We start from the raw sequence: 71,098 nt of genomic DNA, 5'->3' as shown, positions 1-71,098 counted from the left end.
TTTCACTTCCCAAAATCATAATCCAACCTTCAGGATAACAAAATTATTCTTCTATCAACTCTTTGTTGACTGTGTGGGATTTGAGCCAATTTTAGTCAATATTAGCGGTGAAAGATAGTGGATAGCAAGATTATCGTCAATCAGGTGTGTGTCGACTGGGTAGGCTTTTAGCCGATATTTTTGGTGAAAGATTGCAGATAGCGAGATTATCAGTCAATCAATTGTGTGCGAACTGTGTGGGCGTGTGGCCTATGAGCCGATATTTGCGGGGAAATATTGAGGATAACAAGATCAACTGTGTGTAGTGGAGTAAAGATCTAGATCATGTATATGTTGCACAAGCATAAGCATAAATCTAGACACACTAGTGATTATACCCGGGCGATGCACGGGCTCTAAATCATTGATTTTGTTGAAAAAAGTACGATTAGTTTAATCCAACCATGGTTCCTTATTTTATTATTACTCGATCGGATTCCACCATACCACATATATTTATATTATTTATTTTTTAAATTTTAAATTAAATCAATGCTCCAACTAAAAATTAATTAATTAATATTTATAACAATATAATTTAAAATTAGATTTAATTAATATTTAAATCCAGGCCTTTAGGTCCAAAGGAGACGCAAAACCAGCTCTAACTGGTCAAAACTGAGTACACAAACTGGAAATAAATTGCACAACTTTCGCATGGAACACTTGAGCACACCACGATTTAGGTTTGATAGAATTCAACATTAAAGGTAGTGTTATCTGACATTTTTAACACAAGTAATGAATCCATCAAACTAAACGATTATGATTAAATGACCTTATTAAATAGGAATAGTCCATATTAAAGGCTTGTTCCTGACAGCAAAGAGAAAGATAAAGCAGAAGTCAGAAAAATAGGAAAAATTTTGGAGACTTAAAATTATACGTGTATCAGGTGAGGAAAATCTTGAGTGGATCAACATAATCCTTAGAAACCTAGAGTGACCATTACCTAAAGCAGAACAAAGACAAAAAAGAAAAGAAAAAGGAAAGGTATATATTTAAGGATTATGCCTCTTTTATCACTAAAATGAAATATATCAAGGATAGACTTGTATCTGGATCAACCTCGGAAGTAAAGATAGCATGAGAACTAAAACCTGTCTTCCCTCTAAATATCCTAAAGATAGCATGAGAACTAAAACTTGTCTTCCCTCTAGATCAAGTTATGCGGTAGAAAGAATTACGGTGATGCTAACAACCCCATATAGTGGAATTCTTATCTCATGAGACATGCTTGCCAACATTTGTTTCTTTCCCTTAATAAAAGCTTTCTTGCTACAAACGCAGATTTGAACATGTAATGTGAATGGTTTTATGCAATTTTATTTCCTTGGTTGTGTGAACAACAATCTCTTCCGAAAACTGTTAGCCTTTCTCTTTTTCTCACCTGCATATTTAAAGAAATATAAAAACACTCTTTTATAACTCAAGAATTTAAGTACAACTTAGAAAAAAAGGCAATAAAAACAATATTTACTTGATCAGTTACATCCATTCCCATGTAATTTATTCTAAACAATGCTTAACCATATAAATGAGCTTGATTGAGAGTAGATATATCAAAAAAGAGAACGAAATCCATGGTCAGGCGCCCTCCCAATAGAGTCCTGCACAAAACCATATAAATGAGCTTGATTGAGAGTAGATATATCAAAAAAGAGAAAGAAATCCATGGTCAGGTCCTCACACGCAAGAATCCTGCAAAAATCCCGCAAGAAATCACACCAAAATATCCCTAAGAATCCAACAACAAAGACGGGAGCAAATCCAGTTTTTTTCCTGCCGTACAACTCAAAAACATGGTGCAATTTGAACCTGCATCCAATCATGTATGCGAAGAATTGAACACAATGCATGAAAGCTATAAGAATTATAAAATTAACCATCTTTCTCATCACTTCCCTGATCATTCCACAAATTCTGCATATCTTTAAATTGAAGAAATTTGATAGCACGTTGAGTAATCACTCCATAAAATGAGCTATTAAAACAAAATTCATATCATTTAACTTGTTGTCATATGAATGTGTGTTTACCATTTAGAAAGAAGAAAAATAATTAAGAGTGGATTAGTGGTTAGTGCTTTATAAAATTTGCAAGAAAACTTAGGTACTAAGTTAAAGTATCGAGCATAAAGTTAAAGTAAATATAACTGATGAGTATAAGGATGCAACTATGAGTACAACTAATACCTATGGACGTGACTTGGATAAGGATGCAGCTCCCGGTCCATAACTCCATCAGTCTGTGCTCCACGTGAAAATTGAAAAAGAAAATATAACTTATAGTACATAGAATAATGAGAAAATCATTTAAAACTTAAAATTCCATAACATTGACTCACTCTTTTGCCTTTCATAAAAGTTGTCCACTAATTTCTCCAGTTACATAAAGGGAGGAACAGATAGAGAGCTGCTTCAAAAACAAATCCAATCAGTTTTTCACGATCCATTCTTCTGAGTCTCTTGGACCAGTGTATGATCTCAAACTCTGGCTACAAATAAACCCCACAACAAAGGTTTCAGTTTTGATGCATTGTAAAACTAACCGGAAAACAAAAAAATGGAATCAGCTTTAAACAAAATCTTTAAAAGTCTTGCCTGAGACATACTTTCCATTGTTGCATTCAATAGAATTTACTACCTGCTGAAATGTGGAAACACTGCATGAAAATTTCCAATCAGTTATTAACATTAAAAAAAAATAGGAGAGAAGAAAAAGGGGTCTCTCACTCATGACTAAGTCAAAGAGAAAAAATGGTAACATAAAAATAAGATAAAATGCCCATTGTAAACATCCTTGTCCCCCTTCAAAGCTTCCAATGACCATTTTTTTTATATTCTTCATTCATGATTAAAAAATGAAAAGGCATGTGAGACGGAGAGAGAGAGAGTGCACAACCAACATCAACTCACTCACACCACAACGATGAACAGACTAACAACAATCATAAATGTATCTTAATTCTTACATAGTTTGAAAAATATTGAATATTACCTATTAGAAAATATATAGTTATATGCTGATATGGCAGCTAGGTTGTTAGTTAGTCACAGGTTCAGTTATTTCATAACCGAACACTCTCTCTCAGCTATATATAGAGAAACCTGAAGCTTCTCAAGGAAAAATCAGAAAAAATTTCAGATGAATAAAGGGGTTATCCTTTTCTCAAATTCGCAGTAAATTGACACTGTATGGATTCAGTTCAACAAATTCAATCCATGAGTTGGGCACAAGCTAAAGCAGAGAATTTTTAGCTCAAATTATTGTTTGAGAGTTTGAAAACAGAAACCCGAACACCAGTCAGTGCCTTTGCTTTAACTAACGCTTAAGGGCTTTTCATTGCTTTACATGCACAGATTAAGAACGCAGTAACCAACAAAAAATACCTTCCTCGACAACTGAACAAAACCAAGCTGAAAGTATTCAGTCAGACAAAAGAAATGCAGCATGAGCTCTAACTATTTATCAGATATTCTGTTTTATCAGATTCAGTATGAAGTAGTCAATTTGATTTATAAAGGATAAAAGGTTCCCTGTTACCATTATAATGAAAGATAAATGTACAATAAATCTGATGATAAACAGTCATGCAAATAGCTCTCAAAACCAAAATTTGGCAAACCAAAAACCATATAATAATGCGATTAACAATGTATATATCTCAGGTAAAAGATTGAGGCAGAAACATGATTTCCATCTAAAATTTGAAAACAAAGAATCATATCAGACAAATCATTGAAATTAATTTTACAATTACAAAATGAGTCAAGTGTATGAGTAAAAATTATATCAGTAAAACTTTTCAACTCACATTTGAGTTAGTGTCCACTTTGACATCTGTAGTGATGATCTTGTTCTTTAGCTTAGTGCTAACATCTGCCAACTATATATCACCCTTCTTGACACCGGTTGAAGTGATTTCCTGAATATAGAAACTCATCGAAACAATGAGAACACAGATATCTTAAGGACTAAAAAATAGAGAGATCAAGCTCAACGAACTCGGCAAGGGAATGGTAAAATCAGAGAGGAGTAGATGAGGTGAAGAAAGACAAAGATAACAACAAATTTCTGAACCACAAATGAATGGTAGAGGTGGAATTGAGGTGGGGGAATCCTTGAATAGATCTATCACATGGGGATCAACACAAACTTTCTTGGCCTTAAATGAGTCATCATACTTAGCACCCTGATCAGCTGACTTCTCAATTTTAAAAAGGAATTCGCTCCCAATCATTGACTTCATGATATCAGGCAATTCATAATTATGCACACTCTTCAATACACCTCTAAAGAGTGTGTTGCTAGCATTCATCATAATTTTAAACACACTGTTGAAAGGGGATATGCATGATGCGGGAAGTAAAATAATGAGTCATCCTAAGAATAATATTGTTAGTTTTTCAACAAACAAACAAAACAAAAATATTAAAATATATAATAATATGAATTCATACTCAGGTTAAGGATATTACAAAGCATGAAAATAATAGGCCAAATTCAGTGCATGTAGTAAGATGTCCATGTTTTCACTGATTTCTGATGTCAAGTCTCAGCAATTAATGGACATTCACCGCTAAGTTAGTACATGAGGCATGCAAATCAGAAGAAAATCAATCAAAACCAACATACAAATTACCAATAGCCAATCACCATGATCAATAATTAACCATATCTAACTTCTATCTACCTTGATTCAAGCAGTATATTGTATATGCTTATGTAGGAATACCAGGATGTCCAAATAAGATGCTATGTTTAGGAGACCAGAATTAAAAAATCATAACCTGACACCAGCATAAACTATTATAGAATCAAACCAAAAAGAAAGTTAATGCATCACCATGAACTTTAAGTATTTGGACCACTTTAGGTATTTGTAGTTGTTCAATCCTCTCTACGAACCATTTTGTTCCTGCAAAACAGCAAGAAATGAAACATGACATTGACCTTAGACAACATCAATTAATGCATCAAATAAATGGTTCACATCATCATCATGCCCTAAATCTATGACAATGTCTTAATGAATTTCTCTGTTGCAAGACATGGATAACTAGACTTGAAGAAGCCTACAACCTTAGTTGTTACTCACCATATTCCAATCCTTAAGGCTATTAAAATGTTATATTGGACCTTAGCTTTTCAGTTGTCAATCATAGTAATTTAGATAGAAATTATATTAATCTACCACAAACAAAGATCATCTAACATATATGTACCTACTACTTCTATAGTACTACTCCAGACCCGGTCCCAAAAAAATTATATAGTAGAAATAAATAGCCCAGACCATGAAATTACTCCAGGAGTGAGTCAATTGAATCAACATTTAGAAGAAAAAATGCAATACATGTTCATCTTGATGAGTCACCACATGCTGTGTGAAATCCCCAGCAGCAGTGTATGAAAATATATTATCTTCTGATCACTATTTGATAACCTAATTGACAAAATCACTCTAGTAATTAACCATGTATTCAGTCATTCAGTAAACAAAATTTAGATTTGCAGGGTAATAGTAAAAATTCATTTACCAAGCAAAATAGGTCAGAAACCATTGAAGAAAAAAATCATTACCTCTTCATCTTCTTCTTCATTCTTCATATCCATGGAGAGCCGTTCATCACCTAACTCCTCTTTGATGCCTTTACTTCTTTTAACTAGCAGATAGTGTCACAGGGGAAACACAACAAGTCAAAAATACCCAGATAATCGAAATTTGATAACAGTATGAAGATATATTTGGAAATAGATACCGTACCAAAAATTGGACACGCAATGGGTTTATCATCTTCCATGGATAGTTTTGATGTCAGATTTGGAAATGGCAACAACGATGAACCGTTGCATCTCTTCCATTTTCCGTGGCCGTGGACCCTCGCTGATTTCTCTTCTCACACGCAAACCCTAGCTTCCATTTCGCCCCTTCTCGCCGGAGCTCTAAAATGACGGCAACAAAGGATAGAGACATTATGGGTGATGTAGTAGAGCCTGGTGAGAGGCTTGTTGGGTTTCTTGTTTGTGATGGAAAAAATAAGAAAGAAACTGAAGAGTATTTGGTTCAGAGAGAGAATCTTGAGGTGCAGATGGTAGGAGTGGAAGCTACTGTCCTTCGCAATCTCCAGCCGAGAGCAAGAAGATTTGGTGCAGAGAGAGGATCTGCAGAGAAGATTGGCCGTACTGTTTACCTGGAAGCTACCATTTTCGGACCATCTGTGTAGGTATCGGAAAACCCGCTCCAAGACCCGACCCGTGACCCGGCCCTTGCAGATTTTCTCTGATGAATAGTAGCCAATTCCCTCTAACTTTAGTTATATATGCGACTTGAAATGATTGTTATGTGTGGCTTAAAATGATTGTTATGTGAGACTCTAATAGGATTATTTGTTTCACTTGAAAACTCACACATCCAGTCTTGACAAGGCAAGCACCCGAAGGTAACAACGAATGTCCATATCATAAGAAATACAATAAAATGAAGTTGGTTTTACAACTGAATCCAAAGTCCGACATACTCCCTACAACTTCCACATAGGAGAACCACAGGAAAGCAATGCGTCAGGACCTACCCAAGACCAAAAGTAAACTTATACAAATAGCCCTACAAGCTTTAACCAATGACAGTAAGCTTCACTACCCAAGGCCCTAGCCTTACATCTAACATCACTATTACAGTCTTCGGTTGAACCACCAATCTCGTCCATCAGTACAATCATCTTCTCCCAGCAACAACCAGCTACTCATAGCCCTACCTGTTATGGCCTGACAATTTGCCGATCGCCCAGACACAAACAATACAAACAAGGCAAGCAAGGTTCAACTTCCTAGAGTAATGTAATATAGGTTAGAGCATAATTCATCATAGTTATATACAACATGTGAATATTAATTAAAAGCGACACAAGTTCATATCTGGTATCTGCACGTCATGTCATTCGTTTGTAAGCTCGTCGCCTACGCATATGTATACCTTCATATCCTCAAAAAGGCAGCGCCACGTGCCACTAACGTACTTGCACGACCCAAAAGTCAATCAAAACTAATGAGATTAAGGACTATCCCTTTAAACAAATAAAAAAAAAACATTAAGGTCCACCCCTTAATCAAACAAACAAAGTGATCATGGTCTACCCCTTAATCAAACAAAGAATAACAAGAATAAGGTTCATCCCCTTAACCAAACAGCAAGATTAAGGTCCATCACCTTAATAAAAACACCTCAAGATTAAGGTGCATCCCCTTAATCAAACAAACGACAAGGTTGAGGTTCATCATCTCAACCGATCAACAAACACAGTTAAGGTCCATCCCCTTAACTGATCAACAAACACCATTGAGGTTCATCCTTTCAACCGATAAACAAACACGGTTAAGGTCCATCCACTTAACCGATCAACAAAGCATGATTGAGGTCCATCCCTCAACCGATAAAACAACAAGATTAAGGTTCATCCATTTAATAAAGAAACAACACAGTTGAGGTCCATCCCCTCAACTGATCAACAAACATGGTTAAGGTCCATCCCCTTAACCGATCAACAAAAAGATTGAGGTTCATCCCCTCAACCGATCAACAAACACGGTTAAGGTCCATCCCCTCAACTTATCAACAAAACACGATTGAGGTCCATCCCTCAACCGATAAAACAACAAGATTAAGGTCTCTCCCCTTAATCAAACAACAAACAAGATTAAGGTCTATCACCTTAATCCAACAACAATAACACAATTGAGATTCATCCCCTCAACCGACATAAAGCCTGATCTGTTCACCGTCTCAACTTCACCGAGATCTTTCGACCGTCTCAACCTCAAGATATGAATGCATGCAAAGGCTAGAAAACAACAATTCTTCCTCACACAGATACGTGTCTAGTTAAGGTTCAAAGTCTCTATCGTTTCCCCAGGGTAAACGCCGGTCCATTGACCAATTTCTTTACAAGAAAAGAAGTGCCACATGCACTTAGTGACATTTCTAGTCACAATGGCTCATCCTCTTGATGCCTGCAACTCAAGTTCTCATCTTTCCTCGAACCTCGGATCTTCGGCCCTTCTCGATTTCGAACTCATTTTCATATCCTAATTTTCTTATGTATTCATTTGTTTCAAAATCAAGTAATTCACAATATCTTAATTATCCCCAAGTCCTCTTCCCGAGAGAGCCTCGATCCTCCACGTCAACAATAGCTCAGAGCTTCCGTTAGATCCTACTCACTAACTCTCATAACACTTCGTGTTCACCATCAATATAATCGCCATATCTCGGCATAACACAAGGTTTATGCCTATACAACAATTCAAAGAAACAGAACCAATATATTCCATTAACAGTTCGATTAAACATAGACATGTCCTATCCACTACAAAGGGATAAAATAGAATATCACATATCCACTAAAAGAAGTAAAACATAACCTTGTCCTATCAACAAGGAAGTGATAAACATAAACCAGTAAACAACATAAGCCTCAATAATCCAAAAAATCGGCATAAGCCTCCACAATTCAATAAATGTCCTAAGCCTCAACAATTCAAAATCATTAACAATTGTCGATTCTTCGACACCTAAGCATAATAGCTAATAACTAGGAGAGTTTCCCTTACCTTTGGTAATTCTTCCTCTTGCGTTATCTTCAAGCAATCATTCCAACTCTTTGGCTTCCCAAGCTAGCATGTTCCAAACCTTAAGAAAAAGCAAGATTACTTAGCCACTAAGCAACTACTCGGCTCTTAAGCGACGAATCAAACTGGAAATCTCTCTAAGCTATAGGAAAGTAATACTTAGACATAACCAAGAAGTTTACCCCGAATGGGTAACTTGACCCAAAACTCAAGTTTCAAGTAAGCAAGTATCAAGTAAGCAATTAATGTTCTAACTTCACATTTAAGAGTACAAAACATGTCAACAACCATAAGTGATTATCCTAGTAATTTTCCAAGTGCTTCTGACAGTTTATCTTCTCCTTCTCTTCCTTAATGGCCCACAACCTCTAGTCCATTTTAGCAAACAATTCCATTTTCATTTCATTTCCTACATACGTCATCAATCTAAGTTCACGTGAGGTCTTTCCATGTATGTGCGCAAAGCATGTTATCACTAACTTAAGGCACAAGTAAAGCATAGCATACTCAATATAACTCATAGTCTATTGTACCTTCCCTTAAGCATGCTATTCAAGTACTCAAGAAACAAGCAACTCTTAACATGTTAAATATAACACATAGCACATTCAAAATTTCCCCAAAGCATGTTATTCAAGTACTTAAAGGACAACTAACATTTAGTATGTTCAGTCATTCATTCACAAATTCAACCCAAAGCATTCCCCGAAATCACCCTAAAGATCATGCATCAATTCTAAGTTTCAAAAAGAGATTTCCTCCCCCAAAACATACTTAAGCTCTCGACCACTTAGGTCTAATTCAAGGTTGATGTTTTCTTTCACTACAAGCTAATTCTTAGGCATCATGCATCATTATTAAGGCCTAAGAAGTGATTAAAACACGCATATACTCCTCCCAAGGTTCTATAATCAAAAAGCCCCAATTTGGAACCCAAAAAATCAAAATGGTGCTTTCACCAAAATTGATTCCATACAACTCAAATTAAAGGTTATATAAGCGACAAATGTAAAAGCACTTAGCATGCATCGAGCTCTAACATAATTGCACGCCTAAAAGTTGCTAACTTTGGGTATAATCAATTTTTCATGCATTAACTATCAAGCTATAAAGATCAAAGATAGAGACAAGTATTTTGACCATAGAAATATACTCCTAAGCCTATCAACTCAAAGTTTGGGGCTAATACTAACCTTTGCTCACAAAGCTCAAAGGTTGAGATGAAGAAAACAAAGGTGGCATGGTGATGATGATATTGTGGTTGCCATGAAAAAGGGGAAGAAGGCGTGTACTGATATGAGCATATCATATTATAGGGCGCATTAATTCTATAAGTGTCTAGAAGTTAGGATTTATGTATTTAGACAAATGGGTCAGGGGGCTCGAGATCCCAAGCGGATAAAAACCGAAGTATAAAAAAAAGTACCCACCCAAGCGGTAGAGGGATATCACTTTTGAACATTGACATTGACCTTTCTTGGTTCTCTCTCTATCTAGAATTCTTAGATTTGGTTCCATACCGGAACATTGGCGCCACCATGGGGCCTCAGGAAAATTGTTCCTAGACTTCAAGGTTTCACAATGGTTACGTGATCTGGAGCGAACGGTGAGAAAAGTAATGTTGGCGGCTCTAGATGATCTTCGTGCTCACAATCAGCAGTTACAAACACAAGTGGTTGAACTCAATCAGGTTCGAGATCAGCGAGAGGGCAAACGAAAAATTGCAAAGACGGTGGTGGATTTTGTAACACCCCGGGCCGACGCGGGCGGGGAGTGATCGCCGGTGCAGTGAGGCATGGACAAGGAGCAGCTCCTGGCAGGCTTCTTGGCGGAGAGACACATGAATGAACCGATCTCACATCCGAACAAGAGGTAGTCCGAGACTGTATAGGTATGGGGCTATACAATTGAGGAAAACATAAAAGATTTGATTAGTACTACTCATAACAACAAGATGCATCTTCTTTTCGGAAGCCCAACTCATAAAAACTCCAAGGTTAAGTGTTTTTTCCTTGGAGCAATATTATGATGGGTGACCTCCTGGGAAGTTTTCCCGGGAAGTGTGTGAGTGAGGACAAAGCACATTGAAAAGACTCGTGTTTTTACCGTGAGGCCAGTCGTCAGATCGGGATGTTACAAATGGTATCAGAGCTAACCTCTCCCAGTACGGTGTGGTTCAAGGACGAACCAAGCGGAAGCTGGTGGGCATGTGACACCCAGGGCCGACGAGGGCGGGGAGTGATCGCCGGTGCAGTGAGGCACGGACAAGGAGCGGCTCCTGGCAAGCTTTTAGGCGGAGAGACACATGAATGAATCGATCTCACACCCGGACAAGAGGTATTCTGCGACTGTATAGGTATGAGACTATACAGTTGATGAGGTCATAAAAGATTTGATTGGTACTACTCATAACAACAAGATGCATCTTCTTTTCGGGAGCCCATCTCATAAAAACTCCAAGGTTAAGTGTGCATTCCTTGGAGTAATATTATGACGGGTGACCTCCTGGGAAGTTTTCCCGGGAAGTGCGTGAGTGAGGACAAAGCGCACTGAAAAGACTCGTGTTGTTACCGTGATGCCAGTCGTCAGATCGGGATGTTACAGATTTCCAACCCTTCACCGAAGAGATTGCAAGAACAGTTGTTCCAGACAACTTGAAGACGTTGGTTTTGGAATCGTATTATGGAGATATTGATCCTAAGGATCATGTGGTGTATTTCAACACTAAAATGGTCCTCATAGGTGCATCTGATGCTTTGAAATGCAAGATGTTTCCATCTACTTTCAAGAAATCGGCCATGATTTGGTTTACAACTCAACCTCCACGTTCAATCGATATTTTTACTAAGTTATCGACAAGGTTTCTTTTGCAGTTTTCTTCAAGTCGAGCACCAAAAGCCATGCTTGCGGCCTTATTCAATGTTGAGCAAAGGGCGAATGAAACCTTACAAGCGTATATGGGGCGCTTCAACCAGTTGGCCGTATACATGGAAGACAAAATGTCGAAAGTTTGCATTGCAGCTTTTCAGAATGGATTAAGGGCTAGATATTTGAATAGTGACCTGAGTCAAAAGCTAGTGACAACCATGGTGGAGTTGTGAAGTATGGTTCAAGAGTTTATCTAGGAGGAGCAGTGTGATTTTTCAAGAAGAACCGCCCAAACACGGTGTTTCCAGGGCAGCGACAACAGTTAGATTCAAAAAAGTAGCCGATAACTAATGCGTAATCACGTGGGGCGGGTACACATAGTGGGAGAAATTTCAAGTAGCAAGATTGTTCTTGCCATGAACATTGAGAGTGGGTTTAGTCGCTATAGTAAAGAGATGTAGAGAGATTGCACTTAGAGAGAGAGAGAGAGAGAGAGAGAGAGAGAAAGAGAAAAAGTGTAACTGAATTTCATGTGTTCTTTAGCAAATGAGTCAAGAGTCCTTTACAAATGGTAGCTGCTCCTTATTTAAAGTAGGGGAGTTGGGCCTAGTATGCTTAGCTGCCTCTATTGGGCTGGTTGGGCCTCGTGGGAGGAGGCCCAATCTCCGGGCCTGGCGACCGCCACTTGGCGGGTAACCCCTGTGTGTAGGCCCCCTAGGGGCTCGCCCAATCCACTAGTCCACAAGACACTAAGCACGCAACATGAGGGCTAAGTGTGTCTTTAAGGATCAAAATGACTAACTACAAATGTTGTCTAAGATATTTAGGTCGCCAACATGGCGTTTAAAAGAAGTAAAATTCCACAAGTCCATGAGCGGCGATCGTGGTGTGTGTGGTCGCCACGCTTGAGGGGCAATCGTGGTGAGTTTGGTCGCCACGCTTGAGGGGTGATCGTGGTGAGTTTGGTTGCCCAGTGTGTTGACACGTCTGAGAAACGGAAGAGTCAGCGTATCTTTGAAATCTCAACTGTCATTTTGAAACGTCACCTCTCGTCATCAAGTCACAACGCTCGAGCCAATCACGCCCAATAACTGCACACCACCTGCCACCCACTCGCTCCCCATAGTGCAACCACTCTCTTTCCTCATCATGGGGCACATTCCCCCACCAACCGTTGCGGCTTCTTACACGTCCCTTCCCATTCCTCTTTCGAACCTATAAAACTCCCATCACTCCAACCATTCCCTTCTTTCACAAACTTATTCTCCATTCCTTATTATTCCAAATACCTCCGGCGAACCTCTGTTTCGGCGCCTCTGCGGCTTACTCCTCCTCTTCCACCTTTTGCTTGCTTCCCTGGTGAGTTCCCTCAACTCATTTTCGCTTTTTCCTTCACTTATTACTGTGAGTATCGCTCCTTCCACCATGTCACCCAAACAACAAACCGATGACCTTCACCATGACACCAACTGTAACACCCCTTCAACCTCTTCTTCCCAGCGTGAATCAACACCAGAAACGTCAAATGAACCCCTCCTTTTGAAAGTGCGCCCCTCCTTGACTTTGAAGAGATTAAATCTTACCGGCTTCAAACCTTAAGAACCCTCAAACAACTCGTTCAAACTGCCCCTCCTCAAGACGTAATAGACCAAACCTCGGATTACAACTTCTGTGACCCCATCGCCAACTTGGGACGCAAAAATGGGGGAATTTGCCGCGAGAAATATTTTGAGAATGTCCTCCGGGCTGGCGGTTGTACAGATGCGGACCGCCCGTGGGTACACCGCGCAGACGGTGACGTCAAGAAGTCCCACTTCTTCTACGTTCATGAATATCGGTTTTCAAACCTTGGGGTGAAACTCCCCTTCTCACCCTTCCTCTGCCGGGTGCTGAGTGAGATGAACGCCGCTCCTTGCCATCTGCATCACAACGCCTGGGCCTTCATAAGGTGTTTCGAGATGCTCTACAGCGCGATCCAACTCGAACCGTCACCCGCCCACTTCTTTCATTTTTATGATGTTGACTCCAAATCCCTTCAATCCCGCGGTTGTGTCTCCTTGAAATCTCGCCCCGGGCATAAACGCCATAACCCTTACAAAAGCAACCCAAGACGATCTTTGCTCACTAATATATCTGCGTGATTGTTCACCCTGCCAATACAAAAGCTTTTACCCTCCGGGACGGGACCACCCTTTTTCCCTTTTGATGGACCGAGAAACCTCGTGGCGTTTCTGACCCGCCTGAGAGGTCCCTGTCCGAAGATTACAAGGCCATCATCGGTTTCTCGCCAAGCTGCCCATCCTCGACTGTACAAAAGTCATCGATGCCTCTAAAAACTCCTCTCTTACCCAATACCTAGGTGTCTGCCCACTCGCCACCTGCTGTTTACTTTTCATAACTGCAAACTTGTGCATCTTTTTATTTATATATTTTTTGCTTACTAATGTGTGTCTCTCTCCTTTCTTTTTAAGAGAATATGAATTTTTCCAACGCCGAACTTCTTCGTGTCCTCGCCGCTAGGAGGGCTGCTCAAGTCCCACCAACCCTTAACACTTAAGGTTGCAAGAGAAGTCGCCCCTTGGCGGACGCTGATGGCGAGGGTTCCCAACCCCCACCTAAGAGACAAGCTGCGCAAACCCCTCCGCAGGTTGAAAATTCCGCCCAGGTTGGCCTGAAGGGCGATACTACTGCCCAGCCCTCCCTTGAGAACGCCACCGCTGCTACCTCCATACCTGTGCAGAATGTGGAATCTTATGCTCAACAGGGCGAGTTGAGGCCCTGATGACACCCCCTACTCGCTCAGCGAGTGTAAGACCCTAATTTTATTATAATTATTATTTATTCTAAATAAATAATAATTAATGAATTTTCAGTAATTATAGGATTACTGTGTGATAATATGCGTGATGATTATTTTTGTGGCCTATGTTTGTGGAAATTTTATTATTTCAGAAAAATAATAAAATTTGTATGAAATAATTTTAGTTAATTTAATTTTGTGAAATTTGGACCCCAAGATGGGGTGTTGGGCGAATGTTGATGAGAAATTAGGGTTAGATGCCGAAATTGTGATGTAGAGATATGATTTTGATTTGTTGTGAGTTAGTTGCAACAAATTGAGAGAAGATATGTATGTTTTAATAAAGGATCGAGTTCCTTTTATTAAAAAGGGGTTTAATTGATTGATTTCAATTTTTAAAAAAATATAAGGGTTTTCTCTTTTTTTTTTTTAAACCTAAGAGATATGATAAGATTTGGTTTTCAAAAAAAAGATTGGGTTTGTTTTAAGAATATTACGTGATTTTGAATGATTTTTAGAGTGGTCTTAACGACCTAATCTGAAGAAACGTCCTTCATAAGAATTGCAGCTCTCTATGTTATCTAAATTCTCCTTTTGACTTCATGTCATTCCGACCTCTATAGCTCGAGTTATTCACGTTTTAGTGAGCAAAGGTCAAGTTGTCTTGTTTTTCCACGATTTGCTACAAGGGTTTGCTTATTCTGAATTTTATCTTTAAATTTTAAAGGTTTGAGTTTGATTTTATAAAATGGGGTTTATACCTTTTATAACTATTATATATTCAGATTTATTTTAAAAAGGTAATGCATTTATTTTATTTTCAAATAATTAGGGGATAAGAAAAAGTTGAAAACCCTAGTTGGGCTTGGGTTGTGGCCTCGGGTTTGAGGGGAAAAAAGGGGGAGGTTTTGCTCTTTCATTCAAGTGAATAAGGCTGATTTAGAAAGGCATATCACACACCCATTCATTCACGTATTTCACTCAGCAAAAAGAAGAGAAAAAAGAAGGGTTTTGAGAGAGGGAATTAAAGAAGGAGCCGCCACCCTAGGAGAAGAAGGAGAGAAGTCGCGAGAGAGAGAGAGAGATCAAGGGAGAAGAGAGGAAGTCGAGCAAGGATTATCTCTTCAATCTTCCTCTTTTCTTTCTCAAGTTTAAGGCAAAGGTGAAGGCTGTTCTAGTTGGGTAAAGTCTAGGCAATTGCATGCTGATGATAAAGACAAGGACACTAGAAAGAGGAACAACACTTCTGCAATTTCAACAAGAAAAACTCCACATCCTTTAACCATATTTCCAGTGATGGTGGTAGCTAGCCTTCTCTTGTGCTCGTGAAGCTCATTGCTTCCCTGGAAAGGAAATTAACTGCTTCATTTTCCTCTTGTTGGCCGTGTAAGGAATGATAAGGAGCACGAGCTTTTGATGGTAATTTAGGACCTGTTTGTTTGCAGCTTTCAAAACATTTTTTAGTTTTTAAAAACTGAAAACTTGTTTGATACTACCTGTTTTCAAAATCAGTTTAAAAACAATCTCATTTTCAGTTTTTAAAACTAAAAAACCAAAACAACTAAAATATGTTTTCATTTTCTGTTTTTAATTTTCAGATATCAGTTTTTTAAATGTTGGAAAATATATTATTCAAATTGTTTTCTTTTTCTGAAAACTGTTTTTAAAAATTGTTTCTGAAAACTATTTTTAAAACTAAAAACAAAAACTGTTTAGAAAATATGCCAATCAAATTGTTTTCTTCTTCTGAAAACTGTTTTTAAAAATTATTTCTGAAAACTATTTTTAAAACTAAAAACAAAAACTGCAATCAAACATGTTGGAGCTTTGCTATTTAATTGGAAAGAAATGAAGAATATACATGTTGAATGATGATAATGGCGAGCTGCAGCAGTTAGAGAGAAAGAAAAGACGAGATGAAGGAGAGGGACCGTGAATGAAAAAGAAAGGGTGAATGCCTTGTTGCCTTGTTAAGTTATAATATATGTATAAGTGGATGAAGTGGAAACGATAGAAACGAAGAATCAGATATGAATATATGTGAGGTACAGAGGGCTTGGTGTGATTTATATACATATAAATGGCATGGGAAATTTAAATGTAGGTTTATTTAGGTAACGTACGTAAGATTTAAATCATCACATACACTATAAACCATTTTTCTTGTGGTGATAGGAGGTTACTGACTCTGGTCGTCCTAGGCTCTTGTTAAGTTCCTTGATTGACATCCTCTAGAGAATTCTTAGCTTCAAAGCTAGGTATATGTGTGCGTGTGTGTGGGAGAAGGCTAATCTTCTTCTGTTGTTTTATTTTGGGATTGATCATCTGATTCTGCCGGTGTACTTGCATTAAATCAGCTAACGTATCTAAGACATTTTGAAGCACTTTTTGTTGTGTCTTCATTCAGAAGTACCCTTTTAAGGGTGTGATTCGGCCTGCTCATGGTCACTAATTTCCTCTGCCTCTCTTTGTATTTCTATTGTGAACATTAGTGACATAATTTTTGGAGAGTAGAGAATCGCTTCTGTTATGGTAACATCCGAAAGTGAATGGATAATGATATATTTTCTTTTATCAATATCCATTAAACCCAATATATTAGCCAGGAGAAGAAATCAAAGGTAAAAACATAAAATGAGAACAGAGTGAGATCATGGTTCATGTCTGCAATTGAAAGTGAAAATGAAAAGAAGCTACAGCGAGCGAAGCGAAACAATTAAATATATACTCTAAAAGTGCTTGTTGGTGAGATGGTTTCCTCCTAGTCCTAGTGGATAGGTTGAGTGAGTGGCTACGGGATTAGGAACCAAACCAAGTGGCTGCTGCTGGTGGCCTTGGTACTCAGTTCCAGCCACCGTGGGGTGGTGATTCCTATAGTTATGTGGGTGGTCTGCGCTTAGCTTCTCCGCCGCGTGCCGGGCTTTAGCCTCATGCAGCTCCATCTTTGCTTTGGCTTCCTTGGCCTTTGCACGCTCATGGGCTATCACTTTCTCTTCCTTTGTTCTTGCCGTTGCTTTCTCTGCCTGATGCATGCACCATTAATTCAACCCAAATCAGTTAATTACAGCTCCAATATTTCTCGTATGATTTAATTTCATGAAATTAAATAACCCTTAATTTATTGATTCAAAAATATGAAATCTTTTGAGAGAGTTATAAACATTATGAAATATTAATTAAAGTCTTTGTAGATTATGAACATGCATGGAAAAGCTTAAAAGCTAGCATGCAAAACATCACCTTCTCATCTAGTTTGGCTTTATAGATGTCGACGTGCTCCTTGGCAGCACTGGCTGTGTTTTTCAGCTTCTCCTTTGCAGATTGCATCTCTGTACGTGTATGTTTGTTTCTCTTTCCCTATCAATGAGTTCAAGTGCTCAGCGATAATGACAGACGATTTATAATATGCAATTATTATTATTATATATTGAGTGGGGAAAGGAAGATCAGATAAAGGCTCCAAATCATGGGCGGCTTGTTGCCTTGTTCGGCACCGGACCGGACCACTTGTTCAACATGCAGGGCTACTCCCATCGTACTGCTGCCACGTTCTAAGAAAGTATAATCAATGATATATGTCAGACTCTAACTTATTGATTTTACAATGAGTTGTGACGAGCGTGGTGGTCGCTGATCAGTGATCACATCTTCTTTCAATAAGGAGGTTAGAAATTTATTCGACGAGAATGAAACATATATCAGAATCAATTCTATTTTCTAAACCCTACATATAGAAAACATAGCTTCTTAATGCCAAAATCAATTCTATTAAATTATATTAGAGATAAGCGGTCCGTCTTATTATTTTACAAACCCAAACATACACTAATTGGTTTAAATTTGGAAGTAGACACATAATTAGCTTGAAAAAACTATGAGAACTAAAATCACACATGGTCTAAAATTAGGTGATAAAAAATGCAATTAAACCTACAGTTAAAAACATCAATTTCTTTCTAAAGAGGTTTATATGGTTAAATTCTTATATAATCTAACATGTTTAAATACAAAGTAAGTGAATAAAAAAATGATTTTAAGATGTCATTATAAAAATTCAATAATATAATAAAATAAGAGAATAATTTATATGCATTGACAGAGTGTAAATAAGTTTTACACAATCATACTAAATTTTGAATTTAATAATATGTAAAATAAGAAATGGAAGACTGTGATTGAATGACTGTGTAAAACTTTTTACACTGTCAGTGCGTAAAAACTAATCTCATAAAATAATTTTATATTTAGTTAAATAGGCCGACCTATTAGACTTGTAAAAATATTGAGTGACCTAAGCTTGACATTTTTAACTAAATAGGCTTTGAATAAAGCTTTGACCTTTTCTATTTATTAACTTGATTTGGCATGGACCCGATGCATCGGTCACCTGACCTATATCTACTTCTAGTTCTTAATTAGCTGCCATAAATCATTTGATACAAATCTGATGCGTTTTTTTCATTTTCATTCACTTATCGATGGTTTAAAACTGCCAAAAAGGTGTCTCAAACCATTAAAAATGTGCAAAAGTTGGAAATTTTTTATTTTAAATACAAAAGGTATTTTCCTCATTCACCAAAAAGAAACAATAAATATAATCCATCTTTTACATTTCTTTTGCACTTCTTTCTCTTTTTTTCCGTTCTCTTCTCTTTCTCTCTTAAATCAAACATACTTAAAGTACAAACTAATATATAAAATTTAAATTTTTATAAAATATTATTATAATATTAAAAAAGAATAATTATTACTGTTATTATTAAAAAAATTATTTTATAATTATTAAATTGGGAGGAAGGGCATTTTGGTTAAATAACCAAAATAATCATTTTCCTTCACATTTTTTTTCTAATACATCAGAGAAATGTTTTGTGTGGGCTCGAAGTGTAATTTTCTATCCCCATAAGATAACTCAAGTGGTAGAAGCTGGAGAACATATGAGTTGGGTAAGGAAGGTCAATGAATCGATTCCTAGGCGGCGCAATTTCTCTTTCCGATGTACCAAAAAAGAAAAGGGTTAAGGGTCATATTAGTCCCTGTGTTTGTAAAAGTGTTTGATTTTGGTCCCTTAGTTAAAAAATGACGATTAGTGGCGATTTTTTTTACAGTTAGTGGCGGTTTATAATACAATTACTGGCGATTTTTTGACTGAGGGACCAAAATCAAACGTTTTTACAAACACAGGGACTAATATGACCTTTAACCCCAAAAAAAAAAGTCTAATTTTCTCTTGTCCTCAAATTTTCTGATGAACCAAATGAGAGTAAACACCTTGAATATTGTGCTTCCTCTGCTCACTTTTCTTTTCTCTACATTTTCTCACGTTCCAAACAATATGGTAGTGTATAAGATGAGCCGAGATCCTCTCAAGTGTAAAAAAACTTGAGAGTGTCAAGTTTTACCATCTCACCATTAACTTTTGTGTAGATAATAAATGAAAAATAAAATAAAATAAAATTAATGGTGAGATGATGAAACTTGACACTCTCAAGTTTTTTTACACATGAGAGGATCCAAACCCGTATAAGATTACTTACCATTGTTACCAGTTACCAGGATTGTTGATTTTCCTATTTCAAAAAAAAAAAGGATGGTTGATTTTCCCCTCGGACGAGTTTCGATGTTGTACACGTGTCGATACGTGGTTGGACTAAAATCTAGCGATGATTGAGAGCGCGCGCGTAGTGGTTCCTTTACTCACTTGTGTTATCTCGTCGTCACACATCGCTCCAAGGAGAAAATGGCACTCTCCTTCCTTCGAATCCCCGGTAACTGCTGCATTCCATACACCAACCTGCAACCTTTCCCTTCCAAAAATATCCTCCGCAAGACCACGGTGGTGGCGGCGGCGGCGGAGCTCCAAGCGCCGATGGGGCTGGCGGGTGGAACCGATTACGAGTTTCCAGGTGGTAATGTTCCAACCCATAAGGTTACAGTCCACGATAGACAACGAGGAGTTGTTCACGAGTTCTCAGTGCCTGAGGTATGATCTCAATTCTCATCCCATGGAGAACAAAATCAGTTTTTTTTTTCAAATTTAAAATGATTTTACAAGAAAAATAAGAGAAAATTGTCAAGTTATCAGTATAAACTGTGAATAGAGTAGATAGTTCAGAATATTGGAAAGTTAAAAATATGTTTAGACACCCATTGAGGGTGTTAAGACCTCAAATAAGATGAGAATACAGAAAAATTAGGAATCAAATATGTGATAGGTGATATGATGTTATAGAAATTGATAGGTAGAGAGAAAAATGAGGTGAATGTGCTCTTGCATGTCTAAAAATCAAAGTTATTTTTAAAAAAATTGCTCATCTCTTGATTGTCATCCATTAGATAACCTTTTCCTGTTTCCTTCCCTGTTGCAACAGCAAGCTATTAACTTTAGCTTTTCCAAATTTATCTTATTCCATTCTCTTCTCGTATTTGGGTTTAGCACCCGGTCTGCTAACTTTGAATACAACTCTTTGGATTATCAAAAAAAAATTCATCATTTTGATGACTTTTAATTTTTCTTTTTATATGATTTGAAAGCAAAAGAAATTCAGGTTCAGGGTCCTAATTTTTGTTATTATTAGTTTTTTTTTTATTTTGAAAATATATGTCAATGTGACTATTATTCATTCATAACATGCAGGACCAGTATATATTACATACTGCTGAATCCCAGAACATTAACCTTCCATTCGCCTGCAGGCATGGTACTTACTGTCATCCTATTTGTTTATAGTAGTCTGTTATTTTGTCGCAGAAGCAAATTTACACACACACACTCACACACATGGATGCAGACTTCATGCAGGTTCATAAAATCTGGAATTACTTTGGTATCTTATTTTGTTCTGCCTGCTTGCATCTGCATTGCAGTTAACCAATAGAGGCCCTCAATTTCTCTAGTGTTCTCAATATTAAGATTTCACCATTTATCCATTAGAGAGAAATTGGGATCCTAAATCATTAGATTTTGAGGGGATTCCATTATCTTGATTATTTTGAATTCACACGAGTCGTCATAAAACAATCAAACAAGCATGTTATAGTACCAAAATTTACATTTCTACTGTACCGTTCAGAAAGAGTATTATTTTCGTTTTTTATTGGTTCCATTTTGATCCTCCAAGATCTCTAAACATGTTATTCTTTAGTAGGCTTTTGGAATTCATGATATGAATTTTAGCAACTATCATATTTTATTTTTCTATCTACAATATTAGTAATTTTCTTAACCCTATTGGGATGGTAATTATATACTATACTAAAGTTTTCCTTTGTAGGTCTTGTGAGGCATCTTTGATACTTGTTTTCTCTGCTGCATCTGTTGCCATCCAGATTGAAGTCTGTGGGCTCTGTCATATACTCATATGTGATGATATTGCTAGCTTTCTAACATTCTGCTGCTTGTAAACCTTTAATGGCAGGTTGTTGTACTAGCTGTGCTGTGCGGATCAAGAATGGACAGATTAAACAGCCACAGGCACTTGGGATATCTGCCGAGTTGAGAGAGAAGGCATGTACCACTATCTTTATTCTGTGTTTATGATTTTTTTTAATTCCATACTGGAATTGGTAAGTTGACCTGTCAAGTACCAAGTATAATTTTCTGATGGAATACTTTATATTTATGATTTTCTCATCAATGATGCCAAAAGAAGAGAATCAGAATTCTTTTTTCATTTTTGGTCTAGGTTTTAACAGTAACAGAAGATATTTAGCATGATATAATAATTTGATTTATGCACGTTAGTATGGAATAAAGGAAAGGTGGAAGTGGTGGTATGGAAAAATATACTTCGGTCAAGTTTCTACATGCTAACACCAGACACATTTGTGTGTTTGAATTTTTGTTGAACTTAACGTGGATCCATGTTGAGTACAACATGGCAAAATCTTGCTTTTCCAATCAATGTTGAACTCAACGTGGCGCATTATAGCTTCTGCGTTGATACCTTGTGATACATGATATCAGGTTTGCGTTGACACCCATGCCAAAACATACACTTTCTATGATGTCTAACCTATGTATAATTCCGCCTTATCCCTTTGGAAATTAAGAGGATACTGTAAGCATTGTCTTTCTAATCAGTGTCAGTGCACTAAACTCATACTTATCACGTTCCTTGAGTTATTTTCATTACTTGCAATTACAATTCAAAAACAAAAATAAAAATCACTTCTAACAATTATAAACTACTTTGCTTATACGTGCCATTAATTGATGGGTTGCTGTTTCCCATACACTATAACTGACAGAATATTGGTATCCTGCTTTTTCCAATGTTATGCACTAAAATTTTTAGGAAAGCCAAAAAGTAGTTGCATGACTTTGTTTCGTCTGTTCAAGTAATTAAAAGAAAAATGAGAATTGAAAATCATTTATTTATTCAAAATAAGGATTCACATTTTAATTAAGCCACTTTACCTTTCTAGTATATTCCTGTTGTGATCATATGTACAGTTTGCATTTTGGTTTATGGATCAGTGTTTCTAATCAAGGGCCCTCAGATTAGATTCTTTACGTACAACAGAACAAAGATATTTTCTAGTGTATGACTGTTTGATGCCCATCTGTTAACATTTTCCACTATAGTAGTTATAACAACCATGGGGAAAATAAATATAACAATAGTAGTTGTTGTTGTTTTTTATTTATTTATTTATTATTATTATTATTATTATTATTATTATTATTATCATTATTCATTAGTACTGCAAATGCTTGTCTTTTATTGCTCAGCTGGTAAGTGTGTGAGATTTTTCCTCAATTCAGGGTTATGCACTTCTTTGTGTCAGCTTCCCAACATCAGACGTTGAAGTAGAAACTCAAGATGAAGATGAGGTAATGAGCAAGACTACAATCATAACTTGCACCTTATGATTACTGCTTGAATAGATGCCAAATTGGTTCATTTTCCAGGATGTTTTTAATTTTAATCTTGTTAGAATATCTAGAAAATATCTCGCAATATCTTTGTCTACCTTGGAATGTTTTGGAATATCTTACATGATCTTTAGAATATATAGTAGGATCAGTTAGTCATCTGATCGAGGAAGCAATCTTAAGAGTTCTTTCCTGATTTCATTATATTTCTTGTTCTGTTTCCTTATTTAGTATGTTTTAGTGGTTGATAGAACTCAGAAAATCAGCAGTAGTTTATTGATAGAACCCTAATTCCCAATTGGGGATTAGGGGAAAGATACATGAGAGAGATGCCAAACACCCTCTCTAACCCTAGAAAGAGAACCACTTCTCTCTCTAAACCCAATTCCTAACTGAATACCAAGATAACCTAATGCTCTCTAATCACACTTATTTATAGAAAACATGCCTCTTAACCCTCTAACTAACTAACAAACTACTGACCCCACTTAACCACTAACAAGCTAACCCCAGTTACCTATCAATACTCCCCCCCTGAAAATTCACCTTGTCCTCAAGGTGAAGGACTGAATACAAGCAACAAAATGAACAGCTATTCCACAGATCAAAAGGTGACAATCAAAGCAGCTTCCGCCTGGATCCCATGGCTGAAAGCACAAAATCCAAGCATAGTAAATGTTGGGAAACATCTTCCCTGGGCTGCTGTAGCAAGAAAAATAAGCCATGAATGCACTGATAAGCTTCTTCCTTGAGCTTCTAATATGAATTATGTCTTTGTCCCCTTGCTGGAAGAACATGTGGCAGAAGTTCCAGCTGGAGCAGACAGGTTGAGGCAGCAAGGTAGTGGCATCTTGAAATGGCAATTCAGATATGAATGAATTGACGGGTATGTTTTCATAACAAACCAACAAGTTCTGAAGGAGTCCAAGCCACCCCAAAGTATATAACTCAGCACTTTGAGAACCCAAGCTGTAAAAACCAGCAGCTAACTCAGCTGAATCCATGCCCATTTCATACACAGCTCTAAGTTCTACCACTTGAGCCCTCCTTCTAATTTGGGCATGACCCTCCTTTAGCATAGCATCACCCTCAACAATAGTGAAAACCTGAATATAGGGATCTAATGAATGCCAAATTATCAAGGGTACACTAGTGTGATCAAGGTGGCAAAGGAGCAATATGATATTGGAAGATTGCTGGTTCCTATCCTTCATTTTAATCACTGTCATTACTTTAGCCATGTCTTGGGTACAACTAGCATAATCCCCCCATTTCCATGCCATTGTGGCTGTGACAATTGACTCCACATCATAGTTCCCTAGATTACTGAATAGTTGATACTTGAACTCAGCAGGGAAATAACCACAAGGCGTATAAATCTCATTATCAACTCTTTGGACCAAGAACTCAAGTTTACCCCAATATTCTATACTCCACAAAATGACAACATAGAAGTATAATTTTGACAAAGCAACACTACCTTCTGCATTGCCCACATTTGTAGTCAACATTCCAGCAAAAACTTGAAGGTCACCAAAATCTCCCACCCTTGGCATGTGCAATTTCCCTTGTGACTTTGTGAAATGATTTTTGCTTCCCCACTGCCTCAAGTGAATGGGTAAATTGGGTTTTATCCCAACAGCAGAAAAGTTGGCCCAACAAGCCAAATTATCTCCACCATTCTGTTGTAAGGCCCAGATCTTTCCCTTTGTAAGCTGACAAGAATTTTGGGCTGGGCTCCTTTGGTCAAATGGTTGACCCAAAAATGTAAGTCCATCTTTCTCTGCTGCCCCCATGCTCTGCGTTTCAGATGTCTCTGACCTCCATTCTCTGAGCACGAGAACTCTCATCTCACCACCACTCGATACAAGCTGCGGCGCCAAGTCAAAGCCGCCGCCACCCCACACGTCCGGCGGTTCTTCCGGTGACCAATTCGCCTCTTCCTGCCTGCAAGGATGCCGGTTCAACAACTCAATCCTCCCAAATAACAACCCTCCCGCATGCAACACTCTCACCATGATGTGCGGCGGTTTCGGTGGCGGCCGTTGAAACGATTGCATCTTCTGTGGTTGCCGGAGCTCCGCCGCTGGCGGCACCTTGGCCCTTCCACTTGTCAGCGCAGATGGCGGTTGGTGATTGCGTTTCTCCATCACATTCGGTAGTTGATGGGTCTCTCGTCGTCGACTCCATCGGTGTCCAATCATCTTCCCCACACCTCTTCTTTCATCCATTGCTTCAAGATTGAATTGGTGCACCCTGGATTTCAGCGATTCCTTCCCCCTTCGATCCACCGCCACTCCCTGCATCTGAAATGATAATTCTTTCTTCATCTCCATGTGCGACTGTGGTTGTGTCAGAGATTCTTGACCCAAAATGTTGCTGTTTGCGTTCTTGGAAGCTTCATTCTTGCTTCCGATTTCTGTTTCTCCTTTCTGCTGGAACAATACAACCTCTGCGATCTCTTCCTCTTGCGACGCCTCCGCCTTGGTTGATGCTCGCTCTTCCTCCGCTGTCGACTCCGTTACTCTCAGCGACACCTCTACTGCTGCTTGCTCAGCTGCAATTTCCGCCTCCGTTTTCACTGACTCGGCCTCAGATTCGCTCTGCGATGCCTCTGCTTCTCTCCTTTCTTGTTCCCTCTGTTTTCTCCTCTCTTCAAGCTCTCGCAATCTATTCTCCAATCTTGAGATTTCCTTCTCAAGATCAGGGTTTGCAACGAATTGCACCCCCAATTTCTTCACAACTGCTGCAAGAAATGACTCGTTCTTCGCTGTCATGGCTTCAAGCGACTCCATTCTCGCCATGATCTCTTCCATAGCGCAACAAAGAATTTGTGGTTCAGGCACCAGATCGGTGCTCTGATACCAATGATAGAACTCAGAAAATCAGCAGTAGTTTATTGATAGAACCCTAATTCCCAATTGGGGATTAGGGGAAAGATACATGAGAGAGATGCCAAACACCCTCTCTAACCCTAGAAAGAGAACCACTTCTCTCTCTAAACCCAATTCCTAACTGAATACCAAGATAACCTAATGCTCTCTAATCACACTTATTTATAGAAAACATGCCTCTTAACCCTCTAACTAACTAACAAACTACTGACCCCACTTAACCACTAACAAGCTAACCCCAGTTACCTATCAGTGGTCTTATTGAATTATTGGGCTTGAGGATCCTCAGTAATATTTGACTTAATTATTGGCATTAAAGGGCCTTTTCAGTTGGTATTTTGTTACACATCATGATACACACTATCAATCTAATATCCTATAATGATAGAACTCAGAAAATCAGCAGTAGTTTATTGATAGAACCCTAATTCCCAATTGGGGATTAGGGGAAAGATACATGAGAGAGATGCCAAACACCCTCTCTAACCCTAGAAAGAGAACCACTTCTCTCTCTAAACCCAATTCCTAACTGAATACCAAGATAACCTAATGCTCTCTAATCACACTTATTTATAGAAAACATGCCTCTTAACCCTCTAACTAACTAACAAACTACTGACCCCACTTAACCACTAACAAGCTAACCCCAGTTACCTATCAGTGGTCTTATTGAATTATTGGGCTTGAGGATCCTCAGTAATATTTGACTTAATTATTGGCATTAAAGGGCCTTTTCAGTTGGTATTTTGTTACACATCATGATACACACTATCAATCTAATATCCTATAATATGGTGTCTCTATTATCCTAAACACTAAATTTAACCTGATATCAGAATGGTCCCATCCTATGTGACTTACTCTTGTTATTATTTCTTTGTCACTGTTCCTTAAAGTGTGGAACTTCACTACAAAGATGCATTTATCTCTATGATTCTTTTCTATTTGTTGGTTGTTTGCCAATTACAATAATCAAAGCTTTATTTTTCTTTTTGTTTCTTCTACCTGCTATTGATTGTGATGTTTCACTATCTAGCTAGGCTTTTCCTTCCTTCCTTCCTCAGTTGCTCTGATTAAATCATCATTTTTGCTTAAGTTTTTCCTTTGGGTGTTTGGTTTTCTAATGTGCATAGCATTGGGGATGAAGTGAGAATCTCGCCTCCACCTTATACTTAAATTGCCAGTCTGTTACGCTGTTCTCTTCCTACCAGTGATCATTCTGGTGATAATTATTTCACATTAACAAATCACACCAAGGATGATTTAGTGTTTGCTGTGACTTACATCATTCCCAAATTTAATTTACCAGTTTATTGTGTCTCTAATAGGAACTGAAGTTACTGTGGAGTTGATAGTGAAAACTCAGTCTGATTACAAATGAAATATGCCGAAACTTTAGAAACTGGGTATGAAAGAAAAGAGGTTAGAGAAGGAAAACTTCTTTGCTCTATGGATCTAGCCAGCTGACAATTACCCAAATGACTGCCTTCCTCACCCATAACCCTCCCTTTGACCCCATATTTGCATCCTTGCTGATTCCAGGTCCCCAAGCTCTCCTGTTGTGTTACGTCGTGTCCAGTTTGTTAGAATTTGGCATAACAGACTCCTCCTCACTATTTCCCACATCATTTCCTAGCCCACCCTTGTTCCTCTTCCCCCATCGACATAGACCTTTGTTGAAGGCCATGAATGAGCTATGGTGCCTTGTTTCGAAGGTGGAAATTTGAGAAGCCTGCTTGAAAATTTAGTTAGCAATATAGTATAAAACCATTCATGAGTGTTCATCCTAGATTAAGGCTTTGGGGTAGTTGGTTCATGACATGGTATCACAACCTTGATGACCAAGCTTCCGGAGTTCGATCATTGTTGCCCTGCCCCTATTATTCTTAATAAAAATGAATTTCGGCACAAGGTAGATGGACCTGTGCATTGTCTAGCTTCAAATTAAATCGGTTCCTGTGTGAAATAACTAATGTCTATAGGCTCCAATTGCGAGAAACTTCAAGGTTGAATCCTATTTTGCACATTGCAGCCTATAGACAATAGTTATTTTTGTCCAGAATTTTGAATAGCTCAGTCTCAATTATTCCCTAATCCTGAAATGCGCATACTTGCTCAACCTATCTTCACCTGGACAATCTTCTTTTCAAAATCTGCAGCTATCTAAGAAGAGTAAGCATGGAGTAGAAGAATGAAATGTGTATACTTGCTCTACCTATCCACACCTTGGAAATCCACCGATAGACATCTTCCCAAACATGATGGGGATAGATAATGGATGGAGTAAAGCATTAGGTTTGAGAGCCTTAAATTTATTCGGCTAGCCCACCTCACAAGCTGCCTCAAACTGATCCTGATCACGCCTCATTCCATTTCGATAAAAGCCCATGGCAAGCCGCGTGTAAGTTCTAGTTTCCCCAAATAACCACCCTAAGGTAAAGCATAGAACTTAGCTAGTAAAAGTGCAGTGAATTTAGGCAGACTTACTAGGCAAAACCTGCCTCTGTTTGAACCATAGACAACCTTAAGAAACTGAGTAATGAGATTGAGAACCAAGATTGTGTGTTACCTCCTACAATATTAATTATAAGTTCTCATCGTTGTGAAACTTCCTTAGCTAATTCCACAAAGTTTACATTTGTGACTCTTAGAATTCAGGTTAGGCCTTACTTTACTCTGAAAGCTAGCTTACAGGTGAGGATTATCCTACCATTTATAAAACTTCTTTAACCATATATCTAACCAATGTAGGACCTTAACATCCCCTCACATCCAGGGCTGCACATCTGGTGCTTGGAATCACAAACTTGATATCTATTGTATTGCCCTTCTCCTTATCATGAGATATCTAGAATGTTAGGTTAACTTCATCAATTGCTCCTGAAATAGCCTACGGGCTAGAATATTGATAAAACTGGTATCAGCAATGCACAATTGTACTTGAATTCAAGAATAGAAACCCTAGATTCCAGAACACTATGGTAGAAATTGTATTGATGACGAACAAGGGAATTACAGAAGAACTGAAACTGTTACAGAGAAGAAGAGAAACTTGGTCACCAAGAGACCAATCTGGTTACCCACTAACCAGCCCCAAACCTTCCACTTCCCAAAAAACTGACTCTAACTGACAGCTATTGCTGTTTTATACCCCCAACTAACTAGTAACAAACTCTAACTAACTAACCAAGGTTAGTTGATAGAGTATCACACAAGCATCCAATCTGACCTAATTAACATTCCTAACCCTCTTCCTTTCATAAACCTTAGAAATAGGTGGTTTATATGAGGGCGAAGACTTATCAATTGTCTTAATTCATTTTTTCTGGAACAGCCACCGGTTGGGTTGATTCTGAACTTCGAACTTCAGCGGGTGACCATCTCGGGTGGTCCAACAATGGATCTAAGATTAACTCTAATATCATCTTAGCATTCGGGTTAGGCCTAACTCTACCCAAAAAAGTTAATTTAAGGGTGAGGATTGGCCTACTCTTTATAAGGACTTCTTTAACGGTATATCTAGACAATGTCGGACCTTAACAAAGGAATGGGAGCTCTGATACCAAATTGATTGGAACTAAATTCACTATGGAATTAATTGTGAAAAGGTCAGGTGACAACTCTAATTACAAAGTAAATGTGCATGTGGTATAGAGATTAGGAACGGAAGAAAAGAGATCAAAGGATCTATGGAATGGCATTAGCCACACTCCCATTACTGAAATGATTTCCTATCTTCCCCACTACCCTCCATTTCCCTCATATTCATGTTCTTACTTATTCAGCACCTGTGGCTCCCCAATCCTGCTGCCTTTTGTCCAGTTTGTCAGAATTTTGCATAAAAGACTCCTCACTATTATTTCCTCATCATTTCCTAGCCTTCCTTGTTTAACTTCCCCTTCTACAATAGACTCTCATTGTGTCTCCTAAATTTTCTTGTTTGAAAATTCCAAATGTTAATCTTGAACTTGGAGAAATTTCAGTTCTTTGTGTGCATAATTGCTTGTAAAGATTATTGCGAATTTTTTTCATTGCAATATATTCAAAATTAGAATTTATTGTAAAAGATGGTATTTAGGATTCTAATCCATACCTTATTTTAGCTAGTCTATTTGTTTTCTCTAACTAGTGTAGTATATGGAGATTAGAAGAGTACACACGATACGAGTTATACTTTTGTCACCTTTCCCTTTTGAGCCCAAATATGCTTGAGCGCATCGCATTCATCCTAACTTCATTGAGATATTCTAATCCTGCAAGCATGGCCTTGTCATATGATAAGTTAGCCGTGCGGGTGATCTCCATTGGGAGCTCCGGCTAACCGATAGGCATGGTGTGGTGATAAGCCTTAAAAAAAAATAAGAGCAAGGCGTGGAAAAAATAAGCCTGCTACCCTGACTTTAATGCCAGATTTTCGTCATTGTATGATCATGGATAAAGATGCCCATAACGTATCTATATTATATCTCCTTATCACAATGAAAATGAGTGAATTCCATTGTCTGGTGAACATCACAGTGAAAATGAGTGAATTCCATTGTCTGGTGAACCTTTAACTTGCTTGGAAATTTCCGCTGAACATCTCTCAAGCAAAGTCTTTTTCTTGGTGTGCGTGCAATATTCTGACCAGCTATTCAGATTGATGATCATTCTAGCTGCCTTGCTGATACATCTCTCCCTTAATGCATGTCTCTTAGTTACTGAAGCTAAATCAAATTCATAATTGTTGTTGTTTTCATTTGTTACTGAATTTTGGTTATGAACATGACAAATACATGACACATCCAGGTATATTGGCTTCAATTTGGACGTTATTTTGCCCGAGGACCGGTGGTAGGTTCTGTTGTCTATTACTATTTCTTTTTTTAGGAACAAGGTGACTTATTTTCTCTTTGATTATGTGACTTTTAACACGAAAATTGTTTACAGGAAAGAGATGACTATGCCTTGGAGTTGGCCATGGGTGACGAGTGAGTAAGCAATGTAGAAAATCTGTCACGCAATGGAGCAGGCAATGCGAATTTTGTTTCCCCCTTCTTTTTCATCTTTTTTTTTTATGTTTCTATGTCATCTTGATATTTTTCACTAGATATATAAACACTATTGTTAATGTCAATATCAACAATGAAAGAAGTAGAAGTTAGAGGATGCCTTCGGTACTGATATGGATGGATTTTGTTAGGGATGGACTGGATGAATATGGACTAATGGATTATTTTGTCAGGCTTAGGACCAATGAAAATATCTCAAAACTCATAAAGTTGCAACACCAAAAATATCTTCATAATAAAATAGAGTCACTTTTAATTGTTATTATTTTTTTCTCCATCGGAAGACTACTTTTAATTGTTATTACTTATTAGTAAAATAAATTGCAATTGAGCCACAAAAATATGGTATGGTCATGGACCAGCAAAAGAAGAAAACAACTGCCCTGTTTGCATATGATATCGCAGATACAATGCGGCAACAGGGGTACATATAACTTGGTTTTGTCAATTTGGAATAGAGATGCCACATGAACAGAGAAGATTGGAAATTGGAATGACAATCTTTTCTTCGATTTAGTTGGGCTCCATGATAGGAATGTCAAATATTTACTTTGGTCCAGCTGAAGAAGCAAACAATTGCCCTGGTTGAGTGGTTGCATAAAGTTGATGATATAATTGAAGGATCAAGAGAATATACCATTGTGGTCCAGTGCTCAACTAATAGAGTCACATGGGAACAAGATGGTGAAATGCACGACTGTAAACCCCACGGCCCCCAGGCTTGTGTGTAAAAGGGCTTCATTTGTGAACCCCTCATACAATGTTGACATACAAGTGACATACAGGTTTTGTTGAGGTTTATAACCGTTACAACCTATTTAATTGTTGTGGTTTGAAACTCCCACAAAATCCACTTTTGTTTTACACACGAATTTTGTAGTGGTTTCAAACCTCCACAATTACATTTTGAGCTTTTTTATATATACAAATAGGCTGTGGCGGTGTAAACCACCACAAAACTTGAATGTTGCGGTGCTGGGGTTCACGTATCAGTGTTGAAAATTGATACTCTCACTGTCCTCTATTATAAGTCACTTTTACCTAATTCTCTAGAATTAAGAAAAGTAGTTAAAATGAGTTGGTAGCAATGAATTTGTAGTTCTTTTTAATAATTTTCCTAAATTACCCTCATGGAAAGTTCTCTCTACTTATTAATGCTCCACTATCTCCAGAGGATAGTGGTCTTGAAAATAAAGCAAAAGCGTAAGGGTAGACATGGAAAAAGATAATCAATGCTTCATAGATATTATAAAGAGATTTATATTTTGGGACAAAAGAAATTCATAAAAAGTGATGATAAGCGTATAATTGATGTGTGAGACCCAAGTTTTTAAGCTTAGAATAAACCGAATAAAATTCCTATTCACAATTAGTTTCGATGTAACGTGAAGGAAAACCTGAACAAGTGTTTATCAAATGGAATAAATTTATGAAGGAGAAAGTTCAGGAAAAGGCTAAGGATAGTATTAAAGTCGATATAAGTTATAACGCAAGTAGTATTCGCTTATACCTAGGACGAGAGCGTTAGTAAACGACTAATTTGCACTTAAAGACACGATGGAAACTAATTCAAAAAATCTTCAGAGAAATGTTAGAACTTCTCTTAATTTTTCCATGACAAGCGTTTCGATACGAAACCCTGAAATGTACGAACGTCCGATTCTAGTTCTCGGAAGTTTTGCCGAAACTAAATCCCTGATAACTCAAGAAACTTAAAATAAACGTTCGATGAAGACTTTTTCAATTCGGAGCTTCAAACGAAGATTCCACACACGTACACCTATTTCTTTCGAGGTTTCTAATTTTTCTTCAGAAAGAAGTTTTCTCATCCGACATCAATTGCAAAAAGTAGTTTTTCGGGTAAAATAGATTTACACCGACTTTGGATCGTTTGTCTTAATTCCAAGAAACCTATTCTGAGTTTTGGAATTCTGTCGCCAGAACCTATCTTAGAATTCACAGAGGAAGGCACAGGAAAAATCGGAATCGCGAAATTTTCATTTTTCCGCATTTTCCATTAACTATAAATAGCTTGAAAAAAATCAAAATTCTCCAACACTATTAACATCAAACCCGCGAGCTTGGAGGAGAAGGAGGGGGAAGAGATTTTCGCCGTTTCTCGCCTGATCCCTGCACCGTTCGTTGCTGCTCGAAGACCTCGAGGTATAGATGTTATTTCTTACTTCTGATCGTCAATTCTGTCGTTTTTCTCTATGTCTTTATGTGCTCAAAGTTTTGAGCTTTTTGTAAAACTGTCCAAATAACTCGATTTCTCTGTCTAAACTTATTCCCTGCATGCCCAAGAGCATGTTTAGCGGATTACATTTTGCCGAATGTCGCCGAACTGCCGCCGAGTTTCAATTCTGCTCGAAAAACCCATTTTTGGCCAAAGCTTCGTCTTTTAGACTTAAAACTCTCGACTGAGCTTAGCGCCAGTAGGGTTAGTTGTCATAAACGTCGTTGGTGACGTCCCCATCTAATTTGTTTTTCGAAATTCCAATTTTGAAATTCCGAGCTAAAAACACTGACCAAAATACCCCTGCGACAGTTTTCGATCCGATAATTTTTCCGAGCTTTAATTCGCCTTAGTTACGACTAATGATAACCTAGGAACCAAGTTTGATCGAAGAAAAATCGGCGCACACAATTAGTGTGTGTGGCCGAGAGCACCTCCAAGGGGGGAGGAAAAATTCTTTTTTCGAAAACTTGTCTTATCGCGTTAGATTATCGTACTTCGGAGTTTATGATGCTTCGTGTAACTTTAGTAATTGTTGTCTGCTGAGTTTCTGACTGATTAAGATTGAATTATGTGGTTTTCGCTCTAAGGTTCGTTTGAGGAATTCCAAGGAGCGAAAGGAGGAATTTGTGAAGGAACGCTTCAGGATCACACTGGAGGAGCTGCAGGTGAGGGCTACTCACTGAATACTAGATAATGCTTTAGGTGTCAACGAATTTGACTTGATTTATTGTTTATGCATTTGATTGTGATTGACTGGGAAATGTTTTCTGAGGCTTCGGCTGACAATGATAATCATTTATCGCTGGAATTGTTTTTGATACTAATTCACATGTTATGTGCTAAATGGTTAATCTAGGATGTGTTGATATTGATTCACATGCTATGTGCTAAATGGTTAATCTAGGATGTGTTGATATATGTGCCATGACTGTTGGATTGTGAACTTTGATTATGAAATTACACATATATCTGTTGTACGTCAGAGTGAGGATAACAGACAGTTATGCCACACTCATCGTGAGATTGTGGGAAAGTTTGATGGGACGAACAGAGATTCGGGCCCTTATTCATATTTTAGTGGATCGAGACCTTCTCTGGGAGTTACTTGGGATTATGGGATCTTTTAAACTCATAAGATTAGAGATTAAAACTAAATGGAAACTATTTTACAAGGAAAATTCATAAGACACTAAACAACCTCTGAACCCTTTAAATTATGATAACAACATCAGATGGAAGCTTAGGGTCTGAATATTATTTTTGGAAAATGAGAAGTGTCGTCGAATCCAAGTTTTGAGGAAACTAATAAGTTTCTGAGTATGTTAATACTCTTTTGCTCGAGGAGCAGTTTTGTTGTTTGGCTATCTAAAAGATAAGCCGGGAAATTAATAAGTTTATGAGTACGTTGATGCTCTTTTGCTCGAGGAGCAGTTTTGTAGTTTGGCTATCTAAAAGATAAGCCGGGAAACGGATAGTTTCCGAGTATGTCGATACTCTTTGTTCGCTGAGCAGTTTTTGACCATCGGATGGAGATGAGTCGGATGATTCGAGAAGTCATCATGAGATAATACAATTTTTATATTTAATTGTCTTTTGTCGCAGAATCCACATTTACCTTAGGGTATTCTTTTTAGAGACAATAAGTTAGTTAGAACACGTGACGACGTGACGAGTGAGGTCGGAGACGTTGTTTGGCTAATCACTTTGCATTCATGCACACATTTCTGGGGTTAATACACGGTGGGATGCCGGACCTCGGTGGATTCCAAAATGGTCATAAGACCCGGATTTCCACATAAGAACACTGCGGTGATTCTTAGTAGCAGATGGAAATGGCAGGCCTGCGGGTATACTGCTGATCTGACCACATTTTGTTTGGTATAAGAGACACCCGAGCGGAAATGGTCCCACTTTGGCCGGTGCTAGGATTGACTCGTTGGTGCCCATCCTTCCGGATTGCATCTTGTTCCTCGTCATCTCATTCATGCACCATGCATACTGACTTAGTTGCCGTGTGTGATTGATACTTGTTAATTTTATTTGATACATGTTAATTGTCATTATTTGTTATTCATATTCATTGGAAGATATACAATTTATAATGATATCACAAACTTCTAAGCCTAAGTAACTATCCCTTAAACTTTATCTACTGGGTGTATTACTTATGTAATTCTTTGGAGTTGACCCTCGCGCCTTCTGTTTGTGTTTTGGCGGACTACGCCCATTGTCAGATGTCCATGGCGGATTGGTTCACGATGGTCCACCCTTCGGGGGGGACTAGATTTGAGATGCTTGATCAGGAGATCCCGGCTCATGGGTGGTCGACCCCGCTAGCCATAGAGCGATTTACTCGGGGAGAATAATGGAAGATCGTGTCGACAGTCTGGGACACTTGACGGAGGGAGTTCTGAGGCATTACACTGTCAGCTTTAACCTGCCACCCGGCGTGCACTGTGGACCCGGTGTAGGAGTACCACCACCACCGTCGTCTTCTGACGACGAGGACCCCTCGGAGGAGGAGCCTGTGGGAGGGACTTCATTGGACTCTAGCTCACCTACTGTTGCCGTTGCTGCTGACCTTGGTTCGAGTCCTGAACCCGTGAGACCAGCACAGGAGCATGTTGCAGTAGCGAGAGGAGGGATGATCACAGACATTGACCTAGTCGTCCTGGATTCTGATTCGGACGATGATCACGCTAGCATGTAGTTGTGAGTGCTGGGGTGTACTCCTCTGGACAGGATTAGGGTAGGAGTAGAGTTATAGCTCTGGTCGTCATGTTCGTATTTTGGGGCAAGGTAGGTTCCCGACCGTTAGCTTTTTGTGTGGTTTTCTTTATGGAAATCACAGAGAGTTGGTTTGACTAGGAGGTCTTATTCAGACCGTTTTGGGCTGACCTACTTTCATTTTGGAGGATTGTATTGCGAACACTTGACCTTTCACTTGGTTTGCACATATTGCCCACGGACACTACTTTCGGTTACTTCCCGTCACTGGAGGTTACTCGTGACGTGGTTCACTACTTACAGCGGGGGCTGTAAATATATTGTACATTAGTTATGTTTATCTTTCGTTGTAGAGTCTTTATGTCGACGAGTCTTTAAATTTATTATCTAAACAAATCGAAAAAAAATATTCACGTTTTTCCGCTTTATTTTCTTTTTGGTTACTAAAGTGACGCCACCGAAATCGGGGTGTTACATGATGCACTTTATGTTTGTCTTTCTAAGCTTCATTATGTACATTCTTGTGCTTAATTGTTATGAATTAGCCATATTTTGACCATTAGTGATTATTTAGATTATTCATGGAAAAGAGCTTAACTCTACACTTTTAGTTTCTGTGACTGTTTTGCTAGAACAGGTTGAATATGGAGTTATAAATATCTAAATATGATGAATAATATGTCGTTGGAAAGCTAACTCGAAGCCCTACAACTTTGATGTTCAGCACAATTCGAGAAAAAGCTTCTAACATGGTCAGAATTTCCTTGCAAAGTTGATGTCGCTAATCTTGCGAGTCTGGAACAGTCTGCACTAAAACGATCATATCTTGGGCTACAGACCTCCGAATTAGGATCCGATTGAAGCCCGCGAAGCTGACTTAAAGAGCTATAACTCTCATGTTTACCTCGATTGAAGATTCAGACTTCTTGTGGGACCCGCGAACACCTGAGTGTTTAGCAGCTTACTCCTTTATGTGGGCCCGATTTTATGAAGATTTAGAAAAGATTTAGATAACAAGGATTGTTACTGGATGAACAAGTTTATTTATTAGTATAAATAAGTGAGTTTAGGCTTTTGTTAGACCTCACCACCACACCACCTCATCTCACCATCACCTCCTCCTCCTCCTCCTCCTTTCTCTCCCTCTTTTCTATTATGAGTTGCTAAACTCCCTAGTTAGTCTTAGGATTTTTAATATTCTTGTGTTTGCAAACTTGAGGTTCTGTTCTTAATGCAAATTCCTTCTTTATTAATTCTCTTCATCTCTATTTCTGATCTAGGGTTTGCTTAATTCCTTAGTTTTAGAAATAAGAGTTGATGCATTTTCGCTTAGTTCATGTTAGTTCGTAACTGTTTCTTAATCGCTTAGTTTAGGAAACTGTGAATTAATTTCCGCTTAGTTAATTAGACCTCACGAATTAGGGAATTGATAAGGAAGAATTAATCTTTTGTAACCAATGAAATTTTATTGCACTTAAATGTTATAATCCGATGACTAACGTTTTCTTTCTTCTGTTTAATCTATTTAATTATTGCTTTGTTACCTTCTACCTAATCAATCAAAACCCCTTTTTATTTGCTTTTGTTTTACTCTAATATCAATTAATAATTTGTCAAGTCCTTGTGAGAACGATCCTGGTGTTCAACACCTTGCACTGCATTCAAAGCAAAAATACTTTGACACGCACCCCCGACAGTGCGTTCGTCAAGTGATTTATAATAGGGGACAGAGGGAGTAGCTCATAGTAATTTGATTAGGTTAAGGAAGTGGATTTTTTTACTCAAGACCTTTAATGTTAATCATTCAAGGTTGGAAGCGTTTTAGTCCATTTTGGTTTTTTTTCTTGTCTAGGTATTCTGACAATTATGTTCGAGTAGGGAACATTCACATCTTGATAAGACTAGCTCTCCCAAGAGTTTTTTTCCAATATAGAAGACTCGAATTCGAGACTTTGCTTAATGAAAATCTTGCATGTATTACTTGAACCAATGAAACCGTTGGTAGTCCAATGTTGTTATTTATTGTTTGCTGTTATTAATTTTTTACTACCCTCAATCAAATGTAAGTATGATGAAATGCTAACCCATATTCACACATTTCTTTTGAAAATTCCAAAAAACTTGAAAGGACACTCGCCTTGTACTCCCAAAAGAGTAATTTTCAAATGAAGGTGACATTTATAAAACGTTTGGAACCAAGATATTATCTAAGGTGCTCAAATGACATGGCTGACACAAACAAGGCTGTTGGGGAACATGGGGCAACATCAAAGGGCCATGGTTGGAAATGTGAAATAAGATGTCCAGGTCACTATGACTGATCTTTGCTACCCGTGCTTCGAGTATAAAACAGAAATAAGGCAGAGTAGAGGTTGAAAAAGACAGTGTTAACTACCATAAATGTTGCTTATGTTAGCATGACTCACAAATTTAACTCTTTCAAAAGTGAACTCTCACCCTAATGTGAAAAGTATGATATAATTATTAACAGGTAATAAGAAATTCAACTATTAATATTATAATGACATACATAACAAATCGTTCAACTATTAATATTATAATGACATACATAACAAATCGTGAATATATTACTCAACTAGTGTTGATCGTAGTGGTTAAAAATAGTTATTTATAGTACATGTGTAACTTTTGTGTATCAGAATTGATTTTGAGTAAAAATAAGATGATCCAAAGATATTATGAGTCACTTCAAAGTTTAAAGAATCAAATCCATGATTTTCTGTTGCATTAGTGGACCTGTCTGCATTCTGCTACTGCAACATTTTATGTACTGTCTCTGGCAGAATGATTTCACTGCACATAGCAGATCTTTATGTACTGTCTCTGGCAGAATGATTTTAGCCATAACTTTTATGTAATCTTGACCTTTATTTCAATGAAAATTCTAGGAACATTGCGGCTTCTAGACCCAAATTCTAACCACAAGGATGAATGATAGTAGCCAGAAAAAGTTATCACCTATTAGTCAAACCCAAAGGGATGTGCTAAGAGCTCAGTCATCTATTCAGATTTTGATAAAGTCTGCAATGTATATCCAATTCCTGACTAACATGATTTTTCTACGTAGGGTACTCGTGAAGTTAGTCATACCAGTCAAAATCAGCAAAGGGAAACCATACAATAGAGTTTCACTCACTGAAGAATCCTCACCTCAATTTCATTCTCAAATATCTATTGTTATGTTGGACCCTGATGTTGTTGAACCGGCCAATCTAGTGTATACAAAAGAAAATGAAAGTTGAGATCTTTTCATATATTGCTTTAGACCCAGTCCAGAATTTTCTCTGCCACTTGTTTCTTTTGAGGATTAAGTGAATTACTTTTTTGTCCATATATTATATTATATGCTATAGTATAAGTTATCTGATAGTAGAAAATAGACTTACTCATAAATGTGGATTTTCATAGCACTCAATCAGGAATCTTATCATCATAAAATGTTATTCAAACACCCAATCTAACAAAATATTTAATACAATCACGCAAGGGGAAAAAAGTAACTCTATACATGTGAAGAGAGATTCATTCCTCTCCAATCTGATTTGCACTCCTTATTCCTTAAGGAACATATGGTAACTAGCAAAATCAAGGTTGTAGAGTCTGTAATGATCTTGCTATGTAGTATGTTTTAGGTACTGAACTTCTGTTCAGTGGTGCTTGCTGAGGTCTGCATCATTGAATAAAACTACTGTAAGTCATTGCTCATATTTCTGTGGTTCTGAATTTTTCTCACACATATAAAAAACTTTTCACCTTGCAGAATGAAATTTCCTTTCTTTTCATTTCAAAAACTAAAAAAACTTCATTTATAGCAACTGGTTAAAAGTTATATTCTCTATCTCTATTCTCCAAAATGAAAAAAGGAAAGCTATGTGCTCTTTCGATATATATACTCAACTAGGACTAAAGAAAAGTTAGGAGAAATCTACATAGTGCATGTTTGAAAATCCTTTTCCAACTGATTATGAAAGCCAAAATCAATTCTGAGGAGAAGCTTCTGTGAGTTTCATGAGGAAAAAGAAGTTAATCCAAATATGCTAAGGAAATGGAGATTATACTGACCCCAACTGAGGTTACAAAATTGCAAACTGCACATTTTACGGATCTTGCTCCATATTGGTACATGAGGAGCATTCTGCAGTTCCCACAATTGACATGTGCTACCTGATTTGCTGTCAAAATAAACACTTGATGCTTACACACAAAGTAAGGACTCAAATCATAATGATTTTTGTCTCACTAAAGAAACATGTTTAATTTCAAAGCTTCAATCATGCAAACACATGTACAATTCTTTAAAGCTCATGAATGAGACCATTAATAGTTCAATACCTTCCAAAGCTAGATTGACCGTGTGGCAACAAGAGCATTGCACACTTGTAGCTCCCCGGATGTACATGAGTAAAGTGTGGCAACCTCCACAAACTAACTGGGCCATTTCTGTGCCTGTGCACACATAAATGCTTGTGATTTTGCTGTCTTATGTTCAGTTGACTCAAAATAGTGGTATATATATAGTAGCAAATTGAACTTCTAAATGTTTGGTTTAATTATTCTTTCCTCGGAATCAATTCTGAAATCCAGAGTCTCCCCAAAATTGATTCAGGCTTAAGGATCAATTGTAGAAGGATTTCCAAACATTCATTAACTAAGCTGCAAACAAGAAATTATACAGAGTGTAGAGACCTAGTGAGGAGAAACTGCATCATACCAGGAGGTGGCACTGATGTGACTGCATTGCAAACTGCACAGCACACAGAGGTGGCTCCAACTGGATAGACTAGAAGGTTTCTACACCCAGAACACACAAGTTGACTCTGTGCACCTGAGAAAGGAGCATTTTGACAAACAATTTTAATTATCAAAGAGATGAGCAAAGGTTGTGCAGCATTCAACCTATCTAAAGGTTCTGCATAGAACTGCACCAAGAAAAGATATATCACCAGCTATCTCAAATCCACACATTCCACCCAAATCAGAGTCGCAGAGAAATTTCACTGAGAATATCTTCATATATAGTCCACCATTTCTCCCTTTAGCTAACAGGAAAGTGAAATTGTGTTTTTCTGTCAACATGGTAACATGTGTGACACAACTTTATACTCCTAACTCCTCACTCAGTCATTTTATCAAATAACTTGCTTCTACAGTATAAGTATTAAAATTGGACACTAGATTCTTTAATTTTGTTTTCTTGAAATGATGGAAAAGAAATAAAAATTCAAAAAATTCAAATCTCCAACCATTCCTTGATAAGAATTCAAATAGAGAACACGCATGAATGAGCAAATCAAGCACAGGTCAAGCAAGATACCGTTTGTTGGTGGTGTGTATGGAGCTGGTGGAGTAGGGTAGGGGGCAAGTGGAACTGGCATTATTAAAGACTAAAAAGTGTAATATTTCTCTGCCAAATTCTACACAGAGAACAAAACACTTCCTCCCATTTTCTCAGCTCCTGGAAAATGAGGAAAAATAGTGAAGATTTAATCATGGGGGATAAAAAGTGATGAACATGATGATGATGGAACAAAAAGGTCATGAAAAGTGAACAAAAAGGAAACCTGTGAAGCAGAGGGGTGCCAGCAAATCAAATAGTGAACCAGATAAAGTAAGAGTCAAATGACAAGCTTCCCCTTAGAAATAAAAAGCTATGCATGAAGCTGAAGGGGAAGGAATTCAGAAGCTTATGAATAATGAATGATATGAAGTAATGAAGAGTTATGGAACCTTGGCCAGTTGTATTTATTTAATTGAGTAATGTTGTAATGTCATACTCTGGCAACTTGCCATTGATGAAGTGGAGAGAAAGATACAGAAAAGTATTAGTGGAAAAGGATATGAAAACAAATGCAATTTTTTTCACACTCATTTTTGTTGTTTTCTTTTTTAGCAAGGGCAAATGTCGTTCTAGAATTATAGGTCACAAATGAATCACCTCACAAATGAACTTGATTCATTTCAAGAGTCAGATTATTTAATCTAGTTTTAAATTTTTCTTATTTTTTATTATTTACTTGATCAGTTTAGATAAGATCAAATCTATTTTCAAAATAAAATCTAAATTCCCATTCAATCAAATAAAGAAATCAAATAATTTTTTCTAGTGGTTCGACACTTTATCACTTAACAGAGTGATTGGAGTTCGATTCCGAACCCTCATAAATGGAAAAAGTTCATTATTCAACCACCTACCACTTATTACGTTGAACAAGATTTATCTTGTCTTACAGCTAGTCGAGCAAAACAAACAAGCCCAAGCAATTAAAGGTTGCTACACTTGAGCAACCTTTAAGCAAGTGGTTAGCCTCTTGTGAATGAAAAAAAATATCATTGGTTAGCCTCTTACCGCTTATTGGGCTAAATGAGATTTATCTCGTCCAACAAGTGGTCGAGCAAAACAAACTAGCACAATCATCTAGCAATTAAAGGTTTCTCAAGTGTAGCCAACTATCTTGAAACTCTTCCACAAAGGTTTCACTAAGACTAAACGTCTCAATTATAAGTCATACGGTTGTGATCAATGCTCCAAATACAATCTATTGACACATGTAACTGAAAAATTAACTATCATTTCCGCTGGTGGCATAAATATCAACATTTATTGACTCTCAAAATGATTTTTTTTTAGAGATGGCCAGAAAACCCAAACCCACGGGGCCCTACCCGAACCCAACCCGAAATTTCGGGCGAAACCCGATATTTTTGGGTTTGGGTGTGGGTTTGGGTTTCACCCGAATTTTAAAACTTGTTTGGGTTTGGGTGTGGGATTGATTAAACCCGCACCTAAACCCAAACCCAAACCCGAATTTGTGGTTGTTTTTGTTATTTTGTTATATTATTTGTAGTTGTTGTTTGTTGAACACTTCGACTAGGAAGTTTAATTAGAAGAATATTGAAGAATGAAGTTTAATTAGACATTTAGAATTGAAATGTTTATAAACCCATGAATTATGTTGTTTATCAACTTATATTCATGAACTATAATTTGTCCTTTCGATTAGAAAGATGATGAAGTTTAATCAGCTTATGTTCACGTTGTTTCTGGATCGGGTATTTGAGTTTTTTGCGGGTTCAGTGCTCACATCGGGTTTTGGATTTGGGTTTGGGTTTGGGTTTAATTTTTGCACCCATATTGGGTTTGGGTTTGAGTTTGGATTTAGGTGTTAAGTTTGGGTTCGAGTGTGGGAATTGTCAAACGCGCACCCACGGGGCCCATTGCCAACCCTATTTCCTTTCGAACTGTTTGGTTTAGAAGAGAGATAGAGAAATAAATAAGAGAGAATATGAGTAAAGAGAAAGATGTGAGAAATATAAAAGAATAATGTTGTTTGGTATGATAGAGATAGAAGATAGAAAAAGAAGAGAAAAGAGAAAAAGTTAATTTTTTCACTTAAAAAATAAAAAATAAAATCAACTTTATATTAAAAAAGCAAATAATTGCAATCAAAACACATGTTCTGGCGGTTTAGGACCGCCTGAAATAGTGTCAAAAATGAAAAAATAAATAAAAGCTTTAGCCCACTCACAAAAAAGGTGGTGGGCCCACGGCCCACCACGTCCTTCCTCTCTGGTTCCATTTTCTCGTTCTCTAACTCTCTTCACAAAATCATCTCTAATAAACAGTGTTTATATATATCTTTGATAAGTGTAAATCTACCGGAGAAATTGTGATAGACCGACCCCAATGACTTTGCCAGAATTCAAACGTGTGGCATCATTCTTATGGTGATCTAATTTGTCTACTACTAGACCTAAATCTTATTTGTATTCTCAAATGATTGTGGTTAGATTAACAGTTGGAAAATATTGTGTTAACACTTTTATCACCTGCACTTCTAAAAAGATATAGGCAGAAAGAGAAGAGTAAGAAATGAGAGATATGATGAGTAATGTGAAATGACAAAAAATTGGTTATAAAGAAAACTGAGTTTAAATATATTAAGGTTGTTAATAATTGAGTATATTTAGAAATGTATAATATTATTAAAATATTAATTAATAATTAATTTTACAAATAAACTTTTCTCATGACGCACAATAATCTCTAAAATTAATTAGTTATAATATGTGTGTATCATCAAATAATACATACACTTTGGAATACTATATCATTTTCTATCTCTATGATTCCTTCATATCATTTTTATCGCTTATTTCTCGTATTTTCATAGTACTTTACATTGGGTGTACACATCCATTACCGAAAATTAATCATTGGAGCAAAATCCCAAGATCAAATCTGACAAAGGTGGTTGGGTCCTACTCTCTCCATCTCTATTTGGTTGAAACCCCATCTTTGGTGTAAAACACAGTGCACGCACGTGAGTGATGCAAACTACTACACTCCCTAATTTTCTAAGAGTTACTAATTAGATGGTAGATGATGATCCACGTAAACGTCGCCACAACAGGCCAATCGACCGTCCCAAAATAGTACTCAGTAGTCTGCGTGTTGAGGCCACAAACACGGTCACCTTGTTTAATTTGCTTGTGGTCCTGCATAAATAAGCATAACCTTTTATGATGATATGACCAATCTTTGTTCAAGTTGGATAAAACTACTATATGATTTCAAAACTTGCAGTTATGTTTGAGCAAGACAACTCCATATTAATTAGTTAACCCATGCACTCATGGGAATAAGTTTCTAAGTTTAGTTTCTCTAACGTGAATAGACTTTTAAAGTTGACTATTATTTGTCAAATTAACATTTGAGATTTAAAAAAAAAAAGGCTTAATTGCACTTCTGGTCCCCGAACTATTGCCTTCTTGCAAAAATCGTCCCCAAACTTCAAAATTAGCAAAATCTGTCCTCCAACTATACCTGCTGTTGCACTTTTGGTCTGTCGTTTGCCTTCCGTGAGAAAACTAACGTGAGAAGCTGATGTGACTCCCTCACGCGCGTCTCACGTGACTTTCTTCAAAAAGCTTGATGACTTGACAAGTCACATTTTTCTCACGTAATTCTGAAAGGCTCCAACGGTCATCTCCCTCCTCCATCGTCTTCTTCACCATGGAACCCTTTTAGAGTCATGTGAGAGGCATGTGACTTGTCCAGTCATCAAGCTCTCTGAAGAAAGTCACGTGAGACACGCGTGAGGGAGCCACATCAGCTTCTCACGTTAGTTTTCTCACGGAAGGCAAACGGCAGACCAAAAGTGCAACAACATGTATAGTTGGAGGACGTTTTTTTTGCTAATTTTAAAGTTTGGGAACGATTTTCACATGAAGACAATAGTTGGGGACCAAAAGTGCAATTAAGCCAAAAAAAAAAACACAACAAACTTATGATACATGTACAGCTTCACTGTTACAATTATTCTTAATAATTAATAATACACATATTATCAACTTTAGCGACATATTTGACATTCGTGTTTAGTGGTAGGGATGGCAATGGGTCTCGAACCCATAGGGTACCCATAAAAAATACCCACTATCGGTAGGGTAAAAACCCACTAGATGGGTATGGGGTTGGGTATGGGTAATTACCCGCAAAAAGTAATGGGTATGGGTGCGGGTATGGGTACTATAGTACCATACCCGCACCCATACCCGCACACACATATTATTATTATTATTATTATTATTATTATTATTATTATTATAATATGAGCAAATTAACTTAAGCTATAGCTTTCAAACTTAATTATTTAAAAAAATAGGTGACTATTTAAATTATTCATAATCATTACTAATTTACTCCCACTTATTTTTAAAATTAGTAAGTTAATAACCTACAACTTTAGGACTATATTATAAATCCAAAATTAAAAATTAAGTTATATCTTTCTTGCTTATTCGTTCTAAAAAAATATATTCTTAGTTGAATGATTTTATTTGTTACGTAGATAATCTTTTGTATTTATATTAGTGTTTTTTATTTAAAAAGTTAGTTGTATTTTTTGTTTTCTATTAACAAAAATAGTGAAAAATATATTTTGGTTAGCTAAATTGCGGGTAATGGGCACGGGTACGGGCATATAGGTACCTAGAGGGTACGGAGACGAGCATTCAAGTTGCTACCCACGCGGGTATGGGGGTACGGGTAATTTTTTAAAACGCGAGTATCGGGATGGGTACTATAGTATCATACCCAGACCCTACCCATTGTCATCCCTACTTAATGGTAGCCTTCGATCAATTACTGATAAATGAGAAAAGTGAAAAAAAAAAAAGACGTTTAATGGGTTTTAAACATCTAAAAAATAAACACGTCAATTTCATGTTTTTTAGTAATAGTCATTTTGAAGAGTCAAATCCCACTTTTCCTTCAACTAAGAACAAAGTATCTAATTAGTACCTTGAGCATGATTTCTTACCTGATGATAATTGCTGTAGTTGGTCAATCAAAACCACGTTAGACTACTCAGGAAGTGGCCCCATTCCCTTCAGCTTTTTCCTCTCCTTTACCCATGTGGCTATATCCCTATGGACGAGCCAATGGCAACACACAAATAGGAAAAAATTGGACCAGCAATGGGGTTGTGCTTGGTTAATTTTATTCCATTGTCATAATAGGGCAATTCAAGTCCTTTTGAGATTCTAATAATATGGTTGGACGAGCTTCCCCCTTCTCTTTCAGAATTAGTTCCTATGCTAATTAAAAAGCTATTCATAGGAATTTTATATCCGATTTTAACTCTAAAATTAATTATATATATGGCTATATATGTTTGTATACTAGTTGATATTAAGGTAAATAGAAATTAGCAAGTATCTTTTTAACAAGAAATTAGCAAGTAAAAAGTGATAAAATTTCTCTAATAAATTCATATGAATATCTATTTACATTGAAGTTTACTAATGTCTAAATATGGAGGTTCTCTCTAATGAATTCATAGTTGATTTTCTATTATCAAAATTAATTTTTTGATATTTGAATGTTTTCTTTAATTGCTTCTAGTTTCAAAATTAATTTTGATATAAAGTTACAAATATTTAGATTCTACGGTAGACACATAATTAATCGTGAGATCTCACAATTGAAATGTAAGTGTGAGATTAAATCTCACATTAGTTAAGAATGAGTAAGATGAAAACAATATATTTGACTAGTAAGCACAATGTCTTGAGGTTTTGAGTGAAAATATGATGTTTGGTTCTTTTTTTGATCTTCTGTGTGGATCCATTGGTTGGTGACTCACAAGAAATGAGATTATTAAGAGATAGGAATCATAAACTCAATGTCTCTTTTTGGTAAAAATGTGGCGTCCGAATCTTACCGGTCACGGACTCATAAAAACTTCTTATCCAACATGATCTATGTTTTAAATTCATTTATTGATATGTTTCAAACATGCACTAATTATGTATGGATTACATTGGCATATAGTGAGCAATGAAGCTCAAAGCTGCGTTATTCCAACTACCCTTTTGAGACAACTAAGATGTAGTCCCACAGGAGTTCTTATTCTTCAAAACGACACTGGTGCGTAAGTGGAAGGAGCATGTATGCAATCTTTGCCGATACTATATAATATGTATAAAGAGAGAAAAGTTTATGATAAAAATTGACCAGGAAAGAAAAGGATCAAAATTTACGAGACTCGCAATGAATGAAAATATAAAATAAAAGGTACATATATGATATATGTATTATGCATTGAAATGTCAAGAAAGCGAGAGGGAATGAAAAGTGGTGCACCATGAGAGGCATGGGCAGTACTTAATTTTCTGAAGTGAGCAACATTACAAAGAAGCAAAATTAAAGCAAGGTCCAGATAAGCATGCATGAAGCAGAGAGGGACCACAAAGCTATGATTTTGTTGGATTTTCTCCGCGTTCTAACTCTGATCCCAACTGGATATTCCATACATTATTATTGTTCTAGATATGCATGTGTCCCTCAATTATTCACCTATCTATTTTGCATTACTCATTCATTTATGTATTTTTGATGTAGTAGAATGAAGCATGAGATGTGCAATTGCAACATCAATTTCCTCCCTCCTTGATTTTATGTCAATTTCTAGCAATTATAGCTTCTAATTTTATCACTTTCCAACTCCATTGAATTACAGATTTTTGTTCTGTTATAGGTGTCGTCTATAAAAACAATCATGTGTGAGCTGGAAATAACTACATTAGCTCTCATAACTTTCAGCGGGATTTTTAAGGAAAATGAAGATGAGAGTTTTTTATTTTTTATTACAAGAGGAAGATTAACAGCAAGCACAAAAAACTAACCAATAGCATCCGAATACAACAATGCATAAATAAAGGAGGGTGACCTCTCCCATACATGAAATGGAGAACCAGTTCGACTTGTCTCGCGAGCCAAACTATCTGCCGTATTATTCTTATCCCGTAAAATATGGACTAGCCTGCAGCTCTAGGAGACTATTAGTCGTGTGAAGACTCTTATGGGGAAGATGGGAGTTATTTAATGAGAAAGATAAACTATGGCGTAAGGTACCAAATCTACATGGATAATTTAATGAGGAGAGAAATGAGATTTAAAAAAAAAATTGCTTTGGTGGAGGGATGTAGGGGAAGACATGTGGAAGTGAAGGGAAGGGAAGGGTAGCTGAGGTTTGAGAAGAATGTAGGAAGAAAAATGTGGAATCAGGAAATGGTGAAGTTTTGACATGATGTATAGGTAAGAATAACAAAACACATTATCAACACTACAGGGTGTGCTCATAACTATAGTCATCAATGAGTGTGCTCAAAATCATTGGAAATTAATTATTTGTCGAAAAAATTGAGAATTTTTTTTGGAACTATACGGTTAAAATTTTACGGTAGCGTTTGGTGACTGAACGGAACATGATAGAACATAATGGAACGAGACAGAACAGGATGGAATAGAATAATAATGTTCTGTGTGTTGTGTTTGGTACCTCCAAGTCATTAGAACATAACCATAATTTTAATTACATATATAACCCTGCATGTTTAATATTGAATTGAGAATAAAAAATTGAGCATGCATAGAAACTGTTTGTTATTGCTTATTTTATGAAATAATCACTTATTTCTTTAAAATACTCACTTATATATTATTTAAGTTGTTTCAGTGTGCTTTTAAAAAAAATACAAATTTAATTATTTCTTTAATCTATTTTAAGTGCGTTTGTTTAGATTAATTTTTAGAGATTTTGAAAAAAGCATAAGTTGATTCGTGTTTGACTACTATAATTAAAATCACTTTTATTAATCTGCTCTCGTTTATCATAATAGATTTTTGTGATAAGTTAAAGTAGTTTTTTCAAATAATTTTGTTTTCAGCTTTTAAAAAAGATGAAACAAACATAATATGATTTTTTTGATTTAAAAAGTGATTTTTTATTAAAATAAGTGATTTTTTTATAAAGAAGTGATTTTTCTACAATAAGTTGAATCAAATGCATTCTAGTTGACTCGTTTGTCACTGTCTAAAAAAAGTAATCTTACTTTTGACAAATAATATAAGTGTTTTTCACTTTAATAAGTGATTTTAAACTTTTTAAATACAAAAGATTTCGAATATAAATTAGGGGTATTTTCGACCGTGTAAAACTTTTAAGAGAGTGTTCAGTTTCATTCCCTTCCGTTCCACCCTTTTCCAGGGAACCAAAGTGTCCCGTTCCTGTAGCTTTTTGTCCTGTTCCGTTCTATCTTAAAAGCATAACAAACACATAATGAAATCCATATGTCTTGTTTCGTTCCCTTTCCACCTGTCTACCAAACGTCACCTATGTATTCAAAAAGAAAATTTCTACCAGTCATAAACTATCACAAAAAAAAATGTGCGAAAATCTAGTTAGCCTTTGGCAACGGTTATAACCTCCACATAAAAGGAAATTAAATGCACCGTGCATTTTGATGTCAATTGGCGATTATTCTAGCAGTTGGTCAAAACCATCGTAGATTGGTTGCAGGACACTCGTAACCGCAACACTTTCCCAACTACCACAATATACATTCTTCGGTGTTTGTACCGCTACAATATACATTTACGCGGTTATACCATTACAAAATGTTTTTTCCTTTCTTCTGGTGAAGTTTTAGAAGAATGTAGGAAGCAGGGGCATATCTAGGGAGGGGCTGGCAAGGCTCACGACGCCCGCAAGATTTTTAATTTTTTGACCGACTATAGGTGTTTGTATATATTTTCTGTTTGTGGTTCTATTCCAGCCTCTCCAAAGTTTTGTTGTTGTTAAATTTTAGTCTCATTCCTCAATTATCACAAATTGATACTTTACAATGACCTGGTGAAACTAGATAGAGTTCTCATTTTAAATGAATAACAATTCTGATAAACTTATATGGTGAAATTGCTGAGGTTCTTGAAAATATAAATGATAATGCAAACAATTCTTCTCAATGAAGAGATAATGGATGACAACGGGTAGGATCAGGCACGGGTTTTACAATTACCAAACTCAAACCCAAATCCTAGAACCCAAACTCAAACCCAATTCCAAAACCTTATGGGTGATAAAATGAAATTTATGCCCAAACTCATTGGGTTTCGGATTTACCCGAAACTCAAACCAATTTGCGTAAAATAGCAGCTCGTCCCAGAACCCGATCCAGAACCTACTTTCATAAAAAAAAAAACGTGAAATTCATAGAAAGAAAAAATAAACAAATACTATTCATCATCTTCATCCATCACCAAAGTGAGACAACAATAGTTTAGAGTTTCTTTTCTCAAACATACAAAATACAATTAATCATCAAACACTAAGAACAAAGTTTATAAATATTATGTATGAGGGTTTTTTTGTAATTTTATGTTTCAGGTATCTTTGGGTTCGGATTCGGGCGGATATGAGAACGAATTTAACTAATACCAAATCCAAACTCATAAACGGCTACAATAACGGGAAAAACCCAAACTCAAATCCAGTCAACCCGGGTTTTGTCCGTCAAATCAAATCGGGTTCGGGCGGGGGTACCCATGGGTTTGGGCAAACTTCTCGAAAATTGTTGAGTTTTGAATTTGCTTTTATGTTAAATGTAATGAAAGAAATGTTTGGAATCAATGATACTCTTTGTTAGTCCTTACAACTATGAAAGAAATTTATCATTTCACTTAAGACATTATCATTCAGATGTTTCCCGAGATCTTAATTTAGGAAAAATGTCACTTTATAACATTTTTTGTCTTTTCAGCTAGATTGATATATCTTGTTTTGAAACTTCATATTTTAATAATATCTATATAGCGATCTTTTTATGCAACGAAAGTTTCTAAGACTCGAGTTCGCAACAAGATTGTAGATGATCTTCTCGTAAATGTATTAGTTGTATATATAAGTGAGAAATTGCTGAAAAATGATAGTTGATGCAATAATAAAAAAAATTTAGAATTATTAAAGAATCGAAAAGTTGTATTTTCAAATAAATTTTTGTATTAGTTGAAAATCTTTATTCTGTCATTTCGGCCTCCACAACAAAAATTTCTTGAATACGCCCCTCGTAGGAAGGAAAATGGGGAATGAAGCACTGGCGGAACCAAAGGGTGACGAGGCTCTATCATGGTCATCCCCAAAATTGTCAATCCTTTTAAATTTAGTCTAGAGAGTAACTATTGGTCCCTCTAATTTTTCATTCTTACATCTCATACAAGAAATTTAGGTATAATAGTTGCTTCTAACTTTCGCTTTTTGTCTTTCTAGTTCACCCTACTTTGAAAAATGTGTGTTCAAATTATCAAGGCATTCAAAAAGAGCAATTGATTATTCTTCTTTTTTATTTAATCTCCTATAGTTTTATTCTTTAGTGCTTTTCTATAGAGAGAAACTCGATTGTGTCTCCTTTTTTCTAGCTTGAAGTTTTATACTTTCTTTGTTTCTTATTATAAGTTATTACTTTTTGTGAATTGGTTTCCCTAAAAGAAGTTACTTTCTAATATCTAGCAAACATTAAATATTTTTTTCCCAAATTTAGATTCATATTTAATATGAAAGAGATGGTGGAATTTTGAAAATTTGTCAACTTCGAGAGATAAATTAATAAGAAATTAATCAGATAGTTAGAGTAGAGAGAGAAATTTATTGAATTCGTAAGTTTTTGAATAAGGATAATTTAGAAAATTTACAATTTTTTTTTGATATACAGGAACAACATGAGTATTGGTTTAACTAGTATTCGGAGAAATCTAGCTAAGATAAAAATTATTTTGATAAGTACGTTTTTAGAGAGAGGGAGAGAGGCAATAATTGTCCGCACACCAGAACCCATTACCCATCATCCATTGTCAGCGAGAAGTATTGCACTTTCTAGCTCTGCGATCGCTCGCTTAGTTCCCCTTAAGCCAAGGGCCCGCCTCCGTCAATAAGGAAAAGGTGAAGTTTGGACATGATCTATGGGTAGGGAATGAAAGATTGGGAATACAATGCAAGAAATTGTGTGAAATATCAACATACTCATATGGTAGTAGAGATTGGTAAATGGGTTGAGGGAACTTGGGTTTGAGTTTTAAGTGGAGAAGGATGATGTTTGAATGGGAAACTAAGGTCTCGAAAGTATAACGTAGAACTACAGTTAATTCACTTGAATCAGGTGAATGAAATAGGAAAGCTATTCTGTACAGTCTGCATGTGTGTTGTTACAGGATCATGACAATTGACAAACTAGTAGATCAAGTTTTTTTTCTTTTTCCAGAAATTTGTGGAAGGTTATTGCACCACCAAAGGTTAATGCTTTTGTGTGGTGAGTAATCATTACAAAAAAAGAATGCTAATTAATTAGCATTGGTCAAAAACTAACTCTAAGTATGCAAAAGCCGACGCTAATGCCGGTTTAGCTTCAGCATCAGAGCTCATGTTAAATGGACTGAAGCTAACGGTTTAGCTTTAGTTACGATGGTCGTCGACACTGTTTAGCGTCGATTTAGCCGATTTTAAGCCGGGGCAACCCACTTGACATTTGAGACGATAAAAATTCATAAAAATTAGTGTTGGTCTATAAGCCAACACTAATACGTAGAAAATCAAAATGTTTGTGTCGACCATGAACACCGTTAATACTCATGTGTCTTCACTGAATAGTTTAAGCTTTAGGGATTGTTCTTGGCATGATATCAGAGTCTTCCAAGATCAGTTTATTAAATCACTCATAAAATTTGTCATTCACATATGTCCAATCCTTCGAACCCCACCTTCATATGGCAAGCCCTACATGCGAGGCAAACTGTTAAAGTCATTAACTAGTGGTATGACCAAATAAATCCTTATAAAGTGTAGGCAATGCTCACTCAACGAGCTAGCTTGTGGGTAGTTATAGTTACACCTACTCTAGATCTAGATTTTAAGAGAGAGAAAATTGCAAACATAAAATCTTCTCCACAGAAATCATGGTAAGGTCTAAGATTTACTTTCTACACCAAAAAGACTTTCTTCCCATATATTTTGTAATAATCCATTTGTCATATAGAGAATGCACTTTGAGAGAAAGGTGTCCTTATCACCGTGCCAAGACAAAGATGACAATGAAAATGAATCTGTCGTTCAGCTGAGCTTGGGCAAACCAAATCCCTCATAATCATAATCCTTAATAGTAGATGATTAAGTGGACAAAGTGTTTATTTGGACGATTAGACTATGCATGATCCATATCTAGTCATCTTATCCTTAATTCAAATCAGTGCATAGTGATTCTAAACAAGTAGAGGACAATAACTGAAAGATTTGCAGCAAATCCAATGTCAGAGCCATATATAGTGCCTGCCAATGCTGAAGGAAAACCATACCAGTATAATGTGAGTTTATCGTTTGGCAAAGAGACAAACTAGTCATTGATGTCATGAAGCTGAGCGTGCTGCGGGAAAATTGGACTTAACTCCGGTCATTCATTCAGCTCCAAATTAATTGAAAAACTCATTCATAACAGGACCTACCTTGGAGGTTAATTTTAAGGTCCAGCAAATTAAAAACTGAAAATGACCTCAGAAAATTACAAAAAGGATATTTATCCTACTAGGGTTTTAGTTAAAGGCCCTGCCACATCAAGTACAGCTCTGTGAATGCGATGTCCAACTTTATGGACTTCACCTTCAAAGTGAAACTGTCATGTAAAACTTCAGCCATAGCATTTAGATATTAATACCAGCAAAGCATCTTGAATCAAAACTTTGAACTTGAACGACTCCCTGGAACATTGAAGTTATAGAATTATAATTTTTTTAACTAAGATTACTTATATGCAGGTCATGTTTTTACTCAGAAGTTCAGAATTCTTATTATTTTTCTTTCTTTATGTATTTCTATGACCAGAAGTCCAAAATTCAGTGAACTATAGAACCTTTATAGGAGTTTGGATGACGAGCCTCCATGGTTAGGACTCAAATCTTCTGTTCCCCATTTAGTTCCCCTTCTAATTGAGTCATGCCATTTAAAAACAACGCACGTAAAGTTATAATTGTCATACACATGCCTACATGACACAATTTGATTGGTGGGACAGGGAAGAGGACACCAAATGGAAACAAAAGATATCCATCCATATAATTTTGGCCTAGAAAAAACAAAGAAAAAAAGAATTGCAGAGAATCTTAACCATAATTTTATTTTTTGGTATGATCAAAAAATTTAAATTACCAGATCATAGCTGCAGGAGGTGCAGTTATTTTACAAACTGCAGATGACCCAATTCCCATATTTTTTACAGCAAAAGCAGCTCAGGTGTGATTAGCCTTGAGAGGCTCTAAGTATGCCTACCTACTCCCAAATAAGGGATAAAAGTGACATATGATAAGTTGATGACCTAGAGAAGGTTCATAGAGATAAATTTGAAACATCTTATATACAAGAGAAGTGGTGAATGATCTACATTCATTAAATGTCAACATCTACATGTTGATGCTACGATCACTCATGTCAGAAAAATAGTTCAACTAATCTCTTCAAATGCAATTAGCACATAAGTTGTGCAGCCATCTCATGACAGCAATTAAACACTTGGTAAGACAATTCTGGTTGTGCTTCTTTTCTTGGGGGGGTCCCAGAAAAGAGTAGAAGGCATAAAATCGCGCATCATTCTTCATCATTCTCATTGTTAGGTCCTCCGTACACCACAGAAAAATAACTGCTAACTGTTCTCAGTGTGAGACCAGGGAACCTGTGAAGTTTATCTGGCCTTGGGTCAATCTTAACATAAGGCCATCTCATGGTTTTAGCCGCTTCACACTCTTCCCATCCATCTCCAATTGCACAAAAGCGAACATTGGGGTGGTTGAAACGCTCCTTGATCCATCGGAAACATTGAACTTTTCCCACTTCCCATGAGCTATAAACTGAAATGAGACAACACATCATTTACAATGGCAAGTCACAATGACTAAAGATCAGGACTAAATTCTCCAGTTCATACTAAAATCATTACTAGTTTTAAGCTTTTAAAAAGATAACTATAAACTATGTTTGGCATGATAAATCTATTCTGCGACTTAAAACTTGTAGTATTCAGATGAGAAACAATTACCCACCATTTGCATGTGGTATTAAGCTGTCCAGGTGAAAGAGCAAGCATTTTACAAGAGAGGGTATCAACGATCCAGATGTCACTAAAACATTTATATGTTGAGGGTTTGCATTATTGGAATCATTGCTTGTGTTAACAAAAGCAAGAGAAGAAACTGCATCGTTATTTTCACCTGAACACTCCTTCAAGAAGGCCCGTGCTACAATAAATTAAATAAGAAACATGTAAATAAAGCAGGGCACACAACAAAAGATAAAATCAATGAACAGTCAAAACATACCTGATGAAAGCCATTTGTCAGTATATTCATCAGTTTTATCATATAATTCATTCCAGAATTTTATTGCCTCGTGATCTAAAATATTATGCAAACCCTGAAACATGAGCATAGAAGGTCAAGTTTATCCCTAAATCAAGAAGCTGATGATAAAATAAAGGCTTAAATAAGTTTTTGGTCCCTAACCTTTACCAAATGCTTGGTTTTCGTCCCTCGCCGGAGTAAAGGTGGGTTTTAGTCCCTAACCTTTGTCAAAAGATTTGGTTTTGGTCCCTCCGGAGCTCTGGGTCAACGCCGGAGCTCCGGGAAGCTCATGTGGCATGGCCACGTCATTTAATGAGCTGAGGTGGATTTTTTTATTTCTTTTTCATTTAAAAAAATAAAAAATAAAAACACTAATTAACCTAACCCAGATCTGCAAAGAAAAACTCAGGATTCATCATCTTCATCTCAGGATTCATCATCTCTTCTTCTTCTTCTTCTTCAAGCGCATGATCTCATCTCCCCGTCTGGCCCGCACCGCACACTGTCTCTCTGTTCGCCGTTCTGGATCCACCTCAAAACCCACAACCCACTACCCCTAAGAACCCAAATTTCCCAGATATACGACCACCACCCAAACTCTGAATAATCTTCGTTTTCGTCTTCAACCTTGAAGCGTGAACACTTCATTCAAGCTCTGGCAGAACTGCGTTTTCGTGCTCTGGCAGATCTGGGTGGAGAATGTGGGTTTTGTGGGTGGAGAAGAGAAAATGGGTTTGAACATTGATTTCACGATGGGAGCAGAATCAGGATTCATTCGATTTGAAGAAAGTGAAGCGGCTCAAACATCTCGTGCTGCTGCTGTTATTTCAGAGAATGGGGGCTTGGTTGTGAAGAATTACATTGTTATGCTAGATCCAGTGACTGGTGAGGCTGAAAAAGAATACTGTAGAATAAATGAGTTGGGGGTATTTGTGTTAGAAATGGAACCAGAGCACTGCCAACACTTGTGAATTCCACCGTGAATGCAATAGAGGTATTTTTGCTAAGGCTGATTGTTCTTTGTGATTAATTGAATGGAATGTTCACAGTTTGGTACTGAACTGTCCAAGATTGCAAAACCTCTTCTGCTGATTTTTGACAGAAGCCGCATCTGCTCTCTTTGTGTTTTCTTGGATTGCTTTAGTAGCTTGTAGGGATTTTACAGCTCTGTTTCTTCCCTCCGCTTCATTTTTGCTACTGGGATAGCACCTTGTATAGTTTGTAGCCTTTGCATAGCTGCTGCACTATTTCCTCTGTAAAAAAGAATCAATGGTGAAGAAGGGGTTGGAGATGGAGTGTCTGTAAATTTCTGGGTTTGGGAGCGTAAAGGTGAAGAAGATGAGGAAGGATGATGGTGTTGATGATGAAGAAGAAATCTGGGTGAGGGTTTTAATTAATTAAAAATGAGGTTAATTAGTGCATTGTGGTGAGGGATTAGTTTAGGTTAATTGAGGTTTTAATTAGTGAGTTAATTTTCTTTTTTTTTTAAAATAAATAAATAACACCTGGCCTCATTAATCCCATGTGGCAATGCCACATGGGCCACCGGAGCTCCGGCGTTGACCCAGAGCTCCGGAGGGACCAAAACCAAATCTTTTGACAAAGGTTAGGGACTAAAACCCACCTTTACTCCGGCGAAGGACGAAAACCAAGCATTTGGTAAAGGTTAGGGACCAAAAACTTATTTAAGCCTATAAATTTGGTTATACTAGCATCCTAAGTATCTAACTTCTCATGTCACAATGTCTATCAAACTACAGTCTATAGAAAATAAATTACAATCTCTCACCTATAAATTAAGTCTCATGGAGTTGTTTCAAAACAATAATCTACTTCATTGTATACTATAACCACTGATTTGTTGAAACTTGAAAGCTTGTTTTTACCATTAGTGATATGCAAACATAGGAATTTGAATATTTCTTTACAGCAGCAGCCAAGTGTTTATAAATGTTCAGTCTTTCTGTTTATCTTCAAGATGGATCCTTAATCAATTCTTAAAAGATCTAGCACTCATTTTCCTTAGCTTGCTATCCCTTGATGAATTAATTTAAAATTTTCCTGTTTTTAACATAAGATAAAATGAAGGGAGGGTGCAACACTAAATGACATTACGAATATACTCAATAATACCATAACAAGTAAAATCCCATGTTATAGTAATGACCTTCAAAATTTATATTCGGAAACACCAATCATGCTCCAGAAGATTTACCTGTACATATTTTTGGGCTATAATTCGATGCCTATAAGCAAGTTTTCTTTTGTTGTCATCATCATTTGGGGCACCTAATTCATCTTGGTTGAAGTCATAATCCGACAGATCCCTCCCGTCGTCAAATTGGGTCAGAGCATCAAGAAACGGCTTATTGTAATCTTCAATCTGCGGCAATGAACCCCACATCAAATTACTAACATTCTACAAGTAAAACAAAGCCACTGATACTCCCACATAAATGCCAAATTTTACTTGTTCATAGAAGAAATAATCATCACATAATTGTAGAATGAGATTTTCCCACATCCTCCCGAGCTCGACGCCCTTCTGGACATCCTTCAGACCGTTGAAAGCCTCGGCATAGGATGATTTCAGCAAGGAGTTGAGGAGTACTAGGGTCTCATCCATGTCCCACACATAGACATCCAGCCTGGGATGTGTGTTGTTGCTGGTATCCTGCTCAGGCCTCCCAGATGAAGCAGCCATTATCGAATGAGCTCAATGATCACAATTCACCTAACAGCTCACTGCAGCAAAAACTTCATAAATTCAGTGCAAAGTTTTTTTTTTGGGTCCTTGACGGATGTCGCCACCCGTTCAGGATACAGTTGCATGTCCTTCTTAACAAATGTCTTTCTCGGGATTCGAACTTGTGTTCTCATCCTTACAGGGTCTAGCTTGCTTACCACTAGGCCAACACCTTGTAGGTAAATTTAGTGCAAAGGTTACACTAAACCAAGATTTTAAATTGCGGTTACGGTTATGTCGCAGAATTGCAGACAAATATGGGTTGAATTTGATACCGCTACAACTGCGGTTGTGATTCCGTTGCGGAGAAACAAAAACCCTTTAGTTGTGGACCTCAATTTAAAACCTTGCGCCAAACCTTAATCAGTGCATATTGACATAATGATTAGTGCACAAGGATACAATGCATCAATTACTCCAAAGAATTCCCACTTAACAAGCTAAAACATTAGACGATCAGGATTCACAACAAACGAGAACAGGCTTATTTAGCTTTGATCACACTCACTGAGTTGCTAAATAAACATACGCAACCCCAATTGAAATCAATAGAATTATTTTTAAATAACCAAATACTAAAAGAATAGAAAAAGCAATCACTGGTATTATAAAAAGCATGAGTTCATGAAGAATTTTCAGAAATTGTAGCTAAAAGGATGAGCATGGTAACATTAATCCTAAAAATCAAAACCGGCAAGATTCGAATCAGCGTGTAAACTGTAAAAGAATAATAAAAACAGGTAAATGACAAAGGCGAAAATCAAAACATGTATGCGGAGAAAAAAGTGAACGACAAAGGAAGCTGGTTACCTTAGATTACGGTTGCCTTGCAGAGCGAAGGAGAACGATGAAGTTGTGATGTGAGTAAGAGTAAGACCATCACATTCAACTACCAATGCAATTTTTGTTCCTTTTTCTTTTTTTCGCCCTAATGAGAAGCCCACTTACTTTTGGCCCATTAATATCACGCATGTTGTCCATTCATATTTATATATCTTGACTATTTATTTGAATAACTTAAAAGATTTTAAAGTGTTTGATAAATGAGCTTATTTTATAGTTCTAGTTTCTTTTAATAAGTTACTTGAAGTATCTTATAACTTATAGCTTATTAAATTTATTCTTATTTTTATAAGATTCAATCACTTTCTTTTTATATTTAAAAAAATACTAAACACTAATTATTTATTTTCCTATCAGACTCATCTCTTCAGAAATCGTTATCTTGCACTCGCCTTATATATTTTATTAATTTAGATAAATAAATATTTATTATTAATTCCAATTAGTGTAGTAAAAATATGAAAAATGAAAACAAAGTAAAAAGTAATATTATTTTATGATAAACGATTTAAAATAATTTATAATATTTAAAGTTATAATTATTTTAAAATTAATATATATTCTTTTAATCAATGAAATAAAAGAAACAAATTACACTACCCCAATATAGCAGCGCAGATTTAAAGCAAGGTGCAAATTCAACTGAACAGGTGGCAACCATCATCTGTGAAGATTAACTTGGCAACGCAAACCCAACAGAGCTAGCTTATCAGCACACGCATTAGTTTCTCTCTGAACATGATAAAAAGAGACACGCCAAGGACGGGTAGAAATTTCCACAATATCCAACAACACAACTTCCAAGTGTGATGACAAAGGAGGGGACTCCATCATCCTAATAGCATCAAGTGGGTCGCTCTCGCACACAACACGATGGTAACCCAAATCCCAAGATAGGAGAAGATTATGCTTGATTGCCAAGAGCTCCATAGAGAAGGGCACACGAACCAAAAGAGGCCTCCCGAGAAAACACCCAGCCAACTAGTAGAAGCATTTTGCTGGAGGCCACCATAGCCAACCTGTTGACTCACTACAAAAAAAAAGGGCATTCTGCAGCGATTGTCAGGACGTTTTTGGGCGGTTTAAACCGCCGCAGAACACCTATTGCGGCGGTTTGCCAACCGTCGCAGTTACTAGCGTCGCCAGGCGTTATGCGGCTGTTTGTACCAACCGCTGGAACGGCCGCCGCTAATAGTATCTAGCATTACCGCCGCCGAGTGCCAACAAAAACTGGTTTGCTGCAGCTTGTAGCGGCGGTTTGAACCGCCGTGGTGTACTTTTGTGGAAGAATTATATTATCATTTAGTGACGGTTCCAACCGCCGCAAGTAGTTTTTTTTTTATTAAAAATGAAATTTACTGCCATTATACCTGCTTTCTAAATCAACCCTGATTCTGTTAAAATTATTATAACTTGTAAATATGCAAAACATATAGGTAAAAATAAGTTCATTCATTTGCATTCAACATAAATCCAACTACTAAAGTGTCAAATTCAGTACAGACATATAAATGGTCCAACATTAACATTAGCATAAGAAACATCGTTCTTCAATATTCTAGATCCAACTACTAAAATGACAAGTTCAGTAGAATAATCCAAAAAAGGCTCAGTCTTAAATAATTCCCCCAATCCTACATGAAGCTAAGAAGACGGTCCTTTGTTTTCGGGACTATGACTAGCAGACGAAGATCGCCTTGGTTCATTTGGAGAGCCTAAATCGGTAACCTGCAAGTATGAAATTTCAACAAAACAATTAGAGAGTGTTAAATTTTTTTAGAAGCAAAGATGTACTTAAGTTAGCATGGGCTAGAACCCAAATATAAGAAAATGTTAAAGTGAGTGTTAGTAACACTTATCATAAATGGTCCAACATTAACACTTATGTGTGTGCTTAAATTTCGAAATTGACCTATATTACACAAGTGAGACTAACCATGTTCAAACTGCTTTGTATAATGGTACCAGCAATTGACTCGTTAAGTGGAAAAATAATTTTGCATTAACTTAAGAGCTAGCTACTTCTTACAGATTAATATTCAAAAATCAAAACATTCAAAAAAGCAGTAGTAAAGTCTGCATTCACATGTGCTTTTGAAAAGAGATGAGAGAGCAAAATTTGATCAAATAACAACAAACATAGCAATATCCTCGTTACTTTTGATGCGATTCCATGTCAGATAAATGAAAAGTTATCTGAAAAAAGGATAGTAGCTTAGAAAGCATTCTTTATGGATCTCAAAGATGCATAAAAAGATGCAAAATGATACTCCTAAGTTATCTCTAAAGCCTAAAGGCACTAGTCCTACGTAATTCCGATTAACAACTAACCAATAATCATCAGTTATCAGTTATTCATTTAGATCTCTTACCCGATTAAATCCTTGGCTAGCCAATTGTTGCATAACAAATGCAAGCTGTTCTTCTAAACCTTTAAATCTTTCAACTTCTTGTACCAAAGTATCAACTCTGGCACGCTCTGTTCCCAATTCTGATTGAAGCTTGTTAACTTGTGCAGAAGAACCATTGGTTGATGTGCTCCCAAAACCTTTGAAGACTTTAGAGGGGCAAACACCGAAACCCATGCCTCGTACATATCCATGATGCTCTTTCCCAATTACAGTTCTGAATGCATCTTCTTCAGAAGCATTGTTGTCAACTTCCCTTTCAAGTTGTTCCTACATATAAAATTAAACATGTGGTTAAGAATAACAATGTTAAAACAGAATTTTGTAAGGCTGTAAATTAATATAGAAACTCATAAATAACATTGTACTCACAATCTGTTGTCTAGCCTCTTCGTTCACAAATGATCCATCTTTCTTCTTGTGGGCAATAATGTACATTTCTAACCTACTATATGGTCTACCAGTTTGAGTTTCCTATTACAAAGCATGAAATTAGTAATGTACTGAAATAATAACTTTAGATTTAAGATTACAAAGTATGAAACTATTACGAAATTAGTAATCAAGCGTAATAAATAGACCATACCGACTCATATTGTTTCCTTGCGATAGATTTGGACCCGAGTGTATAGGCTCACTATGCTGCGGTATAGGCTCACTAAGCTGCTGCACATGGTCAACATGCTGCGGTATAGGGTCGCTGTGACGTGCAGAATCAGATTGTTGGGGTGTTGTTGCTGAAGAAGAAGACTTGCGACAATGTCTCTTTGATTTAGGCATACCTGTAAAACCAAAATGTTAGCACTACAAAGGAAGACAAGACAACTATATATATATATATATATATATATATATACCATTGCATTCTCTCTTGATTTGGTTAAGGTCTTATATATCTCCATCTATATCTAGAAACTGAAAAGACACCATTTACATCCCAGCACTGAATTTTTCTGTTGAAAAGGAATATTCATATATATAACATGTTTGGATCAACTTCTCTTTGATCAGAACCAATTCTGAGATCTCAGAAGCTACTCACGGAAGATTCTTCACAGAACCAATTAAAGTTTTTTAAGTTTTTTTTTAGGTAAGCCAAAATATTATAACTAGAGATACTAAGGGTATCTCAACCCAAAAAAATACAAAGGAGTCAAAGAGCAAGTAACAATCAGCAAAAAGCAGAAACATCAAAGACTAAGACAAAAGAAAAAGAAAACACTAGAAGAGTACAAACAATCCAGCAACAATTGATAACAAAACCAGCTCCAAGTGCAAGCACAATCTGTTCCAGACTTATAAAGCCAAGCAAACTATTGAAAGAAGAAGCCAGCAATCCTTGGAACAAAGCTCCAATTCCACTAAATAAAAGACAGCAGCGCAAGAAGGCAGAGAAAATAGGTCTTGCAATTTAGAAAATAAAACAGCAATTCTGTCCTTCAAATTCAGAGACAGCCAAGACAATATATTGGATTTGCAAGCCATTCGTATCACTTAAAGCTTTTTAAGTGATAAACAATTCTATTCATTGCTTCAAGCTTTGTTAGAAGAGTATAAAATATACTTTTTCTGTGTATATATATATATCACAGCTCCTAAAATTCAATTCAATCATGAGTTTCCCATTGAAGGTCATGTCTAAAACCAAGTCCTCAAAAAGTGCAAAGAGAACAAATTTGTAATACTACTATGTCTACATCTCTAACATTCAACTTATACTTCAATTGAATTAACTAGTGATCAAATTATCAGCAGAGACATCAATTGTATTACAGAAAAGTGGCCATATAATAAAGAACTTGAGGTGTTACTTTCAAGTCATTCAGCCCTTGAGTCCCTCTAGCAGCTGAGATGCACAAGTCATAAACCCAAACACTTACAAGAGCATGGCCTCATGAATTACTCCAGCGCCATCTCACTAGAGAAAATAAAATGAAGCAAGAAAAAATTGAGAAGGGTAAAGGAACTCCTAATTCCCAAAAGTGGCCATATAGATAGGTAGATATATGAGAATAGCTATTAGGAATTGACATAGGAATAAGACACACGTATACAAGATAAAATTTGTGCCTTTTCCAACAGATCCCCCCTCATTCACATTGCACACAGTTACCCCATTCCAATCTGGGTACCATTGTCCACTAGAATATCTTGATATATGGCTATCAGACACTAGACAACTTTTCCAGAAAAAGATAATAATCTAGTTCGCCTATGCTACCACACGAAATGCAACAATCGTTACACATAATTCTGGATAATCTAGTTCTTTATCTCTGGGTACTTGTATAATTAAATTTGTCTTTTTATCTCTAAAAAACAAGTGGTAATTCAAATCTATAATATAAGGGTTCATGAGAATGATTGCACAGAGTGGGTACATAGAAAAAGAAGAAAATTGGGGGCTGGAAACAGCAGTAAAACAGAGAAGAAAATTGCTGCTACAAAAATGTAACCAATCACCAACACAGAAGGAGACGTCTTGTAGGACTAGGCCAGAGAAAAAAACCAAGGGAAGAAGTACAAATTGCCAGTAACAATGAAATTAGAGAAGAGCTTAGAATAGAGGGATGTACCTGGCCTCCTAACAATGATGTTGAATGCGAGAGGGCCACCACCAACACCGAATCTGTAAGAGAAAAACGAAAATCAAAGAAGGGAAGGGAAGAGAAGAGAAGAGAAAGAGAGGGGCGAACCTGAGCCCAGCGGAGGAAGAACGATATTGAATGTGAGAGGGCAACCAACCGACTCTGAAAAATCAAACCCTAAATCAGAGAAGAGAAGAGAAGAGAAGAGAAAGGAAGGAACAAACCTGAGCATAGAGGAACGAACAATGAGTGAGACCTTAGGGCTAAACGAGCGAGGGGGAAACTAAACGAGCGAGAGGGAAAGTGAAAAGTGTGAGTGGGAATCCAAAATTAGGGCACCTAGCGGCGGTTTTTTAGAGGAACCGCCGTAGTTAAAATTAGTTTAGTTTTAAAAATAAAAATAAAAGCTTAAAACCGCCGCAGAATGATTAACAACCGCCGCAAATGTCATATAACTGCGTCAGCTGCCTAAACCGCCACAACAACCGCCGCAGCTTGTACTATAGTGGCGGTTTCAGTAAACCGCCGCAAGGTAACCGCCGCAAAGTGCAAGTTTTCTTGTAGTGACTCTGCACACTGAAGCAAGAAGTAAGTTATGCTCACACCTTTTAAATAAGTGTAAAATGTGGAGAGAAGAGAGAGTAAGAGATGTAAAGGAAAGCGAATATGAAGCATTACCACCTAAACGATGAAAGGGAAGCTACAAACGTCATGCTAAGCCGGCTAAAACAGTACTTGCGAATACATTGAATTAATTATACTAATCTCCAAACAAAGTGACAAACGAAAACCCTTCAAAGCTCCAACAAGGGCCAAAGATGAAGAGACAATCACAACAACTTTAATATGGTTAAAGATACAGAGGTTGGCTAAATCAAAAAGTGATTCAAAGATGAACACGTCTAACAAACAAAACCTTCAGACACAACTAAAAAAATGACTTCGCAACCATTAAACATATTCGGGATTCAAAACATCGAGCCTTACACAACCGGCCGAGTTTCAAGGATAAATCTAAGGCTTCGTTGTCACCTCTTAACTCATAGCATTGGGGGTTGTGGACGGTTATGATTCACACATCATGGTCAGCCAAACCTACGTTCGAGATTGTTACCTATCGGTCAATATTGCTCACATTTTCAACTAAGATTGACTCAGCATTCACTCCCCATCAAACCAGCCCGGAATCTAAGAATTCACCATTGCTATTCCCACATTATTGTAATTACGGTATTCCCTCTTATCATCATCATTATAATTGTAGAAGCTCTGGTTGTATAAGATGCACTTTAATTAGGCAATACACATGCATGTATACTTTAGAATTTAAAAGGCAGCGTGTTAATGGATAAGCTCTGTCCTCTTGACTTTTTTTTTTAATTAACAAAAACCAATTTTGCAAAATCAAGATAGGAACTTAAACCCTTCTAGTATAGACGTTCTTGTACTCGGTTTCATTCAATTGTTAAATTGTTAAATTTCTTACGATGTTCACTATGCTTCTAGTCCTCGCATAAATATGTTCACCAAGAACTTTCTCTAAAGTCGCCCAAAGTGAAGACCGCTTTTAATAACTTGTTTTGGATTTTGTCCTTTGTCTTTTGCTGTGAAGACATTTCTTACTCTGAGTTTTACACGATAATTCCAAAGTTCAAGCCCATTGTTTTGCAATACCCTCTTTGCTTCCTAAACGATTCATTGTCATTTATTCTAATCATATCTTACTAAGTCAACCATTGTACTGAAGCTGACAGATTGATATAGTGTCAATAATAATACATGAGTCAGAGTTATTTTCGTTCTATAAAAATATAAAACAGTTATCTACAGACCATGGATGCTTGCGTTTTTGGTTTAATCCAAAGGGATTGGATCAAGAGTTAACAACTTCCTTTTCAACTATGACTAGCTTCTTATTCTTATATGATTATAATTTTAGGATTTAGCTCCCTAAAGTGAGTAAATTCAATTTACATGTTAATGTTTTTTTTAAAGCATTTTACATGTTAATGTAAGCATTACATCTATTAATAGTGATTAATTACCTACTTTGAAAACGTCGATAAAATAACTTAATCAATGGATGTGATACTTACTTAGTGAATCAACTTATTTTAGATGAGTCGGACCTATAACTTTGGGGTTAGACTTTTTTGGGGTCTGACTTTTCTAAAGTGAGAGGCTCACGTTAAAGAATAAAGTAAGTTTTTTTTTTATAAGCAAAGAATAAAGTAAGTTATCTCAACTATTAATTGAGTTGCTTTAGTGGTTTTGCAAAGTAGGTAATCATTATTAATAGTTGTCATCATTTCCTTTATCATCTAAAGTGACTTTCTCAACTTAGAGTCAAATCCATAATTTTGGTTTCTTTTTTTCGAAGCTCATAATGTTGGTTATTGCTGAGGTGCGTATGAGAACATTGATTAATTAAAGAACATAATAGTACTTTATACAATTATTAACATTTTTCTACTTTTTTCGCCCCTAATTATAAGATCTTAGAGACATACTTGGTGAATGATGCCCTTTAGAGCATCTCCAATGCTAGTTCTTATTTCTTAGTTCTTAGCACTATTCATGTTGGCCCGTATTGCCACATGTGTTTAAGCAACTCTCAAGCAATTTTGCTCCAACCATGAGTTCTTAGTTCTTATTTCTTATCTCTATTCATTTGGTCTCACCAACCACATTATTTATATTTTTTATTTTCATAAAGTAATTAAACAAAACTCATAAAGTGATAAAGTAATTTGGATGAGAGAGAAATAATTAATATTTTAAGCTAAGAACTCAAAAAGCAAAACTTCTTATATAAGAACTGAGTTCTTATTTTTAAGAACTAAGGAGTCCATGTCAGCACCTCAAATGGTAAAGTTCTTAGTTCTTAGTTCTTAACTTTAAAATAAGAACTAAGAACTTTGCATTGGAGATGCTCTTGTATAAGACTTCTTACTTAATTCTTGAAATATTTATTATCATTGCAAAGGATGCCCCTATTATACTTTTATAATTTCAAAATTTTGATTACCATTGATAATTAATGTTTTTCTACACTAATACATTAATTAATTAAGGGTAAATGTCAAATACTGTATAAACTTTTGTAAAGTCAATACATTAATTAATCTGATCATTACATGTTTTTTAATAAGCATAATTGTTTTAAGTGGAATGGAGGGAGTAATTTTTTATCAAATTAAATATTTTTCTAGTCCCCATAAAGTAATATATTTTATCATGAATTTTTTTTAAATATTGTAAAAAAAATAAACATTTACCAAAATATTGTATTTTGATAAATATTTATCAATCTATGGTAGTTTTGGCCATGTAGGATGCTTAGGTAATCACTTTTTGCAAAAACTCCTTGTATGAGGAGTTTTCTTTATGACAAAGACGTCTAGAAGTAAGAGTTTTCACAGCCAATAATTACATCATCATTATCTCGCATAAAGACTCATCAAGTGAGAAGTTTTGCTGTCACTTCAGACTCCTGGAACGAGGCACCATTATTTTCATAAAACCTCCTCACTTGAGGAGTTCTCCTATCAAATCAGTCTTCTCATAAATTTTCAAACGTGTGACACGAGTTAACTACTTTTCACGGCCCATAAGACTAAAAGTAAATCCACACACAAATCCAGTTGAAAACATGTAATCGAAGTTGTTTTTCCATTAAAACATGTTCCAAATTACAACATAAAAAATCATTACTATTGATACTTTAGGGTATCAAATACATAGATAGTTTCTATTGGAAAAACTTCCATGGTAATAATATACTCGTAGCCATTTATCTGAAACCGTTTTAAAAACTTATTCTAATTTATTTGTTGTTTTAAAAATTCAAGATAATAATATTAGTTGTCACTTTTTGATTGTATTTTTTTTTCATCTATTTAATTTAATATGTTTTATTAAAAATAACACATTGAATATGATTGGATCATCTCACATATAAATGGGAGGAATGTAGTGATTTTTGTGGCTGCTTTATAGAGTGTTTAAGGTTGCCTAAGAGTATGTTTTGGGTCGTCAACCGTGGTAGTTTGAATATGCTTGGCACATTCTCTCTTCGGCTGATCACCTTTGTTTGATCAATTCGTCAAATTTAATTCAAATGGTAGTTGACCTCGTTTCACATATTTGAAAAAGAGACTCCTCGTATGAGAAAACTGATTTGATTAGGAGAACTCCTCAAATGAGGAGTTTTTCTCAAAATAGTGGTGCTTCGTTCCAAAAGTCTGACGTGACAGCATGACTCCTCACTTGAGGAGTCTTTATGCGACATATGAGGAGTTTTTGCAAAAAGTGACCACCTAAACATCTTACATGGCCAAAACTACCATAGATTGATAAATATTTATCAAAATACAATATTTTGGTAAATATTTATTTTTTTTACAATATTTGAAAAAAAAATTCTTTTCACATAGTAATTTTGATCTTTTATTTTTAAAATAATATCTGTCGTACTTCGGAGTTTGAAGTTGTATTGTGTTCTCTATCGAGATTACTTACTTGTTTCTCGATTCCTTTTCTCAATAACAAAAAATAATATTTGTCTTACTTTAAAATAATCTAATCTTAATCCCTCGGTTTAATTTTCAAGTGATGGAAATGGATCAAATAATTCTGACACTTTTGCTTCTGGAAGCTTTATGTATCTGCAATACCCTCTGGTCAAAGATGAACACTCAGCACACCATTTAATTAAATTTCCATCAATGCCAAAAGATTTTCATGATTAAGATATAGATCAAAAGAAAGCATTTTGAAAATATGAACTAAAATCTACATTTAACAATAATTTGGGGACGTTGAACATATTAATCTTTTTTATTTCAAGAGAAGGATATGCACAATCAATGCTTATCTTTTTTTCTCCTGAAAATCGAAGCGTTGAAAATTAGACATGAATTTGCAGATATGTAAGAATCTACAAAATAAGGTCAAAACATATAATTTAACTTCTTTTTTTGTCAATAAACATATATAAACATATAATTTAACTTATCACACATAATTTAACTTCTTTTTTTGTCAATAAACATATATAAACATATAATTTAACTTATCACACGCAACAAACAGGTCAATGATAGAAGCAATGGGAAACTGCATATTATTAAAAAAGCAAACTCTAATTTGTCAACGTTCTAGTTTTTATTTTCCACCATACACTCCACTCAATTTCACATGTTCACTCATCCATTTATCTCAAATCACCTCTCTCATACTACTATTTTCCTTTTCTAATAGCCACGTGCATACAATTTTCAATGAAAGTGTATAATTAAGGATATTTTCTATAGAAGCAATAAACTCAACGGCGTTGATACCATTATATCTTCATTTCATTTGCAAATGACAAGAGTATCAAATGATCAAAGTTATTACAAGCACTCTCTTGTATACAAAGATAAAACAGAAATTCAAAATTTAGAAACATACTTTACAGTTCACAAGGAAAACCCAAAACTATACAGCAAGGTCATTTTATTAGGAAAACAATGTCTAACTTGAAGAAACACAATAGCAAGGTCATGCTAAAAATATCATTTCTGTTGAGGGCAAAATATAGAGCAAAACCAGAACCAAAATCCCTTCTTTTTCTTCTTTGATGGCAAAAGGTTTGCATCCCTCTCAACGACATAATCAGCCATGTACTGCACAACTTCCTGATAAACAAGAATTAGGAGATTGTAAGTAAATAGAGCAACTGACATATAGTGCATGTTTGAAAAAATCATTCTTCGATTGATTCTAAAGCCAAAATTAATTATGCAGAGAAACTTACGTGAGTAGTTTTTAAGTTTCAGAAATGATTCTGAGATAAACTAAAGTGATCTAAACATTATGATAATAGAAGCAATGCAAATTTTGACCTCAAAAAGTTTACCTGAGCACCCAACTTGATCACTTCTCTTGGTGGCATCTCAAGAGGAGTCTCATCAGCTTTGAAAATTCTCAACTTCGACAAGAACCTAAAAGACTCTGGCAAAACTCTTATTTGATCATCACTTATATCCAACTCCTCAAGCATTTCAAGATTCCCAATTGATCTTGGCAAGGCTCTTAGATCAGCAAAGTTATTTCCCAAGTTCAATTTCTTCAAAGTAACTACAAAACACAGGTTCTCTGGCACGAATTCGAGTTCATTAAAGCTAACATCAAGTTCCTTCAGGTTGCATAGATTACCTATTGTTGAAGGCAACCTCTTAACTCTATTATAGTGCAAAGTGAGAATCTCCATAGATTCTAGCTTCCCAATTGCTTCAGGAAGGGCCTTGAGCTGGTTAAAATCCAACTTCAGCACAGATAAGGAGGAGCAATTCCCAATTGTATAAGGCAGTTCCTCAAGCTCGTTTGTCTCAACGATAAACCTCTTCAAGCTACTTAAACTCCCAATTGTCTCTGGTAACTGTGTGAACGCATTTGAACTCAAGTCAAGATCAGTGAGATTTGTCAAGTTTCCAAAAGTTGTAGGAAGTGATTTCAATCTGTTTGCATGAAGGTCCAGTTCAACAAGGTTTATCAATTCACCAAATGACTGGGGAAGGTTTATCAGCTGGTTTGAATGAAGATCAAGCTTTGTTAAGGCCTTGAGTCCCCCAATGGTTGCTGGAAGAGCCATGAGTCTGTTTT

At 36.4% G+C, this 71,098-nt stretch overlaps 6 protein-coding genes across 12 annotated transcripts in view; 1 reads left to right on the top strand and 5 right to left on the bottom strand.

Annotated features, from left to right (window-relative positions):
- Window positions 1–17,067: 17,067 nt before the first annotated feature.
- Window positions 17,068–17,665, bottom strand: LOC130712773 (late embryogenesis abundant protein 18). The gene is made up of 2 exons (XM_057562590.1): window positions 17,579–17,665; window positions 17,068–17,361 (listed from the first exon to the last, which is right to left on the bottom strand). The coding sequence occupies exons 1-2, from the start codon at window positions 17,663–17,665 to the stop codon at window positions 17,068–17,070; spliced, it is 381 nt and encodes a 126-aa protein (XP_057418573.1).
- Window positions 17,666–20,025: 2,360 nt separating this feature from the next.
- On the top strand, window positions 20,026–31,426 carry LOC130710917 (ferredoxin C 2, chloroplastic). Its single transcript, XM_057560310.1, has 6 exons — window positions 20,026–20,321; window positions 20,976–21,039; window positions 21,757–21,845; window positions 23,106–23,174; window positions 30,899–30,943; window positions 31,040–31,426. Exons 1-6 carry the CDS (start codon window positions 20,079–20,081, stop codon window positions 31,082–31,084), a joined length of 555 nt encoding a protein of 184 aa, XP_057416293.1. The 5' UTR covers window positions 20,026–20,078; the 3' UTR covers window positions 31,085–31,426.
- Window positions 31,427–39,530: 8,104 nt separating this feature from the next.
- Window positions 39,531–41,954, bottom strand: LOC130715355 (protein LOL1). 2 transcript variants are annotated; one of them, XM_057565440.1, is made up of 7 exons: window positions 41,710–41,954; window positions 41,463–41,603; window positions 41,092–41,214; window positions 40,860–40,973; window positions 40,481–40,594; window positions 40,211–40,320; window positions 39,531–39,815 (listed from the first exon to the last, which is right to left on the bottom strand). In XM_057565440.1, exons 2-7 carry the CDS (start codon window positions 41,521–41,523, stop codon window positions 39,777–39,779), a joined length of 561 nt encoding a protein of 186 aa, XP_057421423.1. In that variant the 5' UTR covers window positions 41,524–41,603; window positions 41,710–41,954; the 3' UTR covers window positions 39,531–39,776. The 2 variants fall into 2 exon arrangements, with proteins under 2 accessions (XP_057421423.1, XP_057421424.1); XM_057565441.1 differs by lacking the exon at window positions 41,092–41,214 and having other exon boundaries at window positions 41,710–41,923.
- A 12,889-nt stretch (window positions 41,955–54,843) lies between these two features.
- LOC130714039 (eyes absent homolog) lies at window positions 54,844–59,562 on the bottom strand. Of its 2 annotated transcripts, XM_057563894.1 has the most exons (7): window positions 59,422–59,525; window positions 58,770–58,969; window positions 58,336–58,610; window positions 58,081–58,248; window positions 55,845–55,938; window positions 55,569–55,763; window positions 54,844–55,376 (listed from the first exon to the last, which is right to left on the bottom strand). In XM_057563894.1, the coding sequence occupies exons 3-7, from the start codon at window positions 58,567–58,569 to the stop codon at window positions 55,117–55,119; spliced, it is 951 nt and encodes a 316-aa protein (XP_057419877.1). In that variant the 5' UTR covers window positions 58,570–58,610; window positions 58,770–58,969; window positions 59,422–59,525; the 3' UTR covers window positions 54,844–55,116. The 2 variants fall into 2 exon arrangements, with proteins under 2 accessions (XP_057419877.1, XP_057419878.1); XM_057563895.1 differs by lacking the exon at window positions 58,770–58,969 and having other exon boundaries at window positions 59,422–59,562.
- A 1,325-nt stretch (window positions 59,563–60,887) lies between these two features.
- Window positions 60,888–65,020, bottom strand: LOC130716078 (uncharacterized). Of its 5 annotated transcripts, none has more exons than XM_057566265.1 (7): window positions 64,675–65,020; window positions 64,559–64,612; window positions 64,439–64,491; window positions 62,449–62,644; window positions 62,235–62,336; window positions 61,827–62,132; window positions 60,888–61,182 (listed from the first exon to the last, which is right to left on the bottom strand). In XM_057566265.1, exons 5-7 carry the CDS (start codon window positions 62,298–62,300, stop codon window positions 61,099–61,101), a joined length of 456 nt encoding a protein of 151 aa, XP_057422248.1. In that variant the 5' UTR covers window positions 62,301–62,336; window positions 62,449–62,644; window positions 64,439–64,491; window positions 64,559–64,612; window positions 64,675–65,020; the 3' UTR covers window positions 60,888–61,098. The 5 variants fall into 5 exon arrangements, with proteins under 5 accessions (XP_057422248.1, XP_057422249.1, XP_057422245.1 ...); XM_057566266.1 differs by having other exon boundaries at window positions 64,707–65,020; XM_057566262.1 differs by having other exon boundaries at window positions 64,559–65,020.
- Window positions 65,021–69,771: 4,751 nt separating this feature from the next.
- LOC130713961 (plant intracellular Ras-group-related LRR protein 5-like) overlaps window positions 69,772–71,098 on the bottom strand; it is a 2,929-nt gene continuing 1,602 nt past the window's right edge. The window contains exons 2-3 of the mRNA XM_057563786.1: window positions 70,353–71,098; window positions 69,772–70,131 (exon numbers count right to left, since the gene is read on the bottom strand). The exon at window positions 70,353–71,098 is cut by the window's right edge and continues 171 nt beyond it. Coding sequence (XP_057419769.1) covers window positions 70,009–70,131; window positions 70,353–71,098 — 869 coding nt within the window. The 3' untranslated portion in view covers window positions 69,772–70,008. The remainder of the gene's footprint in view (window positions 70,132–70,352) is intronic.

Source organism: Lotus japonicus, chromosome 4 (genome assembly GCF_012489685.1).
Source record: "Lotus japonicus ecotype B-129 chromosome 4, LjGifu_v1.2".
Lineage (NCBI taxonomy): Eukaryota > Viridiplantae > Streptophyta > Magnoliopsida > Fabales > Fabaceae > Lotus > Lotus japonicus.
The sequence above is the reverse complement of the archived record's forward strand: the minus strand, read 5'-3'. Positions and strand labels throughout refer to the sequence as shown.

Bases quoted from the DNA above. Each gene is read 5' to 3' on its own strand.
- LOC130714039 (XM_057563895.1), bottom strand. From the start codon at position 58,569: ATGGCTGCTTCATCTGGGAGGCCTGAGCAGGATACCAGCAACAACACA. The intron at 55,764-55,844 runs GTATGTTTTGAC...AATTTATTGTAG, and splicing joins TGACAAATGGCTTTCATCAG to CACGGGCCTTCTTGAAGGAG. The intron at 55,377-55,568 runs GTGGGTAATTGT...GTCTCATTTCAG, and splicing joins CTTAATACCACATGCAAATG to TTTATAGCTCATGGGAAGTG.
- LOC130715355 (XM_057565440.1), bottom strand. From the start codon at position 41,523: ATGCCAGTTCCACTTGCCCCCTACCCTACTCCACCAGCTCCATACACA. The intron at 41,215-41,462 runs GTATCTTGCTTG...CCATGTTGACAG, and splicing joins ATACACACCACCAACAAACG to AAAAACACAATTTCACTTTC. The intron at 40,321-40,480 runs GTATTGAACTAT...TTATTTTGACAG, and splicing joins GGTCAATCTAGCTTTGGAAG to CAAATCAGGTAGCACATGTC.
- LOC130710917 (XM_057560310.1), top strand. From the start codon at position 20,079: ATGGCACTCTCCTTCCTTCGAATCCCCGGTAACTGCTGCATTCCATAC. The intron at 21,040-21,756 runs GTACTTACTGTC...CTTTAATGGCAG, and splicing joins TCCATTCGCCTGCAGGCATG to GTTGTTGTACTAGCTGTGCT. The intron at 21,846-23,105 runs GCATGTACCACT...TCCTCAATTCAG, and splicing joins CTGCCGAGTTGAGAGAGAAG to GGTTATGCACTTCTTTGTGT.
- LOC130712773 (XM_057562590.1), bottom strand. From the start codon at position 17,665: ATGCAATCTGCAAAGGAGAAGCTGAAAAACACAGCCAGTGCTGCCAAG. The intron at 17,362-17,578 runs GTGATGTTTTGC...TGCATGCATCAG, and splicing joins AAGCCAAACTAGATGAGAAG to GCAGAGAAAGCAACGGCAAG.
- LOC130716078 (XM_057566262.1), bottom strand. From the start codon at position 62,300: ATGTACATTATTGCCCACAAGAAGAAAGATGGATCATTTGTGAACGAA. The intron at 62,133-62,234 runs GTGAGTACAATG...TTTTATATGTAG, and splicing joins AAGAGGCTAGACAACAGATT to GAACAACTTGAAAGGGAAGT. The intron at 61,183-61,826 runs GTAAGAGATCTA...TCATACTTGCAG, and splicing joins CTAGCCAAGGATTTAATCGG to GTTACCGATTTAGGCTCTCC.